Source organism: Beta vulgaris, chromosome 4 (assembly GCF_026745355.1).
Source record: "Beta vulgaris subsp. vulgaris cultivar EL10 chromosome 4, EL10.2, whole genome shotgun sequence".
NCBI classification, from domain to species: Eukaryota; Viridiplantae; Streptophyta; class Magnoliopsida; order Caryophyllales; family Amaranthaceae; genus Beta; species Beta vulgaris.
Window position 1 is genome coordinate 32,629,711 of NC_079205.1, and position 72,089 is coordinate 32,701,799.

Below are 72,089 nucleotides of genomic sequence, written 5' to 3' on the forward strand. Positions count from 1 at the left end.
TAGGCCCAAATTACGATTTTGGGCCAAGATGAGCAGGAAAAAAGACGCGAAAAATCGGACTTCAAGAAATTTAGCTTCTGAGCTCACGAACCTTTAGAAATGGTAAACAAAACAATTCAGGCTTTTGAATCTCTCAATTCTGATGTCCGTGCTAGGAGTTAGGCCCAAATCACGATTTAGGGCCAAGATAAGTAGGAAACATACGCAAAAAAACGAAGTTTAATGAATTCAGCTCACGAACCCCTTTGAAATGGTAAAAAAAACATGTCAGTCATTGGAATTGCTCAATTCCGATGTCCGAGGTAGGAGTTAGGCCCAAATTATGATTTTGGGCCAAGATTCGGAGGAAAAAGACGAAAAAAAACGAAGTTCAAGGAATTCAGCTTCTGAGCTCACGAACCCTTTAAAAATGGTAAAAAAACATGTCAGGCTTTGAAATTGCTCAGTTCCGATGTCCGAGCTAGGAGTAAGGCCAAAATTTCGATTTTGGGCCAACATCAGCAGGAAACAGACGCAGAAATAAGATTTCAACGAATTCAGCTATTGAGCTCGCGAACCCCATAGAAATGGTAAAAAAAACATTTCAGGCTTTTGAATCGCTCAATACTGATGTCCGGGCTAGGAGTTCGGCCCAAATTACGATTTTGAGCCAAGATGGGTAGGAAACAGACGCAAAAAAACGGAGTTCAAGGAATTCAATTTCTGAGCTCACGAACCCCAAAGAAATGGTAAAAAAAACATGTTATTCATTGGAATCGCTCAACTCTGATGTCCGAGCAAGGAGTTAGGCCCAAATTACGATTTTAGGCCAAGATGAGGAGGAAAAAGACGCGAAAAATCGGACTTCAAGAAATTCAGCTTCTGAGCTCACGAACCCCTTAGAAATGGTAAAAAAAAATATTTCAGGCTTTTGAATCGCTCAATTTTGATGTCCGTACTAGGAGTTAGGCCCAAATTACGATTTTGGGCCAAGATGAGTAGGAAACATACGCAAAAAAACGGGGTTTAAGGAATTCAGCTTCTGAGCTCACGAACCCTTAGAAATGGTAAAAAAACATGTCAGGCTTTGGAATCGCTCAATTTTGATGTCCGAGCTAGGAGTTAGGCCAAATTACGATTTTGGGCCAAGATGAGGAGGAAAAAGACACGAAAAATCGGACTTCAAGAAATTCAGCTTCTGAGCTCACGAACCCTTTAGAAATGGTAGAAAAACATGTCAGTCATTGGAATCGCTCAACTCTAATGTCCGAGCTAGCAGTTAGGCCCAAATTACGATTTTGGTCCAAAATGAGCAGGAAACAGACGCGAAAAATCGTACTTAAACGAATTTAGCTTTTGAGCAAACGAACCCGTTAGAAATGGTAAAATAACATTCCAGTCATTGGAATCGCTCACTTCTGATGTCCGAGCTAGGATTTAGGCCCAAATTACGATTTTGCGCCAAGATGAGCAGGAAACAGACGCGAAAAATCAGAATTCAACAAATTCAGCTTCTGAGCTCACGAACCCATTACAAATGGTAAAAAAATAGTTCAGGCTAGGAGTTAGGCCCAACTTACGATTTTGGGCCCAGATGAGCATGAAACAGTCTCGAAAAATCGGACTTCAAGAAATTAAGCTTCTGAGCTCATGAACCCCTTATAAATGGTAAAAAAAACTTTTCAGGCTTTTGAATTGCTCAATTCTGATGTCCGAGCTAGGAGTTAGGCCCAAATTACTATTTTGGGCCAAAATAAGCAGGAAACAGACGTGAAAAATCGGACTTCAAGAAATTCAGCTTCTGAGCTCACTAACCCCTTAGAAATGGTGATAAAAACATGTTAGTCATTGGAATCGCTCAATTCTGATGTCTGAGCTACGAGTTAGGCCCAAATTACGATTTTGGACCAAGATGAGTAGGAAACTGAAGCGGAAAATCTGATTTAAACGAATTCAGCTTCTGAGCTCACGAATCCCTTAGAAATGGTAAAAAAACATGTCAAACTTTAGTATCGCTCAGTTATGATTCCCGAGCTAGGAGTAAGGCCCATATTACGATTTTGGACCAAGATGAGTAGGAAACAGACGCGAAAAATCAGATTGAAACGAATTCAGATTCTGAGCTCACAAACCCCTTAGAATTGGTGTAAAAACATGTCAGGCTTTGAAATCGCTCAGTTCTGATGTCCGAGCTAGGCGTAAGGCCAAAATTACGATTTTGGGCCAACATGAGCAGGAAATAGACGCAAAAATAAGATTTCAACGAATTCAGCTACTGAGCTCGCGAACCCCATAGAATTGGTAAAGAAACAATTCTGGCTTTTGAATCGCTCAATTCTGATGTCCGTACTAGGAGTTAGGCCCAAATTACGATTTTGGGCCAAGATGAGTAGGAAACATACGCAAAAAAACGGGGTTTAAGGAATTCAGCTTCTGAGCTCACGAACCCCTTAGAAATGGTAGAAAAAAACATGTCAGTCATTGGAATCGCTCAATTTTGATGTCCGAGCTAGGAGTTAGGCCCAAATTACGATTTTGGGCCAAGATGAGTAGGAAACAGACGCGAAAAATCGGACTTCAAGAAATTCAGCTTCTGAGCTCACGAACCTTTAGAAATGGTAGAAAAACATGTCAGTCATTGGAATCGCTCAACTCTAATGTCCGAGCTAGGAGTTAGGCCCAAATTACGATTTTGGGCCAAAATGAGCAGGAAACAGACGCGAAAAATCGTACTTCAACGAATTCAGCTTCTGAGCTCACGAACCCGTTAAAAATGGTAAAAAAAACATTTCAGGCTTTTGAATCGCTCAATTCTGATGTTCGAGCTAGGAGTTAGGCCCAAATTACGATTTTGGGCCAAGATGAGGAGGAAAATGACGCGAAAAATCGGACTTCAAGAAATTCAGCTTATGAGCTGACGAACCCCTTAGAAATGGTAAAAAAGACATTTTAGTCTTTTGAATCGCTCAATTCTGATGTCTGAGCGAGGAGTAAGGCCCATATTACGATTTTGGACCAAGATGAGTAGGAAACAGATGCGAAAAATCAGATTGAAACGAATTCAGATTCTGAGCTCACGAACCCCTTAGAATTGGTAAAAAAACACGTCAGGCTTTGAAATCGCTCAGTTCTGATGTCCGAGCTAGGCGTAAGGCCAAAATTACAATTTTGGGCCAACATGAGCAGGAAATAGACTCAAAAATAAGATTTCAACGAATTCAGCTACTAAGCTCGCGAACCCTATAGAATTGGTAAAGAAACAATTCTGGCTTTTGAATCGCTCAATTCTGATGTCCGGGCTAGGAGTTAGCTCCAAATTACGATTTTAGGCCAAGATGAGTAGGAAACAGATGCAAAAAAACGGAGTTCAAGGAATTCAGCTTCTCAGCTCACGAACCCCTTAGAAATGGTAAAAAAAACATGTTAGTCATTGGCATCGCTCAATTCTGATGTCCGAGCTAGGAGTTAGGCCCAAATTACGATTTTGGGCCAAGATGAGTACGAAACAGACGCGAAAAATCGGACTTCAAGAAATTTAGCTTCTGAGCTCACGAACCCCTTAGAAATGGTAAACAAAACATTTCAGGCTTTTGAATCTCTCAATTCTGATGTCCGTGCTAGGAGTTAGGCCCAAATCACGATTTAGGGCCAAGATAAGTAGGAAACATACGCAAAAAAACGAAGTTTAATGAATTCAGCTTCTGAGCTAACGAACCCCTTAGAAATGGTAAAAAAAAACATGTCAGTCATTGGAATTGCTCAATTCCGATGTCCGAGGTAGGAGTTAGGCCCAAATTATGATATTGGGCCAAGATTCGGAGGAAAAAGACGAAAAAAGACGAAGTTCAAGGAATTCAGCTTCTGAGCTCACGAACCCTTTAAAAATGGTAAAAAAACATGTCAGGCTTTGAAATTGCTCAGTTCCGATGTCCGAGCTAGAGTAAGGCCAAAATTTCGATTTTGGGCCAACATCAGCAGGAAACAGACGCAGAAATAAGATTTCAACGAATTCAGCTACTGAGCTCGCGAACCCCATAGAAATGGTAAAAAAAACATGTCAGTCATTGGAATCGCTCAACTCTAATGTCCGAGCTAGGAGTTAGGCCCAAATTACGATTTTGGGCCAAAATGAGCAGGAAAACAGACGCAAAATAGTACTTCAACGAATTCAGCTTCTAGCTCACAACCCGTTAAAAATGGTAAAAAAACATTTCAGGTTTTGAATCGCTCAATTCTGATGTCCGAGCTAGGAGTTAGGCACAAATTACGATTTTGGGCCAAGATGAGCAGGAAAATGACGCGAAAAATCGGACTTCAAGAAATTCAGCTTATGAGCTGACGAACCCCTTAGAAATGGTAAAAAGGACATTTTAGTCTTTTGAATCGCTCAATTCTGATGTCTGAGCGAAGAGTTAGTCCCAAATTACGATTTTGGGCCAAGTTGAGTAGGAAACAGACGTAAAAAACGCAGTTCAAGGATTTCAGCTTCTGAGCTCACGAAGCCCTTAGAAATAGTAAAAAAATCATGTTAGTCATTGGAATCGCTCAATTTTGATGTCTGAACTATGAGTTAGTCCCAAATTACGATTTTGGGCCAAAATGAGCGGGAAAGAGACGCGAAAATTCGGACGTCAACAAATTCAGCTTATGAGCTCACGAACAATTTAGAAATGGTAACAAAACATTTCAGGCTTTTGAATCGCTCAATTCTGATGTCCGACCTAGGAGTTAGGCCCAAAATACGATTTTGGGCCAAGATGAACAGGAAACAGACACGAAAAATCGGACTTCAAGAAATTCAGCTTCTGAGCTCACGAATCCTTTAGAAATGGTAAACAAAACATTTCAGGCTTTTGAACCGCTAAATTCTGATGTCCGTGGTAGGAGTTAGGCGCAATTTATGATTTTGGGCCAAGATGGGTTGGAAACAGACGCAAAAAAACGGAGGTATGGGAATGCAGCTTCTTAGCTCCCGAATCCCTTAGAAATGGTAAAAAAAACATGTCAGTCATTGGAATCGCTCAATTCTGATGTCTGAGCTAGGAGTTAGGCCCAAATTACGATTTTGGGCCAAAGTGAGTAGGAAACAGACGCGAAAAATCGGACGTCAACATATTCAGCTTCTGAGCTCACGAACCCTTTAGAAATGGTAAACAAAACATTTCAGGCTTTTGAATCGCTCGATTCTGATGTCCGTGCTAGGAGTTAGGCTTAAATTACGATTTTGGGCCAATATAAGCAGGAAAAAGACGCAAAAAAACAAAGTTCAAGGAATTCGGAATCTGAGCTCACGAACCCCTTAGAAATGGTAAAAAAAAACATGTCAGGCACTGGAATCGTTCAATTCTGATGTCTGCGCTAGGAGTTAGGCCCAAATTACGATTTTGGGCCAAGATGAGAAGGAAAAAGACGCGAAAAATCGGACTTCAAGAAATTCAGCTTCTGAGCTGACGAACCCCTTAGAAATGAAAAAAAAACATTTCAGTATTTTGAATCGCTCAATTTTGATGTCCGAGCTAGGAGTTAGGCCCAAATTACGATTTTGGGCCAACATGAGGAGGAAAAGGACGCGAAAAATCGGACTTCAAGAAATTCACCTTCTGAGCTCACGAACCCTTTAGAAATGGTAAACAAAACATTTCAGGCTTTTGAATCGCTCAATTCTGATGTCTGTGTTAAGAGTTAGGCCCAAATTACGATTTTGGGCCAAGATGAGCAGGAAACAGACGCGAAAAATCGGACTTCAACAAATTCAGCTTCTGAGCTCACGAAACCTTTCAAAATGGTAAACAAAACATTTCAGGCTTTTGAATCGCATAATTCTGATGTCCGTGCTAGGAGTTAGGTCCAAATTACGATTTTGGGCCATGATGAGAAGGAAACAGACGCAAAAAAACAGAGTTCAAGGAATTCAGCTTATGAGCTCTCGAACCCCTTAGAAATGGTAAAATAAACATGTCAGTCATTGGAATCGCTCAATTCTGATGTCCGAGCTAGGTGTTAGGCCCAAATTACGATTTTGGGCCAAGATAAGCAGGAAACAGACGCGAAAAATCGGACTTCAACGAATTCAGCTTCTGAGCTCACGAACCCGTTAAAAATGGTAAATAAACATTTCAGGCTTTTGAGTCGCTCAATTCTGATGTCCGAGCTAGGAGTTAGGCCCAAATTATGATTTTGGGCCAAGATGAGGAGAGAAATGACGCGAAAAAATCGGACTTCAAGAAATTCAGCTTATGAGCTGACGAACCCCTTAGAAATGGAAAAAAAAAACCCATTTTAGTCTTTTGAATCGCTCAATTCTGATGTCCGAGCGAGGAGTTAGGCCCAAATTACGATTTTGGGCCAAGTTGAGTAGGAAACAGACGCAAAAAAACGCAGTTCTAGGAATTCAGCTTATGAGCTCACGAAGCCCTTAGAAATGGTAAAAAAAACATGTCAATCATTGGAATCGCTAAATTTTGATGACCGAGCTAGGAGTTAGGCCCAAATTACGATTTTGGGCCAAGGTGAGGAGGAAAAAGACGCGAAAAATCGGACTTCAAGAAAATCAGCTTCTGAGCTCACGAACCCTTTAGAAATGGTAGAAAAAACATGTCAGTCATTGGAATCGCTCAACTCTAATGTCCGAGCTAGGATTTAGGCCCAAATTACGATTTTGGGCCAAGATGAGCAGGAAACAGCCGCGAAAAATCGAATTCAACAAATTCAGCTTCTGAGCTCACGAACCCGTTATAAATGGTAAAAAAATATTTCAGGCTTTTGAATCGTTCAATTCTTATGTTCGAGCTAGGAGTTAGGCCCAACTTACGATTTTGGGCCAAGATGAGCATGAAACAGTCTCGAAATATCGGACTTCAAGAAATTAAGCTTCTGAGCTCACGAACCCCTTTGAAATGGTAAAAAAACATTTCAGGCTTTTGAATTGCTCAATTCTGATGTCCGAGCTAGGAGTTAGGCCCAAATTACGATTTGGGCCTAAATGAGCACAAAACAGACGTGAAAAATCGGACTTCAAGAAATTCAACTTCTGAGCTCACGAACCCCTTAGAAATGGTGATGAAAACATGTTAGTCATTGGAATCGCTCAATTCTGATGTCCGAGCTACGAGTTAGGCCCAAATTACGATTTTGGACCAAGATGCGTAGGAAACTGACGCGAAAAATCTGATTTAAACGAATTCAGCTTCTGAGCTCATGAATCCCTTAGAAATGGTTAAAAAAACATGTCAAACTTTAGTATCGCTCAGTTATGATTCCGAGTAGGAGTAAGGCCCATATTACGATTTTGGACCAGATGAGTAGGAAACAGACGCGAAAAATCAGATTGAAACGAATTCAGATTCTGAGCTCACGAACCCCTTAGAATTGGTAACAAAACATGTCAGGCTTTGAAATCGCTCAGTTCTGATGTCCGAGCTAGGAGTAAGGCCAAAATTACGATTTTGGGACAACATGAGCTGGAAACAGACGTAAAAATAAGATTTCAACGAATTCAGCTACTGAGCTCGCCAACCCCATAGAAATGGTAAAAAAACATTTCTGGCTTTTGAATCGCTCAATTCTGATGTCCGGGCTAGGAGTTAGGCCCAAATTACGATTTTGGGCCAAGATGAGTATGAAACAGACGCAAAAAAACGGAGTTCAAGGAATTCAGCTTCTGAGCTCACGAACCCCTTAGAAATGGTAAAAAAACATGTCAGTCATTGGAATCGCTCAATTCTGATGTCCGAGCTAGGAGTTAGGCCCAAATTACGATTTTGGGCCAAGATGAGTAGGAAACAGACACAAAAAATCGGACTTCAACAAATTCAGCTTCTGAGCTCACGAACCCGTTATAAATGGTAAAAAAATATTTCAGGCTTTTGAATCACTCAATTCAGATGTTCGAGCTGGCCTACATGGAACTTATATTAGGTCCATAACCTGACTCCAAGTGTTTCACTCAAAAGCTGGAGAGGATTAGTAGGAGAGTAGACTTCATCGGACTATTGATCCTCTTGCATTGGAGAAGTACATGTGTTTTCCTGCAAAGTTGAGTTAAAAGGGGTTTGTAAATATGGGGGTGAGATTCTGAACCTGCTATTAATTATATTGGAAATGTTCTGAAGCTCTCTGGGCTCGGACTCGCTTGACTCCTGCATCACATATGACTACTTATTGTGAAGGAATCATCAGTTGGTTGACGGCTAAACCTTATGTTGTTTGGCTTGGGCTTCTTTGTTGAGGATAGCGGCGAAACCAGTCACTTGGGTCGGCTTTGTCTGGACTCGGTGGCATTTTACGAGCCCAACCTTATCGAACAAGATCTTTTAAAGTGCCGCCTTCACTAGCCGGAGCATAACCCACTAAGGAAGGCCTTTGAGGGTTAGGAGGTAAATTTAGGTTAAGATCCCTTGTGTCTTATTCATTTTCCATTGGCCCAAAATGAGGCGCAACGGAACCCCTAGCATCTGGGTCCAGGCAAAAACGATGCCCTAGAGCTAGTGATAAATTGAACCTTTCTCGTAGCCCTGATGGGGTGAGATTTCTCTTAGATGAGTTAGAGAAATCTGGAGGAGGATTCGTGTGGTGTTGAGAACTATGATCTGAATACTCAAAAGCATGATTAGCTCGAAAGTCTGGAATTGCTTCATAGAACTCTTCATATGAGCTATCCGAGTCTCCTCCATTATTTATGTGGAGTATAGACATAAGTATTGATCATGGTACCACACTTGAAGATTAGGAACAACACATCACAAATTCACACGTGGGATTTCTATTGATAAATCTCTATTATATAAGCCAAGGGAGGAGGTGTGGTGTCCTCTTTTGAAGTGACTAAAATACCCTTAATGATCTAATTAATAGAATGAAAAAAATTACAAAAGCAAATCATTTAAAAATTCTCATTCCAACTTGCCATTTAAAACAAGTTTAAATGGTATATATGCATCAAATACTTCAATCAAAAATTAAATGGACAAAATATTTATACCTTATAAAAAAGATGGCATACATAACGTGCGCATGAAAAGTCTGAACATTCACGAGAATATTTATAGTACACCTGGGTGTACCATGCTCATGGTACACCCAAGACTATTTTCTTCAAATGAGCAAAATGAACAAATGAGCAAATGAGCAAAATGAACAAATGAGCAAACATTCCTACTCATTTAAGAAAATGAGCAAAATGAGCAAATGAGTAAATGAGCAAAATACCCATATGAGCAAATTTGGTGTCAAATGAGCACATAAAATTTTAATTTATTACAAAAATACCCCTGGGTGTACCATGCTCATGGTACACCCGGGTGTACCATGAGTGAACTCAACATTCACTACCTTTGATACTCTTTAATTCAGTTAAACCAACTCATTATTTTTGTTCTTTCTGTTCAATATTCATTCACAAAAAATTAATGTTAACAATCACTCACAACCATTTTTATTTTTTTTACATTAGCGAATTAATATATCTAAATTCATCTAACTGTTGAAACTTTCACATTTAAGTTTAATCATAAATAAAGTACGAATGAAGTATCTAATAGAATAATAAATTTTAAAATTAACGCACGCATCGCGTGCATATGAAGGCTAGTTTATAATTAAGGCAACGGATCATATTAGTATAAAGTGGAATACCTTCATTTGTTCGAAGAACGGTCATACCATGGTCTTCTAAGCTATGCACCCTCCTTTGTATCAACTAGTTGGCATCAAAAGAAGATAAGTTGTACCTCCTGGTGGATTGCCCTACACATCCACATTCTTTGCAAAATTTGTAAATCCCCTAGTAAAGAAAGTACACCCATGAAACCCAGTTATTATGAAGTGATATAAACACCCTGGTATTGATGGTTGAGACAAATCTACAATAAGACGTGCTATGAGATACAGGGGCACAGGGAGACGTGGACCTGTACTATCTACAATTTCCACATAGCTAATATCGCTCAAGATCTAAATGGTCCATTCAGGTTCCAAAAAACCCCATGGAAGATCGTGAATGCACCCATATTTGCGCTACATTAAAATTAATACTTGTTGGAACTTGATTTTTGTTACTTGGCCGAAATGTAATGGGTTTTTCATCCATAGAAGTGGTGTTGAGCTGAAGAAGTGCATCCCTATCCGTTGAATATTTACATTCGAAGATAAAGTACGGACTCGTACAATGCACACGAATTGTTTATCTCGTTTCCCAATTATTGTTTAATATAGTAAAAACAAAGCTTGAAGAAGGTGGAGACGTATCAAATATAAAGCCCACTACGGTATGGATCCAACTTAAACATGAAAGATGATAATTGAAAGGTGGGTATTGAACTAGTATTCCCATACACTGAACATGCATATTCTGGTGTGGGGAATGAGGATTAAGGTCAGGTGAGTTTGGGGTTTGTAAATCATCCACTAGTCGAAGTAAATACAAACAAGATGGTTGAAAGTTGAAGTTTGTTTTTTGGTGAGAAATTTTTTTGTTGAGTTTGTAGATGAAACTGAAGAACAATAAATTTATCAACATTGATGTCGAATAACTGTCAAAATATGGAGGTAACAAGAATAAAATTTGCCTGGAGCAAGTTTCCATGATAACCATGTGTCAAAGAAATGAAAGAGCGATGAGGAAATGTGGGCGACAATCTGCAAGATCTGTAGGAGTTGTCGACTGAAAGATGAGCTTGACAACTCATTACTTAGTGAAGAATTCTTTCCTTTACTTTAGGGTTTAATTAGTTAATTTCCTGCAAGTTTCTTGGCTTTGATAGAAACCCTATTATCATGAATTTAATATTAAATTATATAATTCTATCATTTCAAGGTTTAAAAAATTATTATTATATAGATTTTTGAAAAGACTTTCAAAACATATTTTCACAATTTTAAAAAGCAAAATAGCTTACATTTTTCACATTTCTGTTTTAGAAATAATGAAAAGAATTCATAATGCGTTCCTTATTATGAAGGAAACAAGTGACTCGGTTGATAAAAGATTTTATAGCATCAATAATATTATTATTAATTATGAGAGCAAACAAATATAATTGATGAGTAGAAGAGTGTGTCTTTGGTGTAACTTGTTACACTATAACTTAGTGTGTAACATGCATAATGACATAGAGTCCAACAAGAATGACGTGGACTATAAAGATAATGACATGAATCTCATGTCATCATGTCATTTAAGTTCTTTTTACAAAATAAGTGGTGGTTTATAGGTTTCTACTATGGCATAACAGTTACAACTAAGAATTTGTGTAAGTAGAAAGAGGCTCTTCCTCTTTAATTCTCTTTCTGGGCTTTTCAATTTATTTTAGCCTCTTGGGCCCTAAATAGTCTAATTTCCATTGAAATTAGATTATTTCCTATGAAAATAGATTATTTCCAGTGAAATTAGACTCCTTAATTATGATTGATAAATCGTCAACACCCATGTTATTAAAAATGAATAGTGGATACGTGTGCATATCAGATTTGTAATACAAAAAAATTATATCATCAATTAAAATATATCATTGATATGAAAAAAATTAATATCATCAATGAATATATAAATTGATTTATTATTTCTCCCATATAAAGAAAAATACGGATTACTTAGCAATATCATCAATTAAAATACATGTTAACATTTTGATTATGATTAATTTCCTATAAGTCACTGATATCAATAACATGCAACACATATTTAATTAATCTACATTATTATAAAATTGATTACGACATCATTTATATTAGTTGATCCAATTAATTAATCTATAATCAAAATATAAAAGTATCCAATTATAACATGATTAATTTTGTTTAATTTTAGGCGCTTTTATATTGCCTACGCGGGATGAGCGCGTATTTGACTATTTTATTGTAAAGGTTTTAGATTTGAAAATGTTTTAAAAATAAAGAAGCCGCAAACAAGTCTTTAAAGGAATACTCATAAACCTAATTGAATTTTGAGATACCATAAGGATAATTTAGGGACTTATCTAATGTAGATTTTTCCATCATGACTCCATAATTGATCATTGAATCAAAAATTGAGTTCGAGGGTGACAACATGAATATGATCATCAGGTATGAATATGATCAAATATAAAATTCGTCCGTAGTTGGCCTCTACTTAATATGATTCATGTATGAGTTTTGTACAATTCAACAACCATCTAATATGTTTATGCAATCTAAAATTAATCAAAGTCGGTTGATTAAGCACACAAAAGACTAATTTTTGGTGACATGTTATTATGCAATCATTATAGGAGACCTAATCTAATTGTTCAAATTTTCTAAATTTTGCATTAGAACATTTAAATAGGTCTTTTCATTAGCGTGAATAAGTATGTGTTTTGATGAAAGCATTAAAGCATACAAGCATACACATGAATAATATGATGAAAATATAAAATAAATATAAAAAGAAGATATATATAGAGAGAGAAGAATGTAAGGGAGTGTTAATTCTTTTAACGATCTACGTCATGACAAATAAATTGTTAGTAAAATAAGAATATACTTATATGAAACATTCTATATGGTGGCATATAACTTTTAGTTTTTCTATACGGTGGCAGTACAAAAACATACTACACAAATTGACTCCCAACTCTGATAAATTCTACCTAGTGACCTTACTTCATTAGTTGGTGGCTAACTAGTTAAACCTAACACTTTCTCGGTCATCTCTCATCCCTCATCCCCTTTCTCTATGTAAACCCCAATACATACCCTTGGATCGCCACCTAGGCCATCGAACGAATGTTAGTGGATCTAACCACTCATAAGTACCACTTCACTCCACCCCCAAACTTCGACCCTTCTTCACTGCCATTGATTATATCACATATGAAGAGAGAGAAAAAAAAGTGAATAAGTTATTGACATTGAACATGGACGACATAGAAGGGTTGAAGTCATTAATGGAAGCTAAGATTAAGAAGAAGAAGCGATGGAAGCTCTAAATAGGTTAATTGAGCTGGAACTTGAGGATGAAGAGTGGGCATTGCTGAGATGTCACATGTATAGCTACATGGGAGACTTTGAGAGGGAAAAATCGGGTTTTGAGGAGATCATGGCAAAGGAGCCGCTTCGTGTGAAGGCGTTTCATGGCCTTGTGGTGGTGGTTTCACAAGGCGATCAAAAGGGTGGGAAGGAGTTGGAGGAGGTAACAAAGAGGAATGTACAGGCAATGTAGAGGAGTATGAGGGAGAAAAATAAATGAGGAATGAGGGATTTTAAGCGGTCGATTGCGCAAATTTGAGTTATCGAAGGGAAATATATAGAAGCACTTAAGATTCATTAGTAATTGATGAAGGATGAACTAAGAGATTTTAAGCCTTATTCGTGGCAAGGTATTATTTACACATTATGGTTGTAGTTGTGGTGTGTTAGATTAATATAAGCTTAATAAGGTCAGTATGTGTATTTACATAAAGCTAGGGGTCACTTGATATAAATCTGTTTTTGCCCTACCACCAAATAGAAAAATGCAAACTATAGGAGGTGATCATGTATAATTTCCTTAATGAAATCGGAATGGACCCTCATGAAGTATACCTTTGTCGCTTGGGTCTTATGTAACGATCCACAAGCGAAACAATCTTAAAGCTTGAAATTCGAATGCGGTTTGAATGTATGCATTTGAATATAAGTTTTGATGAGATTTTGTAGTTGTAAGTATGATGAAAGTATGTATGAAAGTGTTATGAAAGTCTTGTTAAAAGTAGGTCAAAAAAGTTTGTTGAAAAAAGCCTATTTATAGGGGAAACAAGGTCGAAAATAATCAAGTGGAGATACAAAAACATAGCTTGCACTAGGCGCACAGCTCGTGCGTTTCATGCATGGCCATGCGCCTAACGCAGGTTTTTTTTGCATTTAGCATACTATGCTCTGTGTTGCTAGGCTTTGCAAATTGTATTTGTGTTGCATGAGAGCGAATTTTGTTCGTTAAATAATTTTTTTAATCTTCGATTGATATATTATCTTTTGAAATCTGAAATCATCTATCTTTAGCAATAAAAATTTGGTTTTCATAATATCCTTTAGAAAATATTATCTTTAATAATTAATATTCATAATTAATTGTTTTAAGATAATTATCGAGAATAATTAGTATTCTTATCTCTTTTGGAGTCGACCAAGTGTGAAGGTCTCTACACTGAGATGCGGACCCTCAAGGTTCAAGTAGTATCGCTCTAGTCGAAGTTGAACTATTAGAGATCCCGTCCTCAGTCGCACCATAGCATGACACACTTGCTTCATAAGGAAGTTACTGCTCTGAGAGAGTATAGGAAAACTTATGACGATAAGAGAAACGTCTGAGTACTGAGAGGGAGTTTGCTCTGTAGGATTTCTGGGATACTGATGAAAAGCTCAGTGAGGTGGTGGCCTAGTTGAAGATGGGAAATGTGATAAGCTCACAACTGAGAGTCCCTATGAAGGATTGAAGAGGGCCTCGTCAGAATTAAAGTCGTCCTTTGAGGCTTAGGTTGGGGAACAGATGGCCATATGGGATGAGGACCTCTGTTTCCTCCTTTAGTGATATGACTCATTTTGCAATTATTTGGTGGTTTGTTTGATATTTTCGAAATAAACTTATTTTTAATGATGAGCAAGTTTTCTCCCTAAAGGCTATTTTATTATTTATAAGTTTGCTTGTAACTGGGACAATGCTATATCTCAGTCTGATGAGGTTGGGTTTTCCTTGTGGTATTGATACAGGAGTAGTTGATGCAAGTTTACTAGCTCTTGTACATAAGAATGTGTCAGTAGACCTTGGCTCAATTGATGTACATGAAGGACTCTTCATGGGGATGACTACTAAGGTGGTAGCATGCTTGCTAACCAACTTAGGTGGCATGGAGTCGGCGTGTGATTTGCACATGCCTATGAGGGTTCTAGTTCTATTAGAACTCATATCTTTATTGCTTTCCTAGTTCTATTTGTATTAGGAATCATGGTTTTGCCTACGTTCTTAAAACGATGGATTTTACATGATTGAAGGAGTCTAAAGAGTCTAGGACTTAGGGATTTGTCCTAAGCCTATTAGGGTTCGTATTTGTGTTTCCTACTAGGGTTAGTGTATTTGTTTCCTACTAGGATTAGCATGTTTAAACTAGTATAAACAGAGTTTATGTAGTTCGAATTTGATACATAGTGACTAATAAAATTTCGTGAGTTTAAACTTGAGTGTTTAATACAAATTCTCTTGATAGATGGTGGCTTTGCCTTTATACATTCAAAACCCTTAGATTTATTCCGTATGGTGGTTGTGCCTTTATCATTGAATAATCTAAGAACTATCCTGTTCTTTGGTTCTTTTACATTGTTCGAACATTATTGATTGTATTACATGACTTCCTCACTTGTTGTTTAGTCTCTTAGAAGATTGAATACATCATCTGGTATGAAGAGCTTTGGTGACATCCATTGAAGGGATTCGAGCATTCATCCAAGTTCATACTATTGCTCGAAATTTTTTTCCTTTAAGGGGGAGTAGTTTGATTTTCAAGAAACACTTAAAGATCAAATATTTTTTCAAAGATTCTTGAATTTTCACAAAGTTTCATCGAAGGACATCATTATTAGTTGTCAAGTGGTGAAAGAAAAACATCCAAGATCCACAAAAACATGAACTCGATCAAACACACATTGTTCTTCATTACTTGGAGCCCAAGTTTTTGCTCGTCCAAGCCAAATTCTGATTGGCTGTAGCATGGACAACGATCAAGGTGGGAGAGAGGGTGGAGAAGGGAGAGTCCCTAGAGGGCTAACCTTTGATCAAGACCAAAACTTGCGTAGGGATAGGTAGCTTGAAGACCTAACCACACGCATGGATGAAGTGATGCGCATGATGCAACATGGCATGCATGACAATAGGCGTACAAACTCTCCTAGTCATGTTAGGAATGCACGTACTAGCAACCATGAAGCTATTTATGATGAGGAGGCTAATCATCCAAGGCATAGACAACCACCAAGAGAGGATGATCGAGGCCTAAGACTCGACCTACCTGAATTTGATGGCGCCATGAAGCCCGAAAAGTTTCTAGAATGGTTGCAAAGGATGGAAAGAGTCTTTGATTACAAAGACTATGATGATGCTAAGAGGTTCAAGGTGGCTATCCTTAAACTTACAGGGTATGCTAGCCTATGGTACGAAAATTTGAGGAACAAGAGGCGCAAGGATGGCAAACCTAGCCTATGTTCATGGGAGAAGTTGAAGACTAGAATGAAGAAGCACTTCCTCCCTTCTGATTTGACACAAGATATGTTCCGCAAGCTTCAAGTTTTACAACAACACTCACTAAGTGTTGAGGAGTATGTGGTGGAGTTTGAGAGGATCAACATGTTGTGTGGTGTGGATGAAAAGTCCGAGCATAAGATTGCTCGTTTCATAGCTGGTTTGGACAAGAAGTTAGCCAAGAAGGTTGATCTTCATCCCTATTAGAGTTTTGAAGAGGTGGTGCAAGTGGCCGTGAGGGCTGAGAAGTATGTTAAGGCCAAGAAATCCTCCACCTTTAAGCCTTTTGTGAAGCAAGGAGACAAACCAAGTGGTGGCGCCAAGAAGGATGAAGGAAGTAGCTCCACTTCCTCTACTAGATTCGACAAGTTTAAAGGGGATAAAGGGAAGTCTTCTACACCCTTAGCCACAGAAGATAGGCGTATTTGCTTCAAGTGCAAAGGCTATGGCCACATATTGAAGGATTGCCCTAATAATAGAGTTATGACATTAAGGGACATCCAAGAGATTCACTAGTTGAATAATTGTTTATTGCTGCGGTGATATTGCTGCGGTTTTACCCATACGCAGCAATATATCACGTAAAAATAAAAAGAAAAATATAAATAACCATATTGCTGCGGTTTTCGCGGAAAACCGCAATAATATGGTTTTAGAGAAAAATTTTTTTATCATTTGATCAAACATATTGTTGCTGTTTCTGTCAAAAACCACAGCAATTAAAATAATATAAAAAAATATTATTTAGACGTATTGTTGCGGTTCCTAACAAAAACTGCAGCAATAGGCTTTTAAATTAATATAAAAAAGAGTTAACTTAGGGTTTCAGCCTCATTTCACTCCTTTCCCTCTCATCAGTTCACCCTCATACCTCTCCCTCTCATTTCTTTCACGCCTCTCCATCTCCCTCACTCTCCACTCTCATGTTCCCTTCCCCTCTAAACCCTCTTCATCTCCTTTGCGGATTTTCAGATCTGGATGTACGCTGAAACTCCTTCGCGCTCTCACTCTCATTCGCACCTCTTCATCTCCGGTGAGGTTTTCGTTTTCCGGTGATTCAGTCCTTCACTCCTCTGCTCTATCTCTCCTTCGCGCGAGGTTTTCCGATGAGGTTTTCGTTGTCTCCCTCTTCAACTCCGGCGCGAGTTTCATTTTTTCATTTTTGTTTTCGAGTTTTCTCAATTTTGGTTGGGTTTTCAGATCTGGACGATTATCAACATTGGTTGCCGGCGATTTTGTTGGTGCGATTGTCAACGACGGTTGGTTGCCGGTGACGACGATTTTCAGATTTGGACGCACGACGGTTTTGGACGACATTTGTTCCCTGCGATAACTTCTTTTTTTTTTTTTTCACTTAAATTTCAGAGTTAAAGTTTAGATTTTGTAGGTAGAATTTTTTTGTTTTGGGATTTTTTTTTGATTTTTTCGTTTTTTATATCAGTTTTGTTTATTTTTTAATATATGTTTTGTTTTATTATAATATTTGTAATTAGTCAAGTTGTAATAGTTGCTTTTTTATTTTACTTTTTGGATCTTTTGTATTATTTCTGTAATTAGTTTTTATCTTTATATATATATATATATATATATATATATATATATGAGATTCATGTCATTTTATCTTGAGTTTGTGTGCAAATTTGGTGGATAGTGGATGGGTTAGTTGCATATTTAATATTTCAAATTTAATTAACAAATGTCCAAAAAAAAAAATTTATTTTTTGCCTTTACCATGACCTATTGCTGCGGTTTTCACATAGAAACTGCAGCAATAGGTTGTACTTTTTAAATAAAAAATAAATTTATTGCTGCGGTTTTGCCTAGAAACTGCAGCAATATGTTCAGATATTGCTGCAGTTTAAAACCGCAGCAATATATTAATTACCTATTGCTGCCCCCTTAATTGTTGTGCGGCTAAAACCGCCGCAATAGGCCACTTTTTGACCGCAGCAATAAGCATTTATTCTACTAGTGATTGATGCTGATTATGCTAAGGGAAGCTTTGAAGAAGAGGAGCATGATAGGGAGAAAGAGCATGAAGAAGAGGCTGCATATGAGGTAGACTCAGAGGAAGAGCCAGTGTATGAGGGACAACAACTCATTATGAGGCGCATGCTCCATACACAACCAACCCCTTTGGACCACACTCAAAGGGACAAGATCTTCTTCACTCTTTGCCTAGTGAAGCAAAGGGTATGTGATTTAATCATTGACAATGGTAGTTGTGCTAATGTTGTATCTACCACTCTTATTGATAAACTACATTGGCCTACTTCTAATCACCCACGCCCCTACAAGCTAAATTGGTTTAGTCATGATAATGGCATCAAAGTAACCAACCAAGCCTTAATTTTGTTCGAAATTGGCAAGTTCAAGGAGGATGATTTTTATGTGATGTGTGCAACATGGATGCTTGTCATATCCTCTTGGGAAGACCATGGCAATATGATCGTTTTGTGAAGTATGATGGGCGTTCTAACGTGTGCATTGCTACTGTGGGAGGTAAGAAAACAGCCTAGAAACCTTTGTATTCCACTCCTTCAAAGAAAGGCTCATTATTGGTGAGTGCTAAAGAGATTGAGAAGGAGTTGGAGGAAGTAAATGAAGGGTATCTCCTAATGGCACGTGAAGTAGAAGGGGAGCAACAAGAATACAAGGTGCCTAAACACCTTGAGCATGTCCTTGATGAGTATAGTGATGTGTTCCCTCAAGACTTACCTCCAGGATTACCACGAATTCGAGGCGTTGAGCATCAAATTGACTTAGTTCCAGGTGCCTCTTTGCCTAACAAAGCTGCTTATAGATGCATTCCTCAGGAGATACAAGAACTACAAAGACAGATTGAAGAATTGATGTCTAGAGGATATGTACGTGAAAGCATGAGCCCATGTGCCATTCCTACATTGTTGGTACCTAAGAAGGATGGTACTTGGCACATGTGCATTGATAGTAGGGTTGTTAACAACATCACCGTTAAGTAGCATTTTCCTATTCCTAGATTGGATGACTTACTTGATGAGTTACATGGTTCTACTATCTTCTCTAAGATTGATTTGAGGAGTGGTTACCATCAAATCAGAATAAGAGAAGGAGACGAGTGGAAAACAACATTCAAGACTAAGATGGGACTATATGAGTGGCTTGTCATGCCATTTGGGCTTACTAATGCACATAGCACCTTCATGAGATTGATGAATGAGGTGTTAAAACCCTTCTTAGGCAGATGTGTGGTGGTTTACCTTGATGATATACTGGTATATAGCAGGAGTGTAGTGGAACATCTAACTCACCTACGGGAAGTATTTGAAGTGTTGCGCCAACAAAAGCTATATGGGAAGCTAGAGAAATGCTATTTTTCTAGTTCCTAGTGTTACATTCTTGGGCTATATTGTCTCCAAAGATGGCATTTCAGTTGATCCATCTAAGGTAGAAGCAATCAAGAGTTAGCCTATTCCTTCCACTATTTCTGAGGTACGTTCCTTTCATGGTTTAGCCTCTTTCTATAGAAGGGTTATGCGCAACTTTAGTAGTATTGTGGCCCCTATGACTGAATGTATTAAGCAAGGTAAGTTCACATGGACCAAGGCCGCTCAACAAGCTTTCGACAACATTAAAGACTTGTTGTGCAATACTCCTATTCTTGCACTTCCAGATTTCACTCAACCTTTTGAAGTTGAATGTGATGCTAGTGGAGTTGGAATTGGAGCTGTGTTGATACAAAAGAAGCGCCTTATTGCATACTTTAGTGAGAAGTTGGGTGGTGCTAAACTCAATTACTCTACATATGATAAAGAATTCTATGCAATAGTTCGAGCACTTGACCATTGGAGTCACTATCTTCGTCCAAGTCACTTTGTGCTTCACTCTGATCATGAGGCATTGAAGTATATACATGGACAACAAAAGTTAAACCCTAGACATACCAAATGGGTTGAGTTTTTGCAATCTTTTAATTTATCTTCTAAATACAAGGAAGGCAAGGCAAATGTGGTGGCAGATGCTTTGTCTAGAAAGCACTCTCTACTTGGAGTGTTGAGTTCAAGACTCCTTGGTTTTGAATTGGTGAAGGGGTATTACAAAAAAGATGATAAGTTTAGGGAAATATTCGAAGCATGCTCCAAAGGATCACATGGTTCTTATGTGCTTCATGATTGTTTCATTTTCAAAGGGGAAAGACTATCACTACTAGAAATAGAGTAGTTTTTCAACACAATTGTCTCAACACTTTACTTAAGTGTTATATACAATTAATAAATCATTTATTTTCTCAACGCTTTTCTGTGTTGAAATATCTTTCATCACAATATAGCGTCTAGAATTAAATGCACTACTCTATTTTCAAATATTTGATGAAATATATTAGTGTATCTTTAACCGCGTATTAAGCGGTAACCACCTAAGTAGTGGAAAGAAACTGGAATACTGGACGAGTACTATGAGCGAGAGATATTGCGGGATACATTGTTTTTTTTTTTTGTTAGCAAACTGCTCAATAACGAACCATAATCTATCGTGGTTCAATCTGCTAATTCATACTCGATTGATTTTCTCTGCCAATTACTCAAGGTGAGTGCTTTTGAGCAAAATCTCCATATTTTGTTGTTTATGAAACGAAATAAGTTCCAGATTAATCCGAAACGAAGATAAGTTTACTTAATTTTTAGTGTTGTTTCGTGTAATTCTTGGGAATTTCGTTGAAATTCAATGGCTTTCTGTGACATTATGCTATTTTTCGTTTTCTAGGTTGAATTTATAAGTTCTTTGTTCGTTGAAGGAGAGTTTCTGAAAAAGAAAATTATCTGCGCTACATACTCCATTGATTCAACTGCAATTACACAAGGGTCGGTGGCTCGGTACAACGGGGATTCAAACTGAATTGCGCTGCACTACGTACTCCATTGATTCAACTGCAATTACACAAAGGTCGGTGCAATCCCGGGAATTCAAACTAAACTGAATACTCGATTGATTAAATCTGCAATTACTCAAAGGTCGGTGCTTTATTTTGAGCAAATTATTTATATTTTTGTTGTTTATGAAACCAAAAAAATCTAGATTTATCCAAATTATCATTGAATTAGATTATTTATATTTTTGTTGTACTGAAATTTTGGGGCTAGCTGATGCTGCAAGTGTAATCCAGCAAGAACGATTTCAAACCCCAGCAGATGCTACTGGAATTAACAACCACAGGTTGCTGCATCTGAACCTGCTTTGGGTGAGTATATACAAACACCTTCAACTATATATATTCTTTCTTTGTCCTTGGAGAATATGTACTATATATTCTTTCTTGTTGTTCAAAGAGTAAATGTGTTTAAAGATTCAAAGCATTTTATAATTTGTGCAGTCTAGCCTGATATGTTGTATCATTTTGATATTTCGTATTTTGTATTGCTTATAATGAAATTAATAAATAAATAAAGCGAATTGAAGGTGAGAGTTTTTTTAGTTGTAACTTCTAATATTCATAGATTAGTATGGTATTACTTGGCAGGGTTGTTTTAGGGGGACATTCTTTTTATGCCCAGAAATACACCAAACAGAAAACAGTACTACTGAAAATTCGTGATGTATCTGTTCAATCTTCATCTTCTCGTTTTTTTTTCTTGGGTACTTTTATTGGCAAAAAAACTTGTCCTGACATTTAGTCTGTTTTCCTATTTCTAGGGGGACCCTTGTTTTTTGTTTAGTTTATAGTTATTCATAGTTCTTTATATAAATATAAACTAGTTTATGGCCCTTGTTTGCTGCTCAGTAAGTTAGGGATGATTCTAAAAAGAAGCAAGAAAACACTAAGGGCCTGAAAAATACTAAGGTGATAAACATAAACAAACTGCACCTTTGTAAAACTTCCATGAGGAGATAATGGGGTTGCTGCTGCATTTGGTGGAAGTTCTTAAAATGGTGGTCCTGAAGTCACTGGAAACTTTAGCAGTAACGGTTATAGCAATGGTAATGTTGATAGCTACAATGCTAATTATGGTGGGGCTAATAGCTTCAACAACAGGGCACAGTATAACACTGTGAGAGAAGACAATGATTATTGGAAGGGTCATAATCTGAAAACCGACAATAAACTAAATGATCAGGATGAGACCACGAGAGGCAACATGAATGACAATGGCTATACCAATGCAAGTTTGCAAGCTATCTATTTGCCTACCATTGCCATTTACTGTGAGAAGTTGGATCCTTGTCATGGTTCTTCTTATAAAGGGTTCTTCTATCTTGTGGGCTGTGGCATGTGATCCTTAAAAGTTCTTCAGTTACACACCTTTACATTCTCCAGGGTCTAAATTGCTAGTGTTTCTTTTAAAATTTATTTCCATCTTTATAAAATGGCCTTAGATGTTCTCAGGATTTGTCTTAAGTCAGCACACTGTGGTTTCAGGTATATTCTAGTCTATTTTTGGATGCTTAGAAATTCCAGGTAAATAGTCCAACTGCATGACTGAATATCATGATTGGGAAGCTTATACACAGCACATGATATCTGACATCCTCCCCTTATTATGATACTTGAAATTTGAGAATTGCAGCTTGTTTGAATTACAATGGCTTCCCAAAACAGTCATCATAAAAAGTGACCTGCTAAAATGGCTTAAATGCCCTCACGGCAGGTTTCCTTGAGCTTTATTCTAGATGACTGCTTGAATACTAAAGTCATGAATACTAAAGTCACCTTTATCCCACTTCTTCATGGTTTCACATTTTCTTTGGCAGATTTTGTGGTGTTACGCTTCTTTATATTATGAAAATATTGTTCAAGGATTGGCTCTTGTTTGCATAGTAATCACTCTAATTCTACATGTCATAAGCAGTAAAGTTAAGCTTCTATATAGATTTCATTTAGTTGGTAAATGTTGTCATATTCAAATTGATTATTCTAAGGTTTGACAACACATTTTTTCACATACCCAAGAAGGAAATTGTATTTTTGGTGATAAAAATATTTTAGAACACCCCGTGACATGGGCTCCAAATATTAGCTCTAACTGAGTCACTGTTGTTTGATCTCTTTTAAGCTGACATTCTTGTAGTCTTTTGTTATTGATTTATAAGTGTTTAATTGTAGAAATTTCGCTAGTAGTTGAGTCTGTAGGTGTCACGGGTAAAATTTTCTGTTTAAAATTTTACATAAACTTTTACCCCTTGTGTATTCCTGGTGCTTGTGAGTGTTGTATTATGCTATTCATAGTCTTTGGTAATTGTTTATTTATGTGTCTGCCTAAATTTTAGATTAACGAGAACTATAGTATCACTTTATATAATTAAGATTACTTATGTCATTATTCTTTGTTTTTTTTTTCAAGGTTCAAGATGATGGTGAAGGAAAAGAAGGCAAGGATCCATGAAATGAATTAGTTCAACTCATAAAGCTATTAATGATTTGAAACGGCCTTGTAAAATATATATTTCTTTTGTTATGTTTTTTTTTTTTTTTTTTTTTGTAAGGTTTGAATAAGTTGATAGTAGATATTATCTAATTGACTTATTTTATTTGTGATCGAACAGAATATTTTAGTGTGTATTTAATCATTAACATTATTATATATTAGTCATTTCTACCTAATTACTTTTTTATTGAAAAATCGCTTAATTATAATAATATACTATATTTGATCCATATCCAATTAAATAGTGGCTACTACTATTATTATTGTTATTATTCTAATTAATACTGATTATAAACTCATGCACTTTACTGTTGTAGATATTTTTTCTAGGCTAAAATCTCGACACTTTTTCGTGTTAAGAGTTCTTTTGGCTCTAAAAATTTATTTGTGGAGGTAAAATAATCTTGACACTGGAATGTGTCTAGAGCATATTGCGCGACGCAAAAAACGTTGAGAAACCCAACACAAAACAACGTCACGCATATATTCAAGACGCTGAAAAGCGTTGAGAAACTCAACACAAAAACGCGTCACAAGTCATACTGGACGCATCTCTGCGTTGAGAATCTCAACGCAAAAAGCGTCGAGAATTCTCCACGCCTAAAATCTCGACGCTTTTACAAAGCGTTGAGAATCAATTTCTCAACGCATTTTTCCGTCTAGAATATTGAGGAAAAGCGTTGAGAAAACACTCTTTTTCTAGTAGTGTATGTATTCCTACTTGTTCTATTCGTGAGCTTTTGGTGAGGGAGGCTCATGGTGGGAGTCTAGCTGGTCACTTTAGAATGAACAAGACTTTGGCTATTCTACAGGAGCACTTTTATTGGCCAAAGAGGCAAGGTGATGTTCAAGGGGTTATCTCGAGGTGTGCTACATGTCAAAAAGCCAAGAGCACTTTTCACCAAGGTTTGTACACTCCTCTACCTATTTCAAATGGTCCTTGGGAAGATGTGGCTATGGACTTTATTGTGCGATTGCCTCGAACACAAAGGGGCAAGGATGCAATCATGGTGGTCATTGATAGGTTCTCTAAGATGGCACATTTTGTTCCTTATGATGCTTCAAAGGTAGTTGATTTGTATTTTAAGGATATTATTCGACTACATGGTGTTCCTAAAACTATTGTGAGTGATAGGGATACTAAATTCATGAGCTACTTTTGGAAGACACTATGGAAGCTCCTTGGTACAAAGTTGTGTTTTAGTACATCACACCATCCTCAGACTGATGGGAAAACTGAAGTAACTAATAGAACTTTAGGGGCCTTACTTAGAGGATTGGTAAGCAAGAGTACCAAGGATTGGGATGTGAAGCTTACATATGCTGAGTTTGCTTATAATAGGTCACCTACTTATGCCACAAGATGTTCTCCTTTTGCGGTTGTTTATGGTACTAACCCTAGGGTGCCTATTGATCTTATTCCCTTCCCTAATGATGAAGTGTATCATGTGGATGCTAAGGAGAAGGCACACGCAATGTTAAAGCTTCGTGCACAAGTAAAGGCCAGAATTGAGAAGGTGAACACCAAGTATCAACAACTAGCTAAGAAGAATCGAGTACAACACATGTTCAAGGTTGGTGATTTGGTTTGGTTGCACCTAAGGAAGGAAGGATTCCCAGGCCTTCGAATGAATAAGCTAATGCCACGTTCAGATGGTCCTTTCAAGATTGTAGAGAAGGTTAATGACAATGCCTTTAAGCTTGACTTACCTGGAGACTACAATGTGAGTGCCACTGTGAATGTGTGGGATTTGGCTCCATATGTCCATGATGATGAGATGCCTCAATTGGGTCAATTGTTTCTAAAGAAGTGGAGGATGATACAGGAGTAGTTGATGCAAGTTTACTAGCTCTTGTACATAAAAATGTGTCCGTAAACCTTGGCTCAATTGATGTACATGGAGGACTCTTCATGGGGATGACTACTAAGGTGGTAGCATGCTTGCTAACCAACTTAGGTGGCGTGGAATATGTGTGTGATGTGCACATGTCTATGAGGGTTCTAGTTCTATTAGAACTCATATCTTTATTGCTTTCCTAGTTCTATTTGTATTAGGAATCATGGTTTTGCCTACGTTCTTAAAACGATGGATTTTACATGATTGAAGGAGTCTAGGACTTAGGGATTTGTCCTAAGCCTATTAGGGTTCGTATTTATGTTTCCTACTAGGGTTAGTGTATTCGTTTCCTACTAGGATTAGCATGTTTAAACTAGTATAAATAGAGTTTATGTAGTTCGTATTTGATACATAGTGATCAATAAAATTTTGTAAGTTTAAACTTGAGTGTTTGATACAAATTCTCTTGATTGTTGGTGGCTTTGCCTTTATACATTCAAAACCCTTAGATTTATTCCTTGTGGTGGTTGTTCCTTTGTTGAGTCATGTAGTATTTTGATGATTGTAAACAAATGATGATTATCTAACTAACATGTGTGTTTGAGATGTGCATATTACATTAACATGAAACAAGTCATCAAAGGTTGAATATACATCATGAAGGTTTCCAACAAGTGAAGTTCCTAAAAGAGTTCCTATAAGGAACACAAATGAGCGGTTCCTAGGTACATCCTATGAGGAACATTGAATATGAAGTTCAGGAGCAGTTCCTGAGTGGGAGCAGCAATATAGCGTTTCAAAGTTGAAACAAGAAGTTCCTTAGCAGGAACTATGAGTGCGAAGTTTCTTAAAGGAACTAGCACACCGAAGTTCCAAAGGTTCTTGAGTTCTTGAGTTGGAGCAGCATGGAGCATGAAGGCAGAAAATATGAGTTTATTTTCTAGGATTCATGTAAGTATATGGAAACATGAAAGGTAATGGAACAAGGTCTAAAGGAACTCGTAAGGTCAAAGGAACTCGTGGAACTTAGAGTCAAAAGTATTTAAGAGTCAATAAATCTGATGCATATTATTATCTTAATCTATAAGAATTTATTTAGAGTTTATTTCTTAATAAATCTCTACGTGGTTAAATATTTATAAATAATATGCGTTAGTTGTTTTAGGATAAGTTTTAGTTTTAAAATAAAAGATAAGTTTTAAATAAAATAGGTTTAATAAAATCGGTTTCTTTAGGAATCTGATTTTAATTAATTTAATTTTATCTTTTTAGTTTTTGGAAAATAAAAAGGCTAGATTTATAATACGTATAATGAGTATTGTTAAAGATTGTCTGTCTGTTCCTCTCTAAAGGAACAGACGTGGTAGTCTATTAATCTAAGTTAAAGGAACTAACTATTAAAAGGAACTAGACTTAGGATGGAGCATTACAACGGTACAGTTATGTCAGTTGAGTAAATTATGCCTACATTATAGGTAACCGTTTTATTTAAGGAAAAATCACTAGTGGAAAAAAGTAGAAGGGCTGCGCTGAAAATGTCATGTAGGGCTGCGCTTTTTGACAGCAGCCCTTCACTATTCAAGTAGGGTTGCGCTAGACAAGCGCAGCCCTTCACTAGGAAGGGCTGCGCTTTTTTGTAAAAGGCGCAGCCCTTCAAGCTTAGAAGGGTTGCGCTTTTAAGTCAAAAGCGCAGCCCTTCTAAGCTAGAAGGGCTGCGCCTTCTACACTAGCGCAACGCTTCTTTAGTAGAAGGGTTGCGCTAGTTCCAACTAGCGCAGCCCTTCACTGATCATTTTTTTTTTTTTTTGCAGCACAGCAGCATCCTGCATATGCATCACAGCAGCATCCTGCAGCCCCCACCACCCTCACACCCACCCCTGCCCACCCTCACTCACCCACTGCCCTACCACACTCACTCCCACACCCTCACACCTACCCCTGCCCACCCTCAATGTTCCACTGCCCCATGCACAACCCCCCCACCCCCATGCACAGCCCCCCCACCCCCATGCACAGCCCCCACCCCCATGCACAGCCCCCCCACCCCCATGCACAGCCCCCCCACTGCCCCACCCCACTGCCCCCACCCCACTGTCCCCTTCCCAGCCCCCACTGCCCCACCCCAGCAGCCCCCACCACCCCAGCCCTACCTAAAACCTCCCTTGGACAAAAAAAAGGTAAATTGCAATACGATAATATATGACAAGTGGAGAAAGGTAATAATTAACTTCAAATATATTTAAATAATGTAAAAAGTGTACATAGGATTGATAGAATGAACTAGTACATTCGAGCTAAATCTCATCCTATGCAATCATCGGTAATGTGGGATGCCAAATTATCTTGAACTTCATCAATTTCTTCTTTGGTGAAGTTCCTCAAACGTGGTGTGGAATTCGCATAAACCTTGCAAAACAACCAAGGAATAAACACGTATATAAGAATTCATCATTTTACCGTAGTTAGTACTTCTAAAAATGACATATACCTTCCCGAAATTCAATCAAAATCAAATGCAAGCCTAAAAGTCTACACACTAGTTATAATATATCTCATAATCATGTTCAAAGAGAATTTGGGGTTAAATCACTTCATAAGTACATTTTGGGAGCGAAAAGGCCAAAATAGGCCGAAATGGCCTTTTCGTTCCAAAATGCAACCAACAACAAATGCAAGCCTAAGAATCCACATACTAGTTATATTATGCCTCATATAATCATGTTCAAAGAGAATTTGGGGTTAAATCACTTCATAAGTACATTTTGGGAGCAAAAGGCCAAAATAGGCCAAAATAAGCCGGAAATGGCCTTTTCGTTCCCGAAATGCAACCAACAACATATGCAAGCCTAAGAATCTACATACTAGTTATATTATGCCTCATATAATCATGTTCAAAGAGAATTTGGGGTTAAATCACTTCATAAGTACATTTTGGGAGCGAAAAGGCCAAAATAGGCCGAAATGACCTTTTCGTTCCCAAATGCAACCAACAACAAATGCAAGCCTAAGAATCACATACTAGTTATATTATGCCTCATATAATCATGTTCAAAGAGAATTTGGGGTTAAATCACTTCATAAGTACATTTTGGGAGCGAAAACGCCAAAATAGGCCAAAATAAGCCGGAAATGGCCTTTTCGTTCCCGAAATGCAACCAACAACATATGCAAGCCTAAGAATCTACATACTAGTTATATTATGCCTAATATAATCATGTTCAAAAGAATTTGAGGTTAAATCACTTCATAACTACATTTTGAGGCTAAAAGGCAAAATAGGCCGGAAATGCAACAAACAACAATTGGAAACCTAAAAGTTACATACCTTTCGAAGATCACCAACATCTTTGCAATAGTTGACGATATCGAGCATGAACCTCATGACGTAATACCCACACGCACGTCCACCTTCTTGTACCGGACACTAAAATTCACCAAAGATGCAATAAATGACATGTTAGATGTGTATTATGTGTTTCTATGTTTTGGATGCAAAAAATTACTCATGCTACCTCGACTAAATACCAAACAGGAGGTTTTCCTTGTCGAAGTCCAGATGCATACGCTTCTTCATCACACTACATCAATAGATTATTATAAGATTAGATGTACATTTAATATTTAATAAGCTAAGTGTGCATATAGTTTCGATTAGGCTACCTATTTAACAATGATTTGACTAGTAAGGACCGTATTGTTCCTTTACGCAAAGAATCAAAGTGGTAGACTTCGTTACGTGACAAACATATTGCAATCAGTGTCCAATGGTTCCTACAACAATAAAAATGTTATTCTTATCGTAGAACAACTAATAGTAGGTCAATTTAATTAATTAAAAAGTGAGTTTAAGAAGCATACGATTCAATGTAAGGAAGAAGAATGATCTTATATCCAATACGAGAACATGCGTTCAAAGAATCCTTGAGATATGCTTTCACCTCCTCTTCGTTTTGTACGCAACTGTCGTCTCGTACAAAGCTTGGACATAACCAACCAAACATTGGCTGACTAGATCGCCTCAAATCATTGTATAATAGCCTGAGAATTCATATTGATAAAAATAAAACTTACTTATTATAGAAGTTATTATTAGTTGGATTGAATACTACTTAATTAAGGCATATATGTATATTTATTAATTTAAATATACTAATAAAGTATTACCTCATGAATGTTTGTATCATGGAAACATTCAACTCGTCCCCAAGTAAGAATTCTTTAATATCAACCTTAGAAATAAGGTCGATGTTTCCTCAATGTAGTGGAATTGGTGGTCCGACAACTTAATCTCAATCATTGCTTCATCGTCTGCATCGCTAACGCACTCATGTAGCCAGAAGCACGGTTGAGTAAGGCCTTCACCACCTCCATATCCGTAATGAGTGGAGACTTTGCCGTAGAAACATTTACTTGGGCACGTCGGCCTCCCTGAGGTGAAGCTACCTTCTTTCCCTTCCTGTCGGCCTTCCCCGAACCCTAGTAATTAGTTAAATTAAAAGATATTACTGACAATCATATATAGGAACTATAAAAGAAAACATATATGTATATAACTTATGTTAGACATTGTACCTGATCTGATAACCGCACCAATGCACGCGCCATAGAATATAACTGCCAAGGGCATCAGACAATAACTGTACACCAACTCCTGCATTCGGCAGCGGAAGAGGAAATGCTTCGAAACCGGCACAATGTCTGAAACGCTGACCACATAGTGAATATCAGCGACTGCTGGTTGTGCAATCGTACCCGGTCCCTAGGGGGCTGTACAGATCCATAAGCCACGATAATGAAACTACCATGACCATCTCCTTGATTTAGTAGCTCACATGGTGTCTCTTCCTTTAAAAAAAACTCTATTCATAGTTAGTCTATGAAACAACATATTTAAGAACAATAGTTGTGATATTAAATGATTACCGTGAACTCCGGATATGGATGAGGCTGCGTAGGAACAGGCTGCGCAGGAACACCGCCCTGCGGAAAGCACCAAAAGTGGTAAGCCCATCTGCGCCAAAATGGCGTTGAAATTCTGAGTCATCTCCGCTCTAGCTCCTCCCGAAGTGGGCTTTCATAGCCTCCACATCTATGGAGCTGCTGAATTGACACTAGAGGCACTGGATCTTGACGTAGAGGTGTATTGATCACCATACACCTTTCTCACCCCGAGGCGGACACCTCCTACGCCCCTCACACGTCCATACTGGTCCCGTCCTAGAGTCTCGTGTAAGGCATCAACTTGTCCTCTAGGAGTGAACTCACCAGTTGCCTCCTTTTCCTTCAAGCCAATCTGCATAAGGATAAGAGAGAAATACTCGTGAGCGCACAAGTTATATTATTATGTAAACCTTATCAAAAACTTATAATATGTACTTACAATGGCATTAGCTATCTGTTTTGTTCGGGGATCAGGTATGACTCTCTGTCCCTTTGCATCAACCCCATGCATGGAACACCACCAATCGAGCGCTCTATCTGGTTGCCGCTGTGCAACTGTCGTCGTAGAGCTAGTGCCCGATGCGTGGTCGACGCAATCGTGGGGTAATGGTTGTACATCCACGATTCTCTCGCCTGACCATACGACTGAGCACCAGATGGTGATAGTGCTTCCTAGCTTTTGCATTCGCGCTATTTTCTCACGAGATCCTGAAACACAAAATATAAACAAAGGTTAGATATGATGTTATACAATAATATTGGATCTAAAAGTATTAAATCTTAGCTAGTAAAAAATTCTTACAACAGCTTCTGGGGTTGTTTTTTGTTTGACAAAATGCATCCACTCCTCGGCTGTGATATGCCTCCATATCTGATATGGAAGCTTGGAGGGCTCCTCAAATGATGTGCCTGTGAAGCCTCAGAAGAAGGTGTTGCTCCCCCTCGTAGATCTTCTTCTTCTTTGTTCCCCCGACTTTTCTCCTCTTCGTGATCCACCCCGACACTAGCTTGGCCTTGAAGTCTCGGAACCTCTGGGCAACTGCGGATAGAAACAAATCCTTCTTCGCTTCATCATTTGGAATATTGAATTGATTCTACAAAGAACGCATTTCACAAATTAGTAAATATTACATAGTATATTTAACTAAAGTGTTAAGATTCTAAAGTAAATGTACGCGAATCTTACCATAGTATCTTCCCAAATCATCTTCTTCAAAGTCTCGGGGACCTCTTTCCATGAGTGGAGAATGGAGAGCTTATGCATGCAAATCCCAACTTGCATGGCATACTTTTGACGCCATTTCCACAAGGTTGCCCCAAATGATCGTAATCCAAAGTCATTAGGGTGGTTTCCCTAGTGACTTTGTAGGTCCCCTTCCTTTCCTCTTTTTCGTGTCCAAGTTCTTACTTGGCTTTGTAAACCTTTTTCTTCACGGCGAGCCATAACCAATTGCCGCTGTTCCTTTCTCTGATCGTAACACTCATCTCGGTAGTGTGTTCCGCACTCGTATCCGTATGCACCTCCGCCATGTCCCTGAAATTGTACAAAACAAACGCATTAAAAAAAAATTAAACATTTAGGCGGGAGGGGGTGGTGAGTGGGGATGGGGTGGTGCAGTGGGGAGGGGCAACAGTGGGGAGGGGGGCTGTAGTGGGGAGGAGCAGCAGGGGAAGGGGGGCAGTAGGGGAGGGGGAAGGGGGTGGGAGGGGGGTGCTGTGTGCAGGAGGGGAGGGGGGTGCAAGTGGGGAGGGGTGGGGTAGGGGGGCAGCAGGGGGTGGGGAGGGGAGGTCAGCAGGCAGGGGGTGGGGAGAGGAGGGGGGCAGCAGCAGTAGGGGAGGGGGAGGGCAGCAGTAGGGGTGGGGGAGGGGGCTGCTGTTGCAGGGAGGGGAGGAGGGCTGCAGTGGGGAGGGGTGGGGAGGGGCAGCAGAGGGAGGGAGGGGGTAGCAGAGGGGTGGGGAGGGGCAGCAGGGGTGGGGGAGGGGGCAGCAGAGGGAGGGGAGGGGGCTGCAGAGGAGGGGAGGGGGCTGCAGTAGGAGGAGGGGGAGGTCAGCAGGCAGGGGTGGGAGGGGGCAGCAGCGTAGGGGGAGGGGGAGGGCAGCAGTAGGGAGGGGGAGTCAGCAGGCAGGGGTGGGGGAGGGGGGCAGCAGCAGTAGGGGGAGGGGAGGGCAACAGTAGGGAGTGGGGGACGGGGCTGCTATGTGCAGGGAAGGGAGGAGGGCTGCAGTGGGGAGGGCGCAGCAGGGTGGGGAGGGCACAGAGGGAGGGGAGGGGAGCAGCAGAGGGTGGGGTAGGGGCAGCAGAGGGTGGGGGAGGGGGCAGCAGAGGAGGGGAGGGGGGCTACAGAGGAGGGAGGGGGGCTGCAGTAGGAGGAGGGGAGGTCAGCAGGCAGGGGTGGGGGAGGGGGCGCAGCAGTAGGGGAGGGAGGGGGCAGCAGTAGGGGAGGGGAGGTCAGCAGGCAGGGGTGGGGAGGGGCAGCAGCAGTAGGGGGAGGGGAGGGGGGCTGCTGTGTGCAGGGAGGGAGGAGGGCTGCAGTGGGGAGGGGGTGGGGGAGGGGGCAGCAGAGGGAGGGGAGGGAGCAGCAGAGGGGTGGGGGAGGGGCAGCAAGGGTGGGGAGGGGCAGCAGAGGGAGGGGAGGGGGTGCAGAGGGAGGGAGGGGGGCTGCAGAGGGAGGGGAGGGGGCTGCAGTAGGAGGAGGGGGAGGTCAGCAGGCAGGGGTGGGGGAGGGGGGCAGCAGCAGTAGGTGGAGGGAGGGCAGCAGTAGGGGAGGGGAGGTCAGCAGGCAGGGGTGGGGAGGGGGCAGCAGCAGTAGGGGAGGGAGAGGGCAGCAGTAGGGGTGGGGAGGGGGCAGCAGATGTAGGGGGAGGGCAGCAGTAGGGGGTGGGGGAGGGGGGCAGCAGCAGTAGGGGGAGGGGGAGGGCAGCAAGCAGGGGAAATGGCCTTTTGGGAGCGAAAAGGCCGAAATAGGCCGGAAATGGCCTTTTCGTTCCCGAAATGCAACCAACAACAAATTAAGCCTAAAATCTACATACTAGTTACATTATACATCATATAATCATGTTCAAAGAAAATTTGGGGTTAAATCACTCGATAAGTACGATTTGGGAGCGAAAAGGCCAAAATAGGCCAAATTAGGCCGGAAATGGCCTTTTCGTTCCCGAAATGCAACCAACAACAATTAAGCCTAACAATCTACATACTAGTTACATTATACATCATATAATCATGTTCAAAAAAATTTGGGGTTAAATCACTCGATAAGTACATTTGGGAGCGAAAAGGCCAAAATAGGCCAAATAGGCCGGAAATGGCCTTTTCGTTCCCGAAATGCAACCAACAACAAATTAAAGCCTAACAATCTACATACTAGTTACATTATACATCATATAATCATGTTCAAAAAAAATTTGGGGTTAAATCACTCGATAAGTACATTTGGGAGCGAAAAGGCCAAATACCAAATAGGCCGGAAATGGCCTTTTCGTTCCCGAAATGCAACACAAAACAAATTAAAGCCTAAAATCTACATACTAGTTACATTATACATCATATAATCATGTTCAAAAAAATTTGGGGTTAAATCACTCGATAAGTACATTTGGGAGCGAAAAGGCCAAAATAGGCCAAATAGGCCGGAAATGGCCTTTTCGTTCCCGAAATGCAACCAACAACAAATTAAAGCCTAAAATCTACATACTAGTTACATTATACATCATATAATCATGTTCAAAGAAAATTTGGGGTTAAATCACTCGATAAGTACGATTTTGGAGCGAAAAGGCCAAAATAGGCCAAAATGGAGAAATTACACGCCTGAGTTTATGTCTCATGATTTATTGACTTCCGCCGTTTCACAGGATCCTCAAGTACATTATCCCTTCCGTGTGATCTACACGCATATAGTTCTCCGACATATTTACATCATCTTCCACACAATTTCAGGATAGGTAAAAGGGGGGAGGTCCTCAAATGCATCATATTCTTCCTCATTATCAACATCACCAATACCGAGGATACTCCTTTTACCAGGTACAACAATTGACCACTTATGATCAGCAGGATCAGTTACAAAAAATACTTGCTTGACTTGTGATGCAATTACAAATGGCTCCTCAGTTTCACGTAGACGACTAAGGTCAACAAGAGTGAAACCGCAAGGATCATCGTTTCTTACACAACGTCGATTATTGTCAACCCACGTGCAACACAAGAGGCAAATATTAAAAGTACAGTAGTCCAGCTCCCAATTTCTTGTATTCGCCCATAATAGTTGCTTTCAGCATGTACAGGCGACTTATCTTTCGAGCTTGCATATTGTGTAGACGACGCCACAAGTGAAACACCACTATTTTGTTGCGATCTTGACTTGAGATCTTGACGTTCAGTCCAAAACGTATACCCATTAATATCATAACCCTCATAAGAGCGTACAGCTTCACGAGGACCAAATGCTAACCACTTGACTGTTTCAGGAACACTTTCATCCAAATCATTGAGTACTCGTTTATGAAACCAATCAATGAAAGTCTTGTTATGCATTTGCGTCAATGCCCTCACTCCTTTTCCAGGATTGCTAACACGTAATTCCTCCATATGTTCACTTAAATAAGGATGGACATCTGGTACGTGATGCAATACAAATAAGTGAGCTTGTTTACGCTTTTCTACGGAAGGTGTGATCAATTTTGAACCAATTGTACCCTTGCCCTCAAGTCTGCCCTCGTGTCGGGATGTCGGAAGTCCAACAGGATCAACACTAGCAAAATACTCAGCCACAAAATTACTGATCTCTTCACCCACAATCCCTTGAATTATACTACCTTCTGGTTGTGCAGGATTCCGAACTTTATCCTTCAAAGTTCCCATATATCTCTCAAAAGGATAGCACCACCTCAAAAACACTGGACCACACAGCTTAATTTCTCGAACTAGATGGACAATGAGATGGACCATAATGTCAAAGAATGCGGGGGGAATACATCTCAAATTTGCATAGAGTTTCAACTACTCTGGACTGCAAGGAATCGAGGGTCGACGGGTCTAGGACTTTGCTGCAGATTGAATGAAAAAATGAACACAGTTCTGTAATGGTGTGCCTCACATGCTTTGGAAGTATCCCACGAATTGCAATCGGTAAGAATACTTGCATCATGACATGACAATCGTGCGATTTCATACTCGATAACTTCAACTCACCATTTAAGGTAACAAAGCGCTTCATATTCGATGAGTAGCCAGTAGGGACCTTAATGCCATACAATGACTCGCAAAAAATCCGTTTCTCTGCACGCGACATCGTGTAGCAAGCTGGTGGCAAATAATTCTTCTCCGAATCCTCCACCTTTTTACTTTTCTGAGTTTCATCATCAACCCTTTCCTCCCCTCTTTTCTTCTTCCTTCCGTCCCTTTTCTGAGCCCACAACTCTGGTCGAATCCCCTCTTTTTCCAAGTAAAGTCGTGACGCCTTAACATCTTTTGTCTTGCCCGGAATATTCATAAGTGTCGCGATAATAGCTTCACAAACATTCTTCTCTATGTGCATGACATCCAAACAATGTCTGACCTTTAGATCTTTCCAATATGGGAGTTTCCAAAAAATGGACTGTTTTTTCCATAATCCTGTAGGTCTATCAACCTCACTAGCAGGTTTACCAAAGACTTTTCAATGCCCTTCACCTGATTATAAACTTCAGTACCAGTTAATGGTCTATGAGCAACTTCTTCTTCAACCGTCCATCGAATGCCTTCTTCTTAAACCGATAGGGATGGTCGCGGCTGAGGAGCCTTCGTGTGCGCATATACACATGTTTGCAGCCCTTAAGGTGTGTAGATTTCATGTCATCTAAACAAATCGGGCAAGGTTGTTTTCCTTTAGTCTTATACCCAGATAAGTTCCCATAAGCTGGATAATCGTTCATAGTACAAAAAAGCATGGCACGCAGAGTGAACATCTCATTAGCATACGCATCAAATACTAACACTCCTTCGTTCCACATCTTCTGTAAATCTTCAACAAGCGGCTGAAGGTATACATCTATGTCATTTCCAGGTTGTTTGGGCCCCGATATAAGAAGCGACAACATCATGTACTTGCGTTTCATGCACAACCAAGGAGGCAAGTTGTAAACCACTAAAACTACTGGCCATGTACTATGCTGCGAGCTGAGATTGCCAAAAGGGTTCATGCCATCCGTACATAATCCAAGCCTCAGATTCCTATCCTCATTACCAAATGACTTATGCACCCTGTCGATAGTTTTCCACTCAGGCGAATCAGCCGGATGCTTGAGCAGACCGTCTTTCTTCCTACGATCTGCATGCCACCTCAAATTCTTCGCATCTCCTTTAATTGAGAACATGCGCTTAAATCTAGGTATTATGGGTAGATACCACAACACCTTGGCTGGTGGTCCTTCACTACCTCCAGCTCCTTCACGCTTGTACCTCGACAATCCACAACGTGGACACTCATGTAAATGCTCATACTCATTACGATAAAGCACACAATCGTTAGGACAAGCATGTATCCGCTCGTACTCTAAACCCAAAGGACACATCAGCTTCTTCGCATAATAGTACGACTTTGGCAGTTCATTTCCATCAGGGAGCATCTCAGCTAAAACTTCCAACAACGATGTGAAACTAGAGTCCGTCCAACCAGCGTTCGACTTAATGTTGAACAGTGTTACCACCACGCGAAAGTTTGGTGTACTTTGTACAACCTGGATACAACGGCTTTTCAGCAGCCTGAGACATAGACTCAAAAATACGAGGTCGTCTACACGACTGATCTTCAACCTCGTGTATCATCTCGTCTACCCGATCCCTATCATCATCTCCAAATTCATCATCCAAATTCTCATCCCCTAACTCATCATCATCCTTCTTTTTTTCTTCACATACATCATTCTTTACTCCAGAGCTTCCCATATACCTCCCCTGCTCACCATGCCAAATCCATACGTGGTATTGAGGCCTAAACCCACGGCGAAAGACATGCTCCCTAACCACATGTATACTACTAACCTTGCTCACATTTCTACAATCCAAACAAGGACAATAAAAGTCGACTGCTCCAGAGGATGTTTGATATTCTAATGCACTTCTACAGAATTCCAGACCCCATTCACAAACTCAATCGATTCACGACTACCATACATCCAAGTACGATCCATCTCATTCAAGAAGACCACCTCTAATAATTAAACACAACATTCATTATAATGCATCAATCATTATTAAAGTACACACACTCACATATTCAAATCACACACGTATACAACAAGCTAAGATAGTCACATGTTCAATTGTATGCATGCAGTCAAAGGTCCTTATCACTCCAACCTAACCCATCCTTGGACGTCTAATCTCACTAGTGAATATATGCCAACTTTTCAATTCTAAGGAAAATCCGGCAGCATTTCCCTACAGTTCTCCAAGTACACAATGTAGATAATTGCTTATCTACATATGTACCCAGAGAACAATGTAGCGAAACGATAAGCCAAGATTTTCCTCAGAATTGAAAAGAAGACACACATTCACCACCTAAGTGAGATCAAACGTCCAAGAACAGTCCCAAACCGGGACTATTCAAGACTTACTCCTAATGAGTAAGTCTTGAACGGGTATCTAGGCATATATGATGATGATTCAAACAATTTTAGATTTCATATATAGCTAAATCACATTGCGTTTTCATACAATCTCATATCAACAAATAATATATATACATTATAAAATACATACTATACATTCAATAATTATTAATCTTAATCAATTTAGCACATTACAACTTTGTCTACATGTTAAAGTAGTTACCTCTTAACACCAACGACGACAATGAGAGAGAAAAGAGATATTGGACTTTATCTGCCTTCCTAAGCCTCTTCTTCCTAAATTAACAAAACCCACATTGCACATTAATCATTTAATTCAATAATAAGAAAAAACAAAGTAACTTAAAAACAAAATTAATTCATACCTAATTAACCACTCAAATGGTGAGGAAAAGAAGAGAAGAGAAGAGAATGGCGGCGTTGCACGTGGTGGTGCAATGTGGTGCGCAAGGAGGCGGGAAGCAGTGGTGCGCAAGGTGGTGGCCACAGCAGTGGTGGTGGTGGTGGTGCGCAAGGAGCAATGTGGTGGTGGTGGTGGTGCGCGAGGAGAGTGGTAGTGCGCAAGGAGAGTGGTAGCAGCAGTGGTGGTGGTGGTGCGCAAACCCAGTGGTGGTGGTGCGCAAACCCAGTGGTGGTGGTGGTGGTGTGCAAGGAGAGTGGTAGCAGCAGTGGTGGTGGTGGTGTTAGGGCTCGAGAATTTTCGCTCGTAATAGACTAAGGGAGGAGAGGGAAAAAGTGGGAATGAATGAGTAATTAGGCGCGCATAGGAAGTATCGAAAAAAAAGAAGAAGCAGGTAGTAGGGCTGCGCTAGTTTTAAAAAAGCGCAGCCCTACCTAGAGAAGGGTTGCGCTTCTTAAAAAAGCGCAGCCATTCTCAAGGTGAAGGGCTGCGCTTTTTTAAAAGCGCAGCCCTTCACTTTGGGAAGGGCTGCGCCTTTTTAAAAGCGCAGCCCTTCTCTTTGGGAAGGGCTGCGCTTTTTTGAAAAGGCGCAGCCCTTCATATTTGTAGGGCTGCGCTTTTCCAAAAAGGCGCAGCCCTTCTTGCGCAGCCCTTCTGTTTTTTTCCCCTAGTGAATCTGATTTTAAGGAAAATCTTTTTAAGTAAAAGATTTTATTTTTCAAAAGATAATAAATATATTATTCTGTTTTTACGAAAGAAATTTATAGATAATATTTTTATTAAAATGATTTAATTTCATATTTAATAGTTAATATGTTTTTAATTAAATCATATTTTCAAATTAATGGTTAAAGTGGTTGCTAAAATTAAGGAGCAGTCCTTTATTCTCTCCCACGTTTAACAGTGATCATGGAGATCATGGGATGTTTAAGGAACGTGTTCCTTCAAGTAAGGAACATCATGGGATAATGGTTTAACCACTAACACATGATTAATCCCACGTTCATTCTAAAAGACTGCTATAAATATACAAGTTCAATTAAGTTTCAAATTATCTGACTGGTGTCTTTCCATAGTGTTAGACTTATGTCATTCCATAATTTTGGCTTAAGGAATAGCGTTACAAAAGAATTATATTTTCTATTCCTTGTTTCCTTTGAGTTTCAAGTTCCTACGAGTGCCTTGTTCTTTTACAGTTATTCAGTTTCTATATACTAGAGTTAAACCAAATTATCAAGCGTCTGTATTTGAGTTTGGGGTTAAAGGGTTTGAGTGAACTCTTGTAATGGGAACTTGGTAAAGGGTTTGAGTGAATTCTTGTATCAAGTTCGAGTTAGGAACTTGAGTAAGTTCGAGTTAGGAACTTGAGTAAGTTCGAGTTAGGAACTTGAGTAAGTTCTTATTGTGTATGCATAGGCTTAGGGTGAAGTTTATCTAGGGGTGAAGGGTTTGAGTAAACCATTTGTAAAGAGTTGTGGGAACTCTTGAAAGACTTAGAGTTAAGTCTAGAGTATAGAGTGGAGATTGTGAGAGAGTTGGAGTTCCGAGTGGAACTTGAGTATGTAATAGGTTGAATCATAGGAGATTTCCTATTATAGTGAAGAGTTTAAATCCTGAGTAGGTCGTGGTTTTTCTTCTTGTATTGAGACAAGAAGTTTCCACGTAAAAATCTCTCTTGCACTTTCAGTTCCTTATTGCTTATGTTTTAAATTCCGCATTATTTGGGTAATAAGTTCCACACTACAATTCACCCCCCTCTTGTAGTGTTCCTAGTGAAATAACAATTGGTATCAGAGCCGGAACTCATTGATAAGCAGGAAACCCTGCTGAGTTAAGTTCCTGCAAGAAGAAAGAACACGTACGAGAAAGGAACTCCATCCGATGTATTCAAAGGAACAAGTGAAGGCTGACTTTTTATACACAAATTAAAAGTCACTCAAGGATTATGAACAACCCCTTTGATGTAAGTATCTCTTCCTTGAGATATTCTTTATACGCATATATTACATTGGAACTTGTTCCTTATAGTATTTCTAGTAAAATTGTTTTATTTGGCTTTGATGTTTTTATAGAAATTTTGGATAATTTAGCATTGTTTTCTAAAGACAAAATTCAGATTTCCAATTTCTTTAAAATATCAAAGAATCATATACTAGAAATGGTTGAAGGAACAAGTTATATGGAACAATGCATATTTGTGTCTCTGGAACTTGGTTTCTCATCTTAAGGAAAATCCATTATTTTTGGCATGTTATATCACGCTCATATTATTATTCATTGCCAAATGATAGTGTTATTATGCATAATGAATATTTAAAATATTTCTTATGTCAGTATATGATGTTCCTTGTTAGTAGTGGTAGATATGTGCGTGCATCATGAATATGGATATTTTATGTTGCTCCTACTAACAAGAAAGGACCCAATATTTATTTGGGTACCAAAAACAAAGAACTTGCTTATTTTGCAGGTAATGTGAAAGGAACTGACATCTCTTGATGTAGAGGTTAGTTGTTTCTAGAAAATAGTTCTAGACATGAGTTCCTATGACTACAAAAGCTAGAAAAAGTATGTAAAAGGTGAAATATATTCTTAGGAAATTGGGTAATAATCTTTACATACTATTTCTTGGTCATTATTATTATCAAATTTGATTTTTGATATCTCTTATAAATACATGATTGAAGAAGGTTATGAAAGAGAAGTTGTTTTATGGTTGTTACATATATATGAATTATTTCAATCTAACTTCTCTTCAAGTTTTTGTGCAAGTAAAATTATTGTAGGTTTGTCTACGGATATAATTAATATTGTAAAGGAACTTATGGATGTAATAAGAGAATGATCGTCAGTTCCTCTGAAAGGAACAGACTTATTGGCACAACTAAATTGATTCAAACGAACTCTAATATAATCACATGAGTATAGTAATTAAGCATGAATCAACATATCTATTAACTGATGTTCATTTTCAAATGATAATAGAAGCTTAATTAAGGCTATAATTTAGGAAGGTTTTAACGAAAAAGATTTTGACTAAGTTAAATCATTTTAAAGATTTTTTTTGGTTATGGAAAGATTTTAATAAAAAAAAAATAAATCTTTTATATTTAAAGAAAAACCTTCTTGGATATTATTAAAAAGAACTATATTAATTTTTTATGCTTAACAATTTCCTAGAATTTAGGAAAGTGAGATACTGGATATAACACGTTCAATTGAACGTATACAAAGTGGCGCATGATGTGCTTGTTCCTCAAGGAAAGGAACAACGTGTAAATCCATGATCCTATGATCTAATCTCATGATTAATCTAAATAACTATTATATAGGATCTTAATTAATGAAGTTCTAAGTGTCTCTGACTAAGTGATTAATGAGTTAAGTAATTAAAGTCTCAGTGCCTTTATTCTCTTATAATAGCAAATTGTTCCTATTGCCTACTTATTCTATTTCCACCAAATTAAATGCATAAAATCAGCTTCTCAAATCAAGAAACATTGACTATTGATTTGAAGGAAGCGATGGTAAACTAATATTAGTGGAACTACTAAATGGTATAGAAAATACCAACATTTGGAACAAGTTTCTAATTCTTTTGAAATTAATCTTAGTTCACTTGAACAAAGCAGAAGTTCCTCTTCATATGAGACTATATTTTTTAAGGAACTTTATTTCATTATATGCTTTAATTATATTATCTCTTTTGACTAACCTACTAATATTAAAATGCACAAAGTATTTCTTTTTGGGTTCGCTTTACGGATTATATTTCTTAGTTTATGACAACCCAAACTGAAGGAACAAACAATATTTAGTGAGGGGAACAACTCGTAAGATATAGCTCGACAACGAGTGTTCCAAGCATATGATGATAGACAAATCAACATTACTCTCGCTATATGCTTATGATGAAGGAACTGTAGCTTCAGAAACCAACGTAAAATGGTAAGACTGTTTAATAATCAAATGTTGGTAATTAAGTTCTTGTTTCATTGTATACATATTTATTGTCGAGTTAATGAAGCACTTTATGTTTACAGTTTTTAAAGTTCACTAACTCTGGTTGTCTTGCAATTAAATTGTGTCTTCAATAAAAGCTAGAAATGTCACACTTGAAGGGAATCAAGTAGGGAACACATACTTTGTGGATCTCAATTTGGTTCCTAACAACATGACATGACTAGTCATTATTGAGGATGATCTACTTATATCTATCAAAATAATAACATTCTAACTTCATCATGGTTGACAAATTTAGACCAAGGAACTTGATTATAGGTATATCTTATATCTAGTTCCTAAAGGTATACGTTTGTATATTGTGTCCATGAAGATAGTATGTGATCTTATCTTCTTTCAAAATTTGGTGTGCATCACAAATTCTTCGAACCTTTTCACATGAATTTGCGTGGCATTTTAAGTGTTTAGATTAGAATTTTGAAGGAGATTTTTCTTGTTTATAGTTATTTAAGGAACACTTGATTCTTTCCTTTAATCGCAAAGTAAGTATTCCACATAATGTGAAATCATTGCTAAGAAGATTAAAAGTATAAGTGTTCATAAATTATTATATTCAAGATCTAACCATGGAACCAAGTTCCAAACAAGTTTGATGATGTATGCAGGAACAAGGAACAAGTTAGAAAAAGCAATCGATGTCACTTGCTAAATCATCAACAAAGGATGATTATAAGTTGATCAACAAGACATCCTATGACATCTTCAAAGGAGAAAACACTGGTATTATGTTCTTAAGCATTTGATTTAAGTGTTTTTGAATTAATAGCAATAAGAATCATCTAAGGAACTTTAAAAATAGAAGCGTTGAGGTTGTGTTAAAATGCACCTCTAATTGTTAAACACACAGAGCTTATAGCAAAATGATATATAATGTGTTATAAAGAGTTGACATATTATGAGACTAACTTGTTTGTTCCCAGAAAACAGGTTAAAGATAATTTTTTAATTTTTAGGTTGGACTCACAAGTTCCTATGGAGCTAGAGTTCTTAATATGAAATATGTCACTCTGAAAAGTAATAATAGCCAGCTATATGAACGTATGGAGAAGAGCTTAAAAATGAAGATCAAGTTCAAGTTCATCAAATAAAAGTTCAACTCAATGAATATGTGTAAGCAAAGTTCCTGCCCAATTAGTAGGAACAAATAATTCCAACAATCGAGTTTCTTGATTCTAATTGGAACATAAGAAGTATACCTATGGCTCATTCACAGAGATATAGGCAAATGAACTCTATACAGGTTAGTTGTTAAGAGGAACAACTACACAAAGTTATTGATTTTGAGGAAACTTTTATTTATATAGCTAGGTCATGAAATAATTGAATATTCTTTTTGTTTCTTACATGGGATTTAGGTTGTTCCAAATAGATTTTCAATGTGTTCAAAATAATTTTTTCTGAAAATCTACGAGGAACAACATCAAGTTTCTTCTGTAAAAATGATTTCAAAATTAACAATAATTTGTGTTTTCAAGAGGAATTGACTTAGTAGTTGTACATCGTAATATGGATAATATGCTTGGTACACTAACTATTTTATGCAAGAGTTTTTGCTAACCTTATACGCAAATGAGAACACGAGCATGATAAGGGAACTCAACTACTCTCTTGGAGCATAATGATATGATGACAAAAACATGTCAATGAACTTTTGAAGAATGATGAGTATGAGTCAAGTTGGAATGGAAGTTTCCATCAGATGTGAAGACATCAAAATGATGGAACTTACAGTTCAGGAATTCAAAAGTAAGTCATCAAAATCAGTCCAGTACTTGAGGTAATTTTATATTATATTCATGGTGAAATATGACTTAAGTTATGATGTTCATAATTTGTATAAGTCTTGCTTTAAAAATTATGTGAATATATATTCTTTATAATTTCACCTATTCATGGACTGTTTAGAGGAACAAGACTTAATAAAGTATGACTTGAGTATAAACATGTTCTTTTCCAAAAGTTTTGTCGAATTGGGTTCTTACACATACTAAAATTGAAGTGATTATATGCACACTAGAGTAAATATGTTACACTTAATTTTTGTGTCGTAAAGGCATATTCCCTTGCCTAAAAGTATTAGAGGTCTCATAATAGAACTGTGGATGTTGTCAAACATGAAAGTCCTAAGTTGCCAAAGATACAATGAAAGAAACCTTGTTGGAACAAGACGGTAAATTCCCTTAATATATTTCATTTCATTTATCTTTTAGAGGGAACAAACGTATTCTTAGCCAACTATCAACAATTCACACCACATTTCTTCAAATACCCTTTGATTAATTAATTTATCATTCCATTCATATCCTGTCACTTCAAATATCCTAATTCCCATGTGCTCTAAATTAAAATTCATGACTTTTTATGGTTTAATAATACATAAAGAGTGATAAATGGTAAATTCATTTTGAGGGGGAAGTTAAGGAAGAAGTGAGAAGCAAGTATTTTATGTTTTATCAATTAATGCTCAGAAAGATATGTCATTAGAGGGAACTACTCATATAAGTTCCTAATGATGAAGGAATGGTAAGGAACTCAGGGGGAATAAGGAAGGAATTGATATATATGTTTTCATTCTTGGTGATGGATTTCAAGTATGTGTGAGTAAGCAATTACTTCTTTATGGTTGGTAAATGTGACATTCTAGGAAAAGTACAACAGCTTGTAATGACACATTTGTTAAAAAAAATAAAAAAAAGAAAAAGAAAAAAAAAAGAAAAAGAAAAAAAGGGTAAACAAGGGTGATCCAATTTTTATTATTTCCTAGAAGTCAATATGTCACATATATGGTGGTGAAGTGCTTACTCATGAATTTGATGAGAAGAGGAACATGAGCAGAAAAATGAAAGAACTTGATTATAAAGATGAATTCGTTCAAGTTTCTTCCTCAATGCGTTCCATGGCTAATTAGTTGAGTAAAGTGAACTTGATAGATATATATCAAGCTGAATGTGTGTGGGGTTTGACAGAGATTTCAAAAGTGTGAGGTGAAGTGATTAACTCTAATGATTGTTGAGAACCTCTTATCATAAGTCTAATAGAGCACACAATATATCTCAAGTTCCTTTTACTCAAAAATTTCCACAAACTTCTTTCATATTTCTTTGAGCCGGATATTACAATGTCCTATCTCTTTATCCATTCTTGACTTTCAAAATTGATTTTTTCTTGACTTTTATTTTCTTACTGTCAAGTTCCTTCGATGGTTTTTGAAGTTGGGTCTTTGGATTGTGAGTTGGAAATTTGTGTAGCACATGCATCCTAAGTTTGAAAACTGAGATTCTTAGGCTTTTGGGACTAACAAGTGCTTAACCATGATGGTGGTAAGTGTAGCATATAAAATAATGTGTATATGATTTACCTAAAATAAATGTGTGTAACATGATCCTTTTCGATAATGACAAAAGGGGAAGAATATGTATGATGCTTAGGTCAAATATAGTTAAGCTATATCCTTCTATGATGAATGTTCTTTATATGATGTGTTTATTTATGTTGATATCCTTCACATACATGCATGACTTGTTCATTATGGGAATTAAAGTACATCGTTTATTGCTTAATTTGTGATAAGCATCATTTGTTTGTCATCATCAAAAAGGGGGAAATTGTTGAGTCATGTAGTATTTTGATGATTGTAAACAAATGATGATTATCTAACTAACATGTGTGTTTGAGATGTGCATATTACATTAACATGAAACAAGTCATCAAAGGTTGAATATATCACATCATGAAGGTATTCCAACGAGTGAAGTTCCTAAAAGAGTTCCTATAAGGAACATAAATAGAGCGGTTCCTAGGTACATCCTATGAAGAACATTGAATATGAAGTTCTGGAGCAGTTCCTGAGTGGGAGCAGCAATATAGCGTTTCAGAGTTGAAACAAGAAGTTCCTGAGCAGGAACTATGAGTGCGAAGTTTCTTAAAGGAACTAGCACATCGAAGTTCCAAAGGTGGAGCTATAAACATGCGGTTCTTGAGTTGGAGCAGCATGGAGCATGAAGGCAGAAAATATGAGTTTATTTTCTAGGATTCATGTAAGTATATGGAAACATGAAAGGTAATGGAACAAGGTCTAAAGGAACTCGTAAGGTCAAAGGAACTCGTGGAACTTAGAGTCAAAAGTATTTAAGAGTCAATAAATCTGATGCATATTATTATCTTAATCTATAAGAATTTATTTAGAGTTTATTTCTTAATAAATCTCTACGTGGTTAAATATTCATGAATAATATGCGTTAGTTGTTTTAGGATAAGTTTTAGTTTTAAAATAAAAGATAAGTTTTAGTTTTAAAATAAAAGATAAGTTTTAAATAAAATAGGTTTAATAAAATCGGTTTCTTTAGGAATCTGATTTTAATTAATTTAATTTTATCTTTTTAGTTTTTGGAAAATAAAAGGCTAGATTTATGATACGTATAATGAGTATTGTTAAAGATATTGTCTGTCTGTTCCTCTCTAAAGGAACAGACGTGGTAGTCTACTAATCTAAGTTAAAGGAACTAACTATTAAAAGGAACTAGACTTAGGATAGAGCATTACAACGGTACAGTTATGTCAGTTGAGTAAATTATGCCTAGATTATAGGTAACCATTTTATTTAAGGAAAAATCTGATTTTAAGGAAAATCTTTTTAAGGAAAAGATTTTATTTTTCAAATGATAATAAATATATTATTCTGTTTTTACGGAAGAAATTTAAAGATAATATTTTTATTAAAATGATTTAATTTCATATTTAATAGTTAATATGTTTTTAATTAAATCATATTTTCAAATTAATGGTTAAAGTGGTTGCTAAAATTAAGGAGCAGTCTTTATTCTCTCCCACGTTTAACAGTGATCATGGAGATCATGGGATGTTTAAGGAACGTGTTCCTTCAAGTAAGGAACATCATGGGATAATGGTTTAACCACTAACACATGATTAATCCCACGTTCATTCTAAAAGACTGCTATAAATATACAAGTTCAATTAAGTTTCAAATTGTCTGACTGGTGTCTTTCCATAGTGTTAGACTTATGTCATTCCATAATTTTGGCTTAAGGAATAGCGTTACAAAAGAATTATATTTTCTATTCCTTGTTTGAGTCAGTTCCTTTGAGTTTCAAGTTCCTACGAGTGCCTTGTTCTTTTACAGTTATTCAGTTTCTATATACTAGAGTTAAACCAAATTATCAAGCGTCTGTATTTGAGTTTGGGGTTAAAGGGTTTGAGTGAACTCTTGTAATGGGAACTTGGTAAAGGGTTTGAGTGAATTCTTGTATCAAGTTCGAGTTAGGAACTTGAGTAAGTTCGAGTTAGGAACTTGAGTAAGTTCGAGTTAGGAACTTGAGTAAGTTCGAGTTAGGAACTTGAGTAAGTTCTTATTGTGTATGCGTAGACTTAGGGTGAAGTCTATCTAGGGGTGAAGGGTTTGAGTAAACCTTTTGTAAAGAGTTGTGGGAACTCTTGAAAGACTTAGAGTTAAGTCTAGAGTATAGAGTGGAGATTGTGAGAGAGTTGGAGTTCCGAGTGGAACTTGAGTATGTAATAGGTTGAATCATAGGAGATTTCCTATTATAGTGAAGAGTTTAAATCCTGAGTAGGTCGTGGTTTTTCTTCTTGTATTGAGACAAGAAGTTTCCACGTAAAAATCTCTCTTCCACTTTCAGTTCCTTATTGCTTATGTTTTAAATTCCGCATTATTTGGGCAATAAGTTCCACACTACAATTCACCCCCCTCTTGTAGTGTTCCTAGTGAAATAACATCCTTTATCATTGAATACTCTAAGAACTATCCTGTTCTTTAGTTCTTTTACATTGTTCGAACATATTGATTGTATTACATAACTTCCGCACTTATTATTTAGTCTCTTAGAAGATTAAATACATTAGGTATCCACCTCGCATTCTTGTTCTCAGCCTCGATCTGGTCTAAAGGTCATTTAGTCTCCGCCCCCTGTGAATATTTTTAAGTTCAATTTTGATGGCTCTAAACTTGATAATGGTATAGCGTCATTTGGTTTCGTCATTAGGAACAATGATGGTAATGTTCTGTTGGCTGGGTCAGATCACTTGGTGTTACAAGTTGTATTTTGCAGGCTAAGGCTTAGGGTCTCCTTGAGGGGATTAAATGAGCAGTTTCTTGTTGGAACATTTAGAGTTAAATGTGTCTGTTGATGAGATGTGATGATATCGTGTTTCCGTGTTGTGGCATTTTGATGAAATATGATGAAAAAGAAGGAAAAGCGAATAAACTAATGTACTGGCCTGGTGCATGCCATGCAAACAGCTATGTGTCGCTCACTTAGCTGTGTGCAGCGCACATCAGCATATGTGTGACACGCACGTGGCTGCGTGTTGCAGACTGGTGTGCGCCTGCACCTGGTATCATGGTGCACCTACACCATCGCCTCTGAAAATATTTTTTGATTGTGAAGAAGTTTGGTGCGACCATACCCAGTTGTATAGTACCCCTGCACCATATTGACGAGACACTTTGTTTCGTGAAATGATGCATGCCTCTTCGTGTGAAATGATGCAGGATTTCAGTCCTTTCTTCTGTACATCTTCCCTAGTATATATGGGGAAATATCATGTATGGAATGGGGTTATACAACATTCATACTTGTTTGAGGAGATTCTTTTCTAGATTTCCTCCTCATTCATTGTAAAACACAACCTTCAAACACAACGTTGTATATGTAGTTTGTTAACAACCAAAAATCATAGTTTCTTCTTCGTATCTCACAAGAGTTTACCGTGAACCTTCTTGATCCTAGTAGGTAGGTAAATTCTTGTAGGAAAGCATATTACTATGTGCTTGGAAGTACCATCCCGTTTCCACAAGATACATATCCATAGACACACCTATAACAATTGTTAAGAATTTTAGACTTTTCATGATGCCTTCTTCCTTGAAAGAGATTACTACAAATTTTCAGAAATTAGAAAAGTTTGAATGGGTAGGATATCATCGTTGGCAAAAGAAGGTGCATTTCTTAACTATATTGAATGTTGTGTATGTTCTTAGCACCCCCCTTGCCACTATTATCGGAAGAAGGGAAACCCGAAACCCCGATGTAAGAAAAAAGTGGGAGAATGATGACTATATTTGATGGGGCCATATCTTGAATGCGTTGTCGGACACTTATTTTGATCTGCACCAAAATGTGGATAGCGCCGAAAAACTTTGGGATACTCTTGAATCAAAGTACATCGCGAAGGACAGGGGTGGATGCAGGATTTTAAATTTGATGGGGCCTTAAATTACAAGGATATTCATAATACCGTATGTTATTGCTCCTTCAAATATGGAAAAAAAGAAATTTATCTACCCAGACACCCAATGAATAATCACTTAGATAATTAACCATGAATTCCTTTCAAAAAAAAGTAACCGTATATGTAAGAACTTACGATATTAGTAACCTAGCCCAAACGTGTTACCAGAATAATCTCATTGAGCGACGACCTTCATTAGTGACTTACAATATTTTATGAGAGGTTATTGCAAACTTTTAGTTATACTTTGAAAGAAACCCAACATGTTAGATAATATCTTTTTTTCTATATTCTCAATCAAAATATTATATCAAACATAATATTTATAAAAGTATTATACAAAATCAAATCGTTCAAATTATTTGAAAAAGTAGTGAGTCATGATAAGAAATAAGAATTATAAGAAACATTATTAGAGTCTTAGAAACTTAAAATTAGACATAAAATAAAATAAAAGGTTGCAATTATATAAGTAATGAATAAAAGAAATGGAAATGAAAAAAAGAGTAAAAAAAAAAGTAAAAAAAAAGAAAAAATTGCATTTATATAAGTTATGAAGAAAAGAAATGGAAATGAAATGAGGAAGAGTAAAAGACAAAAGTACAAAGAAGTCAACTAGAAAAATGGAAATATAAGAGGAATGGGAAAGAATATAAAGAAGTCGACTAGAAAATTTGGTAACGAGGCAAAAAATGTTCACATTGTGAAAATCAATTGTGGCAAAGAGATTTGAACCAGGGACTTTTTCAGCAAGCTACCAACGCGGAAGAAGGAACCATGCATTGTGCCAAAGCCTAAATATATTTTTCTACGTGCAAAATTATATTTATCTGTTTACTTTAATATGCTTGACTTACGGAAAAGAAAAAAAATTGGGGGGGGGGGGGGGTCTTAGGCCACCTAGAACTCCAAGTAGATCCACCCCTGGCAGAGAACGCATCAAGCACCAAAACATTGACATCAAAAGTTTAATGGTGTTGTCTTGGCTAACGGTTATAGAATAAATCAATCTGATAAGTGTGTACAGAGAAAATCTGACAATAATGGTAAAGTTATGATTTGTCTATATAGTGGACGACATGCTTATTTTCGGGACTAATCTGGAGCAAATCATTACGTCTAAGGAATTTCTCTCTTAAAGTTTCTCCATGAAAGATATAGAAGAAGCGAATGTTATTCTTGGTATCAGAATAAGGAGAGAGAATAGCTCACTTTCATTGTCACAACCTCATTATCTTTAGAAGGTGATAGAGAGGTTTGATGGAGCAAATAGTACTCCATGTACTACTCAGATGAAACCAAACATCAAGTTGGTTCGTAATAGTGGTAATCTGACCAATTTCTCAATTAGATTATGCTAGTTAAATTGGATTATTGATGTATACTATGACTAGTACTCGATCGGATGTAGCATTTCGCAATTGGCAAGCTAAATAGTTATACTAGTAATCCTAGTATGGAACATTGGCAAGCCTTAAGGCGAGTATTGAGATATTTGAATAAAATTATTCATTTTAGTTTGACATTTGAAGGAGATCCTTCGGTATTAGAAGGTTACTCAGATGGTAGTTGGATAATCAACAAGGAAGACTACTCGCCTACTAGTGGTTGGGTTTTCCTTCTTGGAGGAGGTGCCATATCTTGGGCATCTAAGAAGCAAATATGTATTAGCAATTCAACTATGGCATCGGAATCTATAGCATTAGCATCGACTTGTAAAGAGGAGGAATGGCTTAGGAATTTTATGAGTGAGTGGATCTATGGTCAAAACCCATGTCTCCTATTGTTATTCATTGTGATAGTACTTCCACCATTTCAAAGGCTTATAGCCAAGTATATAACTGTAAATCTCGACACATTGGTTTGAGGCACAGTTATGTGCGTGAGATGATCCATGATGGAGTCGTTACTATTGATCTTGTACGGTCTAATGTCAACCTAGCGGATCCATTCACTAAATCATTACCAAGGAACAGGAATCCGCATTTTTAACGACCACACAAAATAGTTGGTAATGAATGAAAAACGGTCGGTAATTAAATTACCGACCGCTAAGCAGTCGACAAACTTCAGTTGGTATATTACTGGTCGGTAATTCGAGATTACCGACTGTCTAGCGGTCGGCAAAATTACCTACCATCTAACAGTAGGTAATATTGAAATTTACCTACCGCTAGGCGGTCGGTAAATTTCAGGAGAAAAAATATAAAAAAAGAACCAATTAATGAATATTGAATTTTAGATTTGTTTTGAGTTTTGAATTTTAAATTTCAAAATTCAAAGTAACCAATTAATGGAATTACAAACAAAGCTAAAACAAACTAAGAATAATATTAGCAGTTTATTCCAAGTCTCTACCTTCGAAAATAACAAGATTTACAATTATTCATAACTTAGCACAAGCAGTTACTCCAACGAAGTGAAAAAAATCAAGATGAATATTGATAAAATTGTTAAATTTAAAGTTTATGTAAAAAAAAAAGGTAAATAAATCTTTAATCCAACCACAAAAAAGTATGGATTTCTAGTTATAATATCTAGAAAACTTATTACATGTCATGTTAAGACCAAGAAAAAATAAATCAAAGCAAAAGAATAGAACAATATACAAATTTCAATATCACCTAAATCTGAAAAAAGAAAATTCAAACTATTCTTAAAATCTAGATCTAAACCTATAATAAAATCAACATATGAAAACCTTGTATACAACATTTTTCGGAAACAAAACCATTCTCCTGTGTCTTGGATGTATTCGTCGAATTCTGCTGTCTTCTAGAGGAAGTGGTCGAGAATATCTCGCTGTCAGTTGGTCGGTGCTGTTGTCACTAATCTTTTTCTTCCCTTGTTTCATGGCTCAGTTCTTCCATCTTTTTGTCTTATGGGTTTATGAGGGTTAGAGGAGTGAACAATGAAAAGAGAAAATAAGACGAAAGGGAAATTGATGAAGTAATTTTCTCAAAGAATAAAAAAAAAGTGATGAAGTGATTGAGAGTAAGAAACAGGGTGTTTAAAAAGGGGAGTACGGCAAAAAGTACAGTAAAAAAAATAGATGGGATCAGAATAAGGGAGGCGGAGGAGTTTATTGAATTTAGGGTTATTAGTTTTACATGGGCCGGTTTAGAGTTGGTGGTCGTCTATTCTGAAAAATTACCTACCGCTAAACGGTCGGTAATCATTTTAGGCGGTAGGTAAATACCTACGGTAGTGTAAGCAATCGATATCTTTTATATTACCTACTGATGATAGGCGGTTGGTAAAATCCAGTCGTTAAACATGCAGATTCTTGTAGTAATACAAAACTGTAGTACTCCGTATTTTTAGTAAGTCACTAATTATAATTTTTAAAAAGGGTTTTAATTATTAAAGAGGTTTATTATTAATTATAAAGATTTTAAATAGGCTTTTATGTTATATTATGGGGTTTTTAAATAAACTCTAGCCCAAATTATATATTAGGCCTAAGTTTACAACTTATAATCCAAGTAGTTAATTTATTAGTTGAAGATTTTCTTAAAAGAAAATGTAAAAAGACTTACAACAACAAAAAATAAGAGAAAGAAAAAGGTTTATAAAAAGAAAAAGAAAAAGAGAAAAAAAAAATCAACGCACATAACTCACACGTTAAGTGTGTTGATAAAGTTTGGTTATTTTTTTCCTTTTCTTGTTATCTTTTAGTTATTTACCTTATATAATTATGTATTATGAGATAAATTTATATATTTTCCTAATCTTAGTTGGATAATCATAAATATTAGCTATATCCTAGCTAGATTAGTTTATCTTTTTCTCGAAATTCATCTTTTAAAGTATGTAGTTGTCTATCTACAGTTAAGGGTGTGCACCGATCCGGTACCAAACCGGACTGGTTGGACCGGTGGATCGGAATTTGAAATTTTTTTGGGCCAAGACCGGACCGGACTTTGACTGGTTGGAACGAAATTTTTATTTTTTTATTAAAAAAAATCTTTTTTTGCTTATGTTTAAATATGTTTATAAATTCGATAGATTAAATAGATTAAAAACTAATAATTCTGAAAGCAATAATCTTAAAGGAAAATATGAGATTTTAACTTTCTAACTTTTCTAACTTTTAATTTTTTTAACCTTCAAAGCTATTTTTACAAAAAAAATTACGGTCCATTTCGATCGGGACCAGACCGAAAACCTAGAATTCCAAGATTTCATGGATCGGAGACCGAACCAAAATTTTCTAGTCCGGTCCATTTCCGGCCCGGTTTTGGTTTCGATTATGGTCCCGGTCCGAATTTCGATCCCGGTTCAAAAGTGCACAACCATATCTACAATGAGCATAACTTCATAAAACGGATGTAGTAGATATTATATTTTATACATGAATGATTTTTTGTACATTCGAAAGCTATATTTTCACATCCGTAATGATTTTTCGCATCTTACATTCATTAGTTTCTCTTTACATCCAAAGAATATGTTTGCACATCAATAATATTATTGTTGAACAACTAAAAACATGTTTATACATCTAAAGATGCGAAAAACATAATCAAGGAAATTTATATAAAAAATACTAAGTAATCATAATTTCTTGAACCAAACAAAAACAAAGAAATTGATAATTAATTTCGTTTCTTAAAATTCAAAAATCACAAACCAAATGTGCTCTTAGTTTTTCGAGAAAGGCTTGGTAACCAACTGTTTGAGTCCAAAAAAGACTCAAACACCCAAAAAAAAACACAATGATACCATTATAACCTGACATTGGTATCAAATTGTTATCAGGACTGGTACCAAGGTATCAATATTTTCGGAGAATGGTACCATTATAACCTAGCATTGGTACCAAGCAAATGTCAGCCACACGCGCGTGAAATCTTCCAACGCATAAAATGACCAAATTACCCCTGTTTAAGTCCCCTAAAAGACTCAAACGGTTGGACGCCAAGACAAACTCTTTTTCTCTCCCTCCAACCCTGTCAATCTATACTCCTTTTTTTGACCGCTCTTCATTTGATCTTTTGCTGCCAACCCTGACCAGAACTCACACGTCGCGATGATCTCACTTACAAATTAGAACCAGTTTCTGGTAAACAATGACTTTAAGTTTCCTTTCAAGTCCAACCCAATCCAACGGTCCACATATTTTACTTGTAACTCAGGAAAGACTCTTCCCACAAATATCCAAAAATAAATTCATCAACCTGAAAACTCCCACCCAAAACCAAAACCCAAAAATAAATAACATTTACAGTATAAAATAAAAACAAAAGAAAATCTCAACCGTCTATTCATCTCAAATAAAATATCAAACCAAACAACAGAACAAACCCTCTTTCGCCGTCCTTGTGCTCTTCTCTCTCTCCCTCTTGTTTCTCTTTCCTCTTCTTGCCTCACAAATCGAACGAAGATTGGTTTGTTTACTATCCTTTTCTTCTTCATCTTACTAATATAATTTTCCTCTTGTTTAGGATCTGAACAAACTTTCTTTTTTCTTGTGATTTTTGTTTTGTTTTGATTTGTTTTGATTTGTTTTTGGGTATTGCAGAGAGAAGAAATTTAGAGTGAGAAGAAGATGTTTGGGAGGCCACCAAAGAAGAGTGATAGTACGAGGTACTATGAGATCTTGGGAGTACCAAAAAATGCTTCACCTGAAGATCTAAAGAAAGCTTATAAGAAAGCTGCCATTAAGAATCATCCTGACAAGGGTGGTGATCCAGAGAAGGTGAAAATTTAATTTTTACCTTTTTTATGGAAAACTTTTTAAGTTTTTTAGGTGTTTTTTGATTCTGGGTATTTTTAGGTTGTTTTTGGAATTTGATTTGGTTTGCCGTGTGAATTCTGGGTGATTTAGTGTATTGATGTTAATTGGGTTGATAGTTTGCATGCTGTTGATCTGATCTGATTGTATGGAAGTTGTTGGATGTGTGATCTTACTTGATTGTGCTTGTTTGATTAATTTTATTGTGGAGAATAAGTATCGGATGATGGAGTGTGATTAGGTGGAATTGAGTTAGTAAATTATGAAGCTTTGAAAGTGCAAGAAAGGGTCATTTAATTTGACAAATTGATTAGACGAAGATATATTTTGTTGTCTTGTTTAATTTGCGTTTTACATTGACATGTTTTAGGGTACCATATATGCCACAACATCTAAAATTGTAGTGCAAGTGTTGAATGTGCCACTGCTATTGTAAAAGGGTTCCTCTTGTGGTTGGATGCTATGTTGTTCGGACTCTTCATTTCACCTCAAGTACCCGTGTCGGATCCTCGACACTCGGACATGGGTGGGACACTTGGACACTTTGTTTTGGGCTAAAAAATAGAAAAAATTCCAAAAAATAGCCGAGTCGGACACTTGGACACGTACCCGTGTCGGACATGGGTACCCGAGTCTGAGCAACATAGGTTGGATGTACAAAATTGGCAGCCCCGGTCCGAGCAATACGGAGGCCCTATGCCGAAGTTGAAAATTAGCACGCACAATTATCTCAAAAATAATAATAATATAATTAGATTATAATTGTTTCTTACAAAATGGTAGTAATACAATCTTCAATTTTTTTAAAAATCATTCTCAATAGTTAACTAGTAGAACTGTAGTTGAAAGAGAAAAAAGAATCTACTTCCTCTGTTTCAATTTAGTTGTGATACTTTTAAAATCACGGACTTCTAGGTAAGTTTTGGAGAGGGGAGAGATAGAGAAAGAAAACAAAATGGTTCCATGTGATAGGAGAGAGATAGAGAGAAGTTATTACCCAAAATGAAAGCGTAACAACTAAATGAAACTTCTTTAAAATGGAAAGTATCACTACTAAATTGGAACAAAGGAAGTAGTAAATATCATAAAGCAAGTTCTCACTAGCCTATCCATGCAAAAGAACACACCAAAAAGTAGCAAAGTACAAACTAATAAATTTGAGACCAAGAATGCAAGAATTTACAGCAAACATTCTGAATTTGATTTTGATGGGGTTTGTTTCCGAGTCTGTGGAAGACGCTTTTATTGCTGCTGTTTGATTCAATGTTCATTTTTGAGGAAGTGTTAGAAATTGAATGGGGGAATTTGGAGGAAGAAGATGAAGAGGAGAGAGAAAATTAAGGTTTTTGGATTTGAAGATGAAAAGTTTATCCATCGGAGAATCTGTTTGAGCAAGGAGATTCAGAAGTTCAGAACAGTAAGGGGAGAGAGAAAGAGAGAGGGAGAGAGAGAAAGAGAGAGGGAGAACGAGTAAGGAGAGAGAAATTTGGGGTCCAAAAGGTTCTTTCACTCACGCTTGTCTTGTAACACGGTAATGCCTGCCTACCTGCCTGGGGCTAAAAGTTTTTTTTTTCAAAATTTGAGTCCCCTCTAAATGATAGGCCCTGTTCCGAGTCCCATTTTGGACTGGTTTAGGGACGGGCCTGAAAATTGGTACATAAATTAACACAACGAAAGATAATTGGGTTGTCACACATGATAGGTACCACAACCGGCATGGTGTCTATAACGTGTACGACTGATTTATGGTAGTGTTAGGTCACCCAAATGACAATATAGTTATAACTTTAGGTCTGCAAAGTGGGACCTTCATGGATGTAGTTCATTAAAATGAAATCATATCATAAGTAGGGCACTAAGATGATTTCCCCCCCTGAAATTCATCTTTTTGTTAAGTAGGCTTTTGTTAATGTTGAGATATCGGTATTGTACAGTTCAAGGAACTGGCTCATGCATATGAAGTTCTAAGTGATCCAGAGAAGCGTGAGATATACGATCAGTATGGTGAGGATGCTCTCAAGGAAGGGATGGGTGGTGGCGGTGGGGCTCATGACCCATTTGATATCTTCTCCTCATTCTTTGGGGGTAGTCCGTTTGGTGGTGGTAAGTATTATTTGATTGTGTTTCTATTTTGAAGGTGAATTGTCTAGGTTTTTGTGTAAATGATGTCTCTGTAACACTTTTTGTGTGTTTTAGGTGGTGGGAGTAGCAGAGGCCGAAGGCAAAGAAGGGGAGAGGATGTTATTCATCCGCTAAAGGTCTCTTTGGAGGACATCTACAATGGTACATCAAAGAAACTATCACTTTCCCGCAACGTTATCTGCTCCAAATGCAAAGGGTGAGCACTTTGATAGTGGAAACTCGCTGTTTCTAGATAAGAGGCAGAAGTTTATAGCTGGAATAATCTTAAATATTGTTGGATCCTTGATTTGCAGAAAAGGGTCAAAATCTGGTGCTTCAATGAAGTGTCCTGGATGCCAAGGATCTGGAGTGAAAATCTCTATCAGGCATCTTGGTCCTTCTATGATCCAGCAGATGCAGCATGCTTGTAATGAGTGCAAGGGTACTGGTGAGACCATCAATGACAGGGATCGTTGCCTACAATGTAAAGGTGAGAAGGCTGTGCAGGAGAAGAAAGTTCTGGAAGTTCATGTTGAGAAGGGAATGCAAAATGGACAAAAGATTACATTTCCTGGAGAAGCTGATGAAGCGGTACTAATTTCTTTACTGATAAATCAATTTCTTTGTTCTGATGTGTTTTTAATCCTTTCTCTTTCTAATTGAATATCTTATTATTGCAGCCTGACACTGTCACTGGCGACATAGTGTTTATACTACAGCAGAAGGAGCACTCAAAGTACAAGCGAAAGGGTGATGATCTTTTTTATGAGCATACCCTTTCCCTTACTGAGGCCCTCTGTGGTTTTCAGTTTGTATTGACCCATTTGGACAATAGACAGTTGTTAATCAAATCTCAGCCTGGAGAAGTTGTAAAGCCAGGTAATAATACTTACTGTTTAAATTTGAATAAGTTTTACTTTCAGCTACCAACAAAAATCCTAGCACCTTTTAACTTCCATCCACCTCATTCATGTACTACCTGTGTTTTTATTTAGTTGCAACATTCACCTTTTTGCACAAACTTTAAGAAATGAGAAAAGAGAGTATAATTGACCCACTTGCCCCTGCTACTAGTATTGATCAGGTTCAAAAGAGTAGGTGAAGTAAGGGTAATATAGTCAAATTATCCCAAAAGCTTTCCTAAAAAGGAAAATGTTGCAACTAATAAAAAACACCTAAAAGTAGAAATTGTTACAACTAAATAAAAACAGAGGTAGTATAATGATGCTTGTCACCCTTGTAGCGTCTAATGCTATTAGATTGAGCTTGTACGACCCACACTTTAATTTAATACTTCCTTTGTTCTAAAATAAATGAAACGCTTCTCTCTTTTTTGAGGTTTTTGAGAGAAGTGTCACTTATTTGAAAACGGAGGAAGTATCAGCTTTTTCGCGAATCATTTTGGTTATGATTGTTTCCCAAGATTAGATTTATGTTTCCCGAGGATGGTACTGTTGAACTATATGCTACTGTTTTTGTGCTGACACATGTCCTTGGGTTACCTTGTAGACTCCTTCAAAGCAATAAATGATGAAGGAATGCCTATGTATCAGAGACCCTTCATGAAAGGCAAACTGTATATCCACTTCACAGTTGAATTCCCCGACTCATTGGCAGTGGACCAGTGCAAGTCTCTGGAGGCTGTGCTTCCTCCTAGGTCTGCAGCCCAGCTAACTGATATGGAGTTGGATGAATGTGAGGAGACAACCCTGCATGATGTCAATATTGAGGAAGAAATGCGTCGGAAGGAGGCTCGAGCCCAGCAGGAGGCCTACGACGAAGATGAGGACATGCATGGTGGTGCTCAAAGGGTTCAGTGCGCTCAGCAATAATCTGACTTGGACGTGATTTCATTGATCATGGGATGGTCTACTGAAGGGGATAAGACATGCCCTTAGCAAGTTGTACGCGCTAAAGATTAATGGCTAACGACAAGAATAAGTTTATTTCGCTGTTCTAGTATTAGCCTATCAATTCATAGATGCCTTGAAAAATTCTTGTCGAACGAAGTGGCATTTTTTCTAGTTGTTGAAACAGGATTTTCTATCTCAATTAGAGATGGCGTTACTTATAATGGTTAGGTTTGTGTAGAACATTTTTTTTTTGCTTCCTGACAACGATGATATCATAATTGTTGCTAAAGCCGTGGCTTGATTTGTATGGTTCAAGAAAGAATTAAGTAGGCCCTCTCTAGTGGCTAAAAATTCCCAATTCCCTTTGGTTTGTAGTTTTGGGTTTTTAACTTCTACTTTTGTCATTATCCATTTATTTTTTGACCAATTGTTGTACTAAGCAGCGTTTATGTTAGTAAAATTATAAAGATATTAAGATTGATGGTATTGTTGTAGATGTTGTGAGGCATTTTATTAATGATAATTTTCTCTATTTCCATTCAAAAAGAAAGAGAAAGAAGAACCAACTGTTTTTGTTCCTTGTTGGTTTGGGATTTGCTTGTAAGACTATATTATGTTATCTACATTTTCTGATTTTGCAGATACCTATTGCCCTCATATTTTTGTTTCAAGTCTTTATTGTTCTTGGCATATTTAAACAAACTTGTTTCAAGTCTTTATTGTTCTTGGCATATGTAAACAAACTTTTACATTCTTCTTTATCGTACAATTTCTTGCGACTACTTTGCTTGTATTTTCATTCTTGAGAAGTTATGAATATATGATAAATCACAAAATTCTTTTATTTAACAATTATACATTACAATTATGTTTTACAGAAGTTGATGGGTCGAAAATCGGTACATTACAGCTAAAATTGAGCTGGGCCAATTCATGCAACAAGGTTGATTAGTACAAGAAGCAATACACTTACAATTATGTTTTTGATAAGTTAATGGGCCGAAAATCGATACATTGAAGCTAAAATTAACCTTTGCCACTTACAAGGTTGATTAGTGATGTGTCATATTATAAATAGTTTTTAGGTACATTTTGGTTTTATTTTAGATTATTTAGATTCATTATTGGGTTCATTATTGCATTATATTCTTAAGTTATGCTATTCTACTCCCATTTGGTATATTTTCGTATTTTGGATGCATTTCAGATATTGAAAACGTATTTGGAGTATAATTAGCTAACCTTGAGGATTAGAAGCATTTGCAAAGAAGCTGCAATGCATAAGAATTGTATGTATACGTTTTAGTACAAGTTGAGCGAAAACAGAGCGGAAAATCAGAATTTTTAACTTCAATAATGCCAAAAAGGGGATTAATTCCCAAAATGTGCCACAAAAAAATTTATTTCCCTGCGTACCGTCCACGTAGGACGGCACGCGAAAAGAAGTTTTTTTTTTGTTTTAGCGGAGGTAAACCGCTACTCGGAGTAGCGGTTTCCTTCAAACAAAACCGCTACTCCGAGTAGCGGTTCATTCACATAAACCGCTACTCAGAGTAGCGGTTTTATTGACTGAACCGCTACTCGGAGTAGCAGTTTTGTTCTCCGGGTCCAAAACACCAGTAAACCGCTACTCTGAGTAGCTGTTTATGTGAATGAACCGCTACTCTGAGTAGCGGTTTTGTACCCATTACACTACTCACTGCATTGTTTCCACATAACTGGCCAAGTGCCAGAAACGCAAAAAAATCCAGCAATCCCAAACAAGTATCCAACTTGCAATTCCAGCAATTCCAAACAATTATCCAACCTCCAATTTCAACATTATCCAACCTGCAATTCCAGCACCAAATTCCATTCAACAACACCAACTTCATCCACACATTGATCACCCATCACCAAGTTCATCCACATTCAAATGTATGTAAAAAATTTTTAGTGGAAACAATGCAGTGAGTGGTGTTTCTTTAATGAACCGCTACTCCGAGTAGCGGTTTATAGGGATGGGTCCAAAGCCTTATAAACCGCTACTCAGAGTAGCGGTCAATTGTTATGAACCGCTACTCCAAGTAGCGGTTAATTTTAAACATAACCGCTACCTGGAGTAGCGTTTTTTATGCGTTAAGCGCTACTCTGAGTAGCGGTTTTACTGAAGTTTAAAAAAAAAAAAAATTCTCGCGTGCTGTCCTACGTGGACGGTACGCAGGGAAATAAATTTTTTTGGGGCACATTTTGGGAATTAATCCCCTTTTTTGCATTATTCAAGGAAAAAATTCCGGAAAATCATTTGGAAGAAATGTGAAAAAGAGTCAAGTCTACACTTCTAATCATAGCTTTTCATGTGCTTATGAGAATTGACTAATTCCAGTACTTTTGGAAACTACACTTAAAGAACTTTCCAATGTTAGAAGGCACACCCTGAGTAGACTTGTAGTCAATGAGTTAATGTGTTTTGGAAGTTTGGAGTGTTTCTACTGAAATCTGCTACCGTACATGCGGATCACTAATTTCGCCTAGTTATTGAATATTTTGGCCTTTTTTATCTAGTAACTTACTTTCCCAATTGTATTTGGTTACTTTGCATTATTTATAGTAGGAGTAACTTGTAAAGAAGAACTCTCTCTCTCCTCTCCACTCTCTCACATTAGTTTTAGTTCCAGTTTCTTTTTTCTTTTTCTCTCTAGCTAAGTAGTAAACCCTAGTTTCTCTTTTTCTTCATTTTTATGAGTTTTATTTATTTCTTTCATTGATTTCTTTGATCATGCTTTTCTTTGTAGATTTAGATTTTATTCTTCATTACATCATTGAGTTTTTTATTTTATTTTCTAGGGTTGAGAATCCATGTTTATATGATATGAATCTTGATTGATATTATTGATGGTTTGATTAGTCATTGATATTTTAATTAATTAGGTTTATTTTGTTAATCTTACAACCAGATCAATTATCTGATTTAATCTTGCTAATAGGAGTCATAGATCGAGAGATAGTACTCATTAGAGACTTACCTACAATTAGTAAATCTAATTATGTTAACGACCTACTGCATATGTCGATTGGAGAGTGTTAAGACATGATTGTAGGATTAACCTATGCTTTAGATATCTGATTAATTGAACTATTGATGATATTTTAATAGGTTATAAATATAAACATGGTGAACCATTGCTCTAGATACTATCGGTCTGACTTTCTGATTTTATTAGTTTAGAACATTACTTCTATATTTCTTATCTTCTTTAGTTTTCCATACCTTAGAAGCTAGATTAAAACGGCCATCTTTATGTGGATTCAACCCTACTTACGCTGCCACATTTTTTTGACTGGAAAAATCAAATATTCATTCTTCAACTGAAAATCTGAAAGTATAATAGCACTAATTTTAGGAGAATACTCCTCTAACGACACTCTGTCCTCCACATATTCTTCTCTCACTATAGATAGCTTATGCACTACTCGATTTTCCTGTCTCCTTATAAAAGAAAAGGAAACACTCCCTCAAGAAGCAACAAGCATTTGAATTTGAATGTCATTAACCACTCTACTAAACGAGGAAGGAGATAAAAGCCCCTCATAGAGTTGTGAACACAACTTCATATTATTGGTCTAAAGCATGATGTTCCTAAAACGAGTTAAGTGCATACTAAGGTACTCAACTTTGGTAAAAATTACAGTTTGAGTACCCTATTTGCAAAAGTTGCAGTTTGAGTACTCTAAACATATTATGTTAACCTTGGTGTTAACTAAATTTAATTAATCAATTAGTTGCCATAATTGCACCCAAAAAAAAGAATAAAGAAAAGAAAAGAAAAAACCGATAGAAGCATTCAATGACCAACTTTCAATAAATTTCCAAGAATCATGAGAATTATCCACATAAATACAAGCAACGCTCTATGTGGCAACAAACACATCAGGTGCATTATTCACCAAAAAAAATGAATAGAAAAATATAAATTAAAATATAAAAAGTCGTCTTCTTCTTGAAGATTGTTGATGGTGCTCCATTGCAAAAGCTTCCACCAGAAATTTTCAAAACTTTTGTTCTTCAGGTACTAACTGCCATCATACAAACATTTTTGTTAAAGTTTTTTTCAATTGACATAATAAAGGAAAGTGAATGTTTAATTTTAAAGCGTGTACAGTAATCTTTCATCATTGTTATTGTAATATTCGTTTGAATGTAGCAATAACATGTGAGTGAAAGTTTGTGTTGGAATGTAAGTGAGTTGAGAACCAATATATGTTTCTACATTAAGCTATTGCAATAAAATTCTGAATTTTCTACATGAGAGTGAACTTACTTTTACTTTCCCCTGTTTTGATTTTTTTTAGCCATTGCTAAGTCTTGTAGGCCTTGTGCAGTGATGAATTGTGACTGTTGTGATCCCATTTCAGTCTGTGACCAGTGGTATTCTCGGCTAAATGAATACACACTTTGCTCTTTATGAAATAATCACTCACGTACACTAGGGGAAAAAAAAAGGAAGAGCTGCGCAGGAAGGGTTGTGCTTTTGATAAAAGCGCAGCCCTATTAATGAAGGGCTGCGCTTTTCTAAAAAAGCGCAACCCTAAATAACAGAAGGGCTGCACTTTTGAAGAAAAGTGCAGCCCTTCTCACATTAGAAGGGCTGCGCTTTTAAAAAAGCGCAGCCCTTCTCAAAGTGAAGGGCTGCGCTTTTTTAAAAAGGCGCAGCCCTTCGTTCAATTTTTTTTTTTTGTAATTGAAGCGCGCATGTACAGTATACCCATACTCCTTTTATTTTTCCCACTTTCCTCCCTTAGAGAATTACGAGCGAAAAAATTTGAGCCCTAACACTGCTGCCCACCACCACCACTGCTCTTTTCTCCACTGCTCCACCACTGGGTTCGCGCGACGACATTGCTCCACCACTGCTGCACCCACCACCATGCACACCACTGCTGCCAACCTCCTTGCGCACCACATTGCTCCACCACGTGCAACCGCGACCATTCTCTTCTCTTCTCTTCTCTTCTCTTCTCTTCTCCACCATTTGAGTGGTTAATTAGATATGAATTAATTTTGTTTTTAAGTTACTTTTGTTTTTTCTTAATTATTGAATTAAATGATTAATGTGCAATGTTAATGCTAGGAAGAAGAGGCTTAGGAAGGCAGATTAAAGGTCCAACTATCTCTTCTCTCTTCATTGCTCGTCGTTGGTGATAAGAGGTAACTAGTTTAACATGTAGACAAAGTTGTCATGTGCTTCAAATTGATTAAGTTATGATAATTTATTGATGTATATATGTATTTTTTATAATGTATATATATTTGTTGATATGAGATTGTATGAAAACGCAATGTGATTTAGCTATATATGAATTCTACAAGTTGTTTGAATCATCATCATATATGCCTAGATACCTGTTCAAGACTTACTCAATAGGAGTAAGTCTTGAATAGTCCCCGATTTGGGACTGTTCTTGGACATTTGATCTCACTTAGGTGGTGAATGTGTGTCTTCTTTTCAATTCTGAGGAAAATCTTGGCTTATCGTTTCTCTACATGTTCTCGAGCATATGTAGATAACAATTATCTACATTGTGTACTTGGAGAATTGTAGGGAAATGCTGCCGGATTTTCCTTAGAATTGAAAAGTTGGCAATATCACTAGTGAGATTAGACGTCCAAGGATGGGTTAGGTTGGAGTGATAAGGACCTTCGATTGCATGCATACAATTGAACATGTCACTATCTTAGCTTGCTGTATACGTGTGTGATTTGAATATGTGAGTGTATGTACTTTAATAATGATTAATGCATTATAATGAATGTTGTGTTTAATTATTAGAGGTGGTCTTCTTAAATAAGATGGATTGTACTTGGATGTATGGTAGTCGTGAATCGATTGAGTTTGTGAATGGGGTCTCGAAAGTCTGTAGAAGTGCATTAGAATATCAAACATCCTCTGGAGCAGTCGACTTTTATTGTCCTTGTTTGGATTGTAGAAATGTGAGCAAGGTTAGTAGTAAACATGTGGTTAGGGAGCATGTCTTTCGCCGTGGGTTTAGGCCTCAATACCACGTAGGGTTTGGCATGGTGAGCAGGGGTATATAGGAAGCTCTGGAGTAAAGAATGATGTATGTGAAGAAAAAAAGAAGGATGATGATGAGTTAGGGGATGAGAATTTGGATGATGATGAGTTAGGGGTGTGGCTGGGGTGTGGCAGAGGGGTGGGCTGGGGGCTGTGCAGGGGTGGGCAGGGGTGGGAAGCAGGTTGCGTGGGCTGGGGGTGGTAGGGTGGTGGCGGGGTGGGCAGAGGCAGGGGTGGGATGGGGCTGGCAGGGTGGGCAGGGGGTGGGCAAGGGTGGGCTGGGGGTGGGCAGGGGGTGGATAGGGGTGGTAAGGGGTGGGGTGGGTGTGGGCTGGGGTGGGCAGAGACAGGGGGTGGGCAGAGGCTATGGGTGGGAAGGGCTGCATGCTGCAGGGTGCTGTATTAATTTAACAAAAAAATAAAATTTAACAGAAGGGTTGCGCTAGTTTTCAAAAAGCGCATCCCTTCTTCTTAGAATGGCTGTGCTTTTTGAACTAGCGCAGCCCTTCTAAGCAGAATGGCTGCGCTAGTTGAAAAAAGCGCAGCCCTTCTTGCTTAGACGGGCTGCGCTTTTTGAACTAGCGCAACCCTTCATAGTAGGAGGGCTGCTGAAGGCTGCAACCCTTCAAGCTTAGAAGGGCTGCGCTTGTTTAAAAAAAAAAAGCGCAGCCCTTCAAGCTTAGAAGGGCTGCGCTTTTTTTAACAAGCGCAGCCCTTCTAAGCTTGAAGGGCTGCGCTTTTTAGTAAAATGTGCAGCGCAGCCCTACTTAAAAAGTCAAGGGCTTCTATTGAAAGGGCTGCTGTCAAAAAGCGTAGCCCTACAGGCCATTTTCAGCGCAGTCCTTCTTCATTTTTCTACTAGTGGTATTGTTCTAGCTCATCTACTTTGTTCCATATTGCTACCACTGCATGCTTGCATGGAATTCCACTAACTTGCCAACCATTACAACTGCAAGTCTTCTCAGTTAGGTTCACAACATACTTTGTTTGAGTGGATCCTTCCCTAACACCATAGCAAAACCCACTATCCCAAAATGCATTCCACCCTCTTGCCCAAATTTTGTGTTTCTCTACCTGTTGCTGTATCCTTGGCATAGTAGCAATTCTTTCTTTCCAACTCATCTCTTTTTTTATGCAAGTCTCCATCATCCCTCTCTTATTCTTCAAGCATGGTGATGATTGGCTTGTGTCTGCTGCCTAGGATGTAAGCATTAAACACCTCACTCATGTTGTTGTCAACACTATCACAACATGACATTGAGGTGTAGATAGCCCTACACCACTTCTTGTAATTTCTGTTAATTAGGTCATCTGCTACTTCATTAGATATACCCTTCATAACCTCAATTTGTGCTTTAAATTCATTCTTAGTAGTACATTTAGCAATGACCCAAAACTGTTTTCTGAACTCCATTCCACCGCCAAACACAGTCCTAAAGTTGCAGTAGACATATCTTGCACACACTCTGGTATCAGCTTCAGGAAACACCTTAGCAACTGTTGCTAACAAGCCCTTTTGTTGGTCGCTCATGAATGTGTATCCTGCCCCTTGGACACACCCTAAATCTGAAGCCAACATAGACAAAAACCATCTCCAACTATCAGTGCATTCCACCTCAACCACTGCCCAAGCAATTGGGAACATTTGATTGTTCCCATCTCTACCGACTACCACTAACAACTGACCTCCAAATGGACCCTTAAGGAAGCAACCATCAAGTGAGATGAACAGTCTACATCCTGCTAAAAACCCTTTCCTTAAAGCCTCAAAGTAAAGATAAATCCTCTTGAACACATTCCCATCCATCTGTATTTTGACAGTATTGTTCCTGTTACTTTTGAGTACCTCATCTGCATATCTTGGAAGCAATGCATATTGCTCTTTGTATTTGTTGAACCCTAGTTTTGATGATGACAAAGAAACAAAGATGCAAACTAAGTAGTGAACTAATGAGTTATTTAAGTGTATGATGTTTAAGGTATCAATGAAAGGAACTGGAGAATACGAAGTCTAGGAAGAAGTCAAGAGAGGATTTCAAAGGCTAAGTAAAGAAGTTTCTTAAGTTGATACTGGAGCAAGCATTGGATCAAGAAGAATAAAAGCTAGGCGTTTTATTTTCTAGTTCCAATGTAAAGGAACAAAGTAAGATGGTAAGGAACATTGGCAGTTTTATTTGAGAATGAGAGTTTGTTCCTTTGTAAGGAACAAACTAAGTGGCACTAAACAATTGTTAAAGGAACTTGTTATAAAAGGAACTAGACTTAGGCGTGCAAAATATAAAGGTATAATTATGAATTGAGTAAGTCATGCCTAAATTATAGGAAATTAGTTTTATCTAATTTAAAATCAGTTTTAAAAAGAAAATCTGTTTAAGGAAAAGATTTTGTTTTTCGGAAAATAATAAGAAAATAATATCCGGTTTTAAAGATTTTTTAAAAGATATATTTTCTTAAAGATTAAAAATTCAGTTTTAAGTAATAAAATGTTTTATAAACTGATTTTCGGATAAACTCAAGAACTCCTAATCTTAGGAGTTGTGGCTAAAATATATCCACGTTCAATGAGATCATGGGATCATGGGACATGATGAGAAACGTGTTCCTTAGGGGAAGGAACATCATGGGTTAATGGACTTAACATGTAATCAGTTTTAACTCCCACGTTCTTCATGATTTCACTATAAATATTGAAGTCTAAATAAGTTCCAAAGTGTGTCTGACTAAGTAATTAAGTGAGTTTAACTAATTAAGTGTCAGTGCCTTCATTCTCTCATAATAGCCATTTGTTCTTTGCCTTCTTACTCTAATTCCACTAAGCTTATTTCGATCAATTGTATTTTGGTTTTTGGGGTAAGGGAACTTTGAGTGAAGTTCTGTAAGAGAGAGGCTTTGAGTGAAGCTTGTATGAGTGAGAAAACTTCGAGTGAAGTTGAGAGGAACTCTGTTAAGGGAACAGTGGCTCAGGAACTTGAGTTTAGGAACTCAAGGTGTGGCTCGAGTTAGAATTAGGTTGTAACAAGTTGTTTGGCCTAATTAGTGAAAGAGTTGAGTTTAAAATCCCTAGTGGTCGAGGTTGTTTCTTCTTGTTGGGCCCAAGAAGTTTTTCCTCGTAAAAATCCCTTGTGTTCCTTCTAGCTTGTTTATTCGTTTAAGTTTTAATTTCCGCAAAAAGTTACGTTTATTTCTACACCTACAATTCACCCCCCTCTTGTAGTGTTCCTAGGGAAATAACAATTGGTATCAGAGCTAGAACTCACGTAAGATAGGAAACCCTATTGAGAAAAAGATCCAAGGAACAATGAATACCACCGAGAAACTTGAAGAAGGTTATTCCACTCAAAGGCCTCCTATGTTCAATGGGAAGTACTACAACTATGGAAGAACCGCATGGAGATATTCATCAAAGCTGAAAACTATCAGGTATGGAGAGTCATTGAAGTTGGTGATTTCGAAGTCACAACTACAAATGACAAAAATGAGGTAACTCTAAAACCCCTCTCTGATTATGACAAATCTGATTTTGAAAAAATGGAAGTAAATGCCATGGCTATTAAACTGTTGCATTGTGGACTTGGACCCCATGAACATAATAGGATCATGGGATGCAAATCCGCAAAGCAAATATGGGATTTACTAGAAGTAACCCACTAAGGAACTAATGAAGTTAAAAGATCGAAAATTGATTTACTTATGAATCAATATGAACTGTTCTGCATGAAATCTAAAGAAAGCATCCGAGACATGTTTACTCGTTTTCTAACATTATTAATGAGTTGGCTTCTCTTGGAAAGTTTATTTCATCTGAGGAACAGGTTCGAAAGGTTCTTAGGAGTCTTCCTAAGGACAGATGGATGGCTAAAGTCACTGCTCTTCAAGAAACAAAAGACTTCACTAAGTTCAACTTAGAACAGCTGGCAGGGTCACTTATGACTCATGAGCTTCACCTTGATACTGAATATGGTGAAAGCTCCAAATCAAAATCAATTGCTCTCAAAGCAGATGATGAAGATGATTCGGATTCAGAAGAAGAAGAAGCAGCCCTCATGGTTCGAAAATTTCGAAAGATGTACAGGAACATGAAGAATGGAAACTTCAAAGGTAAAACTAAGAAATTTTCTAACAAAGCTGCTTGTCATAAATGTGGTAGTACAGATCACTTCATCAAGGAATGTCCTCTTTGGGAAAATGACAAAACCAAAGAAAGGAACAATTCTCTAAAGGCAAAATGTGCGCAAAGCTATGATAGCTGCTTGGGGAGATTCAGAGACGGAAGAAGAAGAGGAACAACCAACTGAAGAAACAGCAAACCTTTGCCTCATGGCAAACACTGACGAAAAAAAGATGAAGAAAAAGTTGAGGTAAGTCAACATGGTCTTGAGTCAGACTTAGATGTAAAACTAGGCCTGAAATATATGATCTTCTTTATGATGCAATTCTTGAATGTAGAGATGAACGTGAAAAATAAACAAAGGAACAAGCCTTAAAAGTCTGCAAGGAACACATAGAATGGCTTAAGAAAATGAGAACAGATGTTGAAACAAGATTCTTTGATTTATTTGATAAAAACTTAAAAATCAAAGAATGTTATGAAAGTTTGAAAAATGAAAATTATCTAATTAATTTAGAGATTTCACACTTGAAGGAGTTTGTCCCTGTTCTGAGTTCCTTTGATATAAGATCAACCCTTTGAAAGGATACAGATCTGAGATTGAAAATTGAATAAAGAGAAAAATTTTAAAGGAACAGATCTGTAATCTTAAAAAGGAACTGGTTGTCGCAAGGAACAGAGGCAAAATCATGAAAGTTCCTAAGTGGATTGAGAAACCACAGACCAAGAGGAAGGAAGGTCTTGGTTTTGAAAACTACAAGAAAAGGAACAAGACAAAGAAATATGTTGATCTACCTAGTGATAATTTGTATGTATGTATTGTGGCAAGGTAGGTCATTACATAAATCAATGTCAACTAAAATCTGAAATGATTGGAAAAATGTGACAATAAGTAAGAAAAAATGGGTTGTCAAAACAAATCCTAGTCAAGAACAGGAACCCACGAAAGATGGGGTTCCTACAACTAACACTTAGTTGATTTTTGCAGGTTGGAGTGAGGGGGAACAACACATGGTATCTCGATAGTGGTTGTTCCAAGCACATGACAGGAGACAAAACAAGTTTCTCTCACTCACAACCTATGAAGGTGGAAGTGTAACATTTGGTGATAATAAGAAAGGTAACATAGTTGCATGGGTAAGGTGGTAAGTCACCACTACACTCCATTGAAAATGTATTTTTAGTTGAAGGTCTAAAACATAACTATTAAGCATTTCTCAATTCTGTGACAAGGAAATACTGTAAAATTTGATAAAGAAAAATGCTTGATCATCAACATTAAAACTAAGAAGGTTATCTTGGAAGGAACAAGGAAAGGGAACACATACATTGTGGATCTAGCCTTGTTCCTCAAATCAATTTAACTTGTCTTAGTGTTATTGAAGATGATTCACTTCTTTGGCACAAGCGTCTAGGACATGCTAGCTTTTCATTACTTGAGAAACTTAGATCAAAAGATCTTGTTTTAGGATTACCATCCATAAAATTTCATATTGATCAAGTTTGTGATGCATGTGCACGAGGTAAGCAAGTAAGATCCTCTTTCAAATCTAAAACGATTGTAAGTACCATCCATAAAAATGTATTTTTAGTTGAAGGTCTAAAACATAACTTATTAAGTATTTCTCAATTCTATGACAAGGGAAATACTGTAAAATTTGATAAAGAAAAATGCTTGATTATCAACATTAAAACTAAGAAGGTTATCTTGGAAGGAACAAGGAAAGGGAACACATACATTGTGGATCTTGACCTTGTTCCTCAAATCAATTTAACTTGTCTTAGTGTTATTGAAGATGATTCACTTCTTTGGCACAAGCGTCTAGGACATGCTAGCTTTTCATTACTTGAGAAACTTAGATCAAAAGATCTTGTTTTAGGATTACCATCCATAAAATTTCATATTGATCAAGTTTGTGATGCATGTGCACGAGGTAAGCAAGTAAGATTCTCTTTCAAATCTAAAACGATTGTAACCACTAAACCATTAGAATTAATTCATATGGACTTATGTGGACCCATGAGAATTCAAAGCAGAAGTGGAAAGAGGTATGTACTTGTGATTGTAGATGACTACTCTAGGTATACTTGGGTTATTTTTCTCACTAGTAAAGATGAAACTTATGATGAGTTCCTTGTCTTTTCTAAAAGAGTTCAAAACTTAAGTGGTCATAAAATAATGCACATTAGATCAGATCATGGCAAAGAATTCGAGAATTATAAATTTGATGACTTAAGCAGAGATAATGGCCTAGATCATAATTTTTCTGCCCCTAGAACACCACAACAAAATGGTGTTGTAGAAAGGAAAAATAGAACTTTGGAGGAAATGTCTAGAACCATGTTAATTGCTAGTGAACTTCCAAGGAACTTTTGGGCTGAAGCTGTTAATACTGCTTGTCACATAATTAATCGTGCCATGATGAGACCTATCATTAATAAAACTCCTTATGAACTTTATTTTGGAAAGAAACCAATATCACCTATTTTAGAACATTTGGTGCAAATGTTATGTGCATAATAAT

At 37.4% G+C, this 72,089-nt stretch overlaps 1 protein-coding gene and 3 long non-coding RNA genes across 5 annotated transcripts; 3 read left to right on the top strand and 1 right to left on the bottom strand.

Moving 5' to 3' along the window:
- The first annotated feature begins 20,519 nt into the window (after nt 1-20,519).
- On the top strand, nt 20,520-23,794 carry LOC104885122 (uncharacterized). Of its 2 annotated transcripts, XR_788836.3 has the most exons (4): nt 20,530-20,773; nt 20,951-21,198; nt 21,328-21,425; nt 23,524-23,794. It is a non-coding gene; the product is annotated as an uncharacterized LOC104885122 (long non-coding RNA). The 2 variants fall into 2 exon arrangements; XR_007273372.2 differs by having other exon boundaries at nt 20,520-20,773; nt 20,951-21,425.
- Nucleotides 23,795-28,963: 5,169 nt separating this feature from the next.
- On the bottom strand, nt 28,964-29,543 carry LOC130591020 (uncharacterized). The gene is made up of 3 exons (XR_008968894.1): nt 29,304-29,543; nt 29,106-29,216; nt 28,964-29,023 (listed from the first exon to the last, which is right to left on the bottom strand). It is a non-coding gene; the product is annotated as an uncharacterized LOC130591020 (long non-coding RNA).
- A 25,380-nt stretch (nt 29,544-54,923) lies between these two features.
- LOC104907270 (dnaJ protein homolog) lies at nt 54,924-59,889 on the top strand. Its single transcript, XM_010696175.4, has 7 exons — nt 54,924-55,082; nt 55,217-55,393; nt 57,364-57,532; nt 57,626-57,767; nt 57,865-58,141; nt 58,231-58,429; nt 59,060-59,889. The coding sequence occupies exons 2-7, from the start codon at nt 55,244-55,246 to the stop codon at nt 59,380-59,382; spliced, it is 1,260 nt and encodes a 419-aa protein (XP_010694477.1). The 5' UTR covers nt 54,924-55,082; nt 55,217-55,243; the 3' UTR covers nt 59,383-59,889.
- LOC130591255 (uncharacterized) lies at nt 55,400-56,415 on the top strand. Its single transcript, XR_008969024.1, has 2 exons — nt 55,400-55,881; nt 56,077-56,415. It is a non-coding gene; the product is annotated as an uncharacterized LOC130591255 (long non-coding RNA).
- Nucleotides 59,890-72,089: the final 12,200 nt, after the last annotated feature.

What these genes read in the sequence shown, in the direction of transcription:
- LOC104907270 (XM_010696175.4), top strand. Translation starts at nt 55,244, where the DNA reads ATGTTTGGGAGGCCACCAAAGAAGAGTGATAGTACGAGGTACTATGAG. An exon ending in CTGGAGAAGCTGATGAAGCG is followed by an intron (nt 58,142 to 58,230) that starts GTACTAATTTCT and finishes TTATTATTGCAG; the next exon opens with CCTGACACTGTCACTGGCGA. An exon ending in TGGAGAAGTTGTAAAGCCAG is followed by an intron (nt 58,430 to 59,059) that starts GTAATAATACTT and finishes GTTACCTTGTAG; the next exon opens with ACTCCTTCAAAGCAATAAAT.